Source organism: Ochlerotatus camptorhynchus, unplaced genomic scaffold (assembly GCF_037179485.1).
Source record: "Ochlerotatus camptorhynchus isolate MF236.1 unplaced genomic scaffold, CSIRO-AGI_Acam_v1.1 ptg000839l, whole genome shotgun sequence".
Taxonomy (NCBI): Eukaryota; Metazoa; Arthropoda; class Insecta; order Diptera; family Culicidae; genus Ochlerotatus; species Ochlerotatus camptorhynchus.
The window spans coordinates 1,481-73,569 of NW_027041299.1; the positions used below are offsets into that span (position 1 = coordinate 1,481).

General features: G+C 39.6%; 2 protein-coding genes and 1 pseudogene across 3 annotated transcripts; 2 read left to right on the top strand and 1 right to left on the bottom strand.

The window, feature by feature from the left end:
* The first annotated feature begins 4,084 nt into the window (after positions 1–4,084).
* On the top strand, positions 4,085–14,283 carry LOC135715259 (inorganic pyrophosphatase-like). 2 transcript variants are annotated; one of them, XM_065238587.1, is made up of 4 exons: positions 4,085–4,409; positions 12,877–13,543; positions 13,603–13,712; positions 14,237–14,283. In XM_065238587.1, the coding sequence occupies exons 1-4, from the start codon at positions 4,100–4,102 to the stop codon at positions 14,266–14,268; spliced, it is 1,119 nt and encodes a 372-aa protein (XP_065094659.1). In that variant the 5' UTR covers positions 4,085–4,099; the 3' UTR covers positions 14,269–14,283. The 2 variants fall into 2 exon arrangements, with proteins under 2 accessions (XP_065094659.1, XP_065094658.1); XM_065238586.1 differs by lacking the exon at positions 14,237–14,283 and adding an exon at positions 13,846–14,121.
* A 6,586-nt stretch (positions 14,284–20,869) lies between these two features.
* Positions 20,870–22,408, top strand: LOC135715257 (uncharacterized). The gene is made up of 3 exons (XM_065238585.1): positions 20,870–21,232; positions 21,289–21,788; positions 22,115–22,408. The coding sequence occupies exons 1-3, from the start codon at positions 20,971–20,973 to the stop codon at positions 22,406–22,408; spliced, it is 1,056 nt and encodes a 351-aa protein (XP_065094657.1). The 5' UTR covers positions 20,870–20,970.
* A 2,069-nt stretch (positions 22,409–24,477) lies between these two features.
* LOC135715258 (putative nuclease HARBI1) lies at positions 24,478–29,398 on the bottom strand (annotated as a pseudogene).
* Positions 29,399–72,089: the final 42,691 nt, after the last annotated feature.

A 72,089-nucleotide genomic window follows, 5' to 3' on the forward strand; every position in this document is an offset into this window, starting at 1 on the left:
ATACAGCAGTTCTTTGAATTTCCCAGAAGTTATGCGAAATTCTTATAAATTCTACGATTTTAATGTACTTTTCGAACTTCCCACATAATCTACCAACTACCCAGAAGTTTAATAATTTTACAGAAGCTCAACGAATTTTCCAGTAACTCGATGGTTTTCCTTATAATATAATATATAACATAACATATTATGTTTGACACACATAATTATAAAATAAGTTGGTAAGTTACTCTACGAGCAGGAGCACCTAGGTTAAAACATGAATGCAATAAATTGATTGGAATTTGGAACAAATAAAGAGTTAAAAAACAGCATCAACAAAATGATATTCAGACTTCTTTTTCATAGAATATTTGTCCTTTGTTCCCCTAACTCCTAACAAGTGTTATAAAAAACATCGTGAAGATGTAGACCACATTGTCTATTGTCGCAAATTTACCGGAAGACTTCCCAGGACAACACAGTATAGATTTCGGATACAACTCCTAACAAAACAAAACAATTAGTGTGGCTTTATAAAGATCTGCTGTTTTCCAGGCTGTTTTGGTTAAGAAAATAAGTAAAAAGGAGGAATATTGAGTTTATTTATCTCTTTGTAAAAGAAACTCTCTTAATTAAAAATAAAACATTTAATTAAACAGCAACTGAAGTTGGAGTAGGTTCTCAAAGACTTCCGAAGGAAGTTTATAGGGAACTAGCTGAGTGTGCCCGGCCTTCCTAACTAACAATTTTAGCTGCAGCTCAGCTTATACAAGCAAAAATTAGCTGCATAAGCCTAATTTTGGCAGTATAAGCTAATCTGCAACTGAAATTGTTTGTTGGGTTGCTCGCGATTCAATATTAGCTTGAATTTATCTTCTTCATTCCTTTATTTAACGTCGGCCTTTGTTCCGCAATCTAGTGCCAATCACCGACGGACATCGATTGCCATCCATTGACGGCAATCGAATGTGCAGGAAGCAGTGATGGAAAAGTTCGCGAAAACTCACTATGAATCGCGAACTTTTCCCTTGGTGAACTTCGAGAAATATCGCAAACTTTTCGAACACTGGCAGGAAGGCAGCTTCCACACACCAACGGCTTTACTTCCCTTCCGAAGGAAGACGTGACCAGAGATTTTTATGCCTCAGAAAAATCCCACCGACCTCGGCTGGGATTGAACTCAGACCCATCGGGGTGTTTGAAAGCAGTCACGCTTACCATTACACCACCGGCGCCGGCAGCTTGAATTTATGCGCCGATTAAAATAAAGCATACTAAATTGTACTTAGCCCCTCTTATCTAAGGGGCTACCCCCTATTACCATCTCCTTATACCTCCACATGCCAAATTTGGTTCCATTTGCTTGATTAGTTCTCGAGTAATGCAGAAATTTCTGTTTCATTTGTATGGAGGCCCCCCTTACAGACGGGGGAGGGGTCTCAAACCATCATAAGAACCTTTCCCGGCTCCAAAAACCCCTGCATACAAATTTTCACGCCGAACGGTTCAGTAGTTTCCGAGTCTATAAGGGTCAGAAAGACAGACAGAAATTCTTTTTTATATAATTAGATTGACATAGAAAGTTCCTCTAACTTCCCATAGGAAGTTCTAAGAACATCCCATAGCATGTTCCAAGAGCTTCCCGTAAGATGTTCCTAGAATCACGTTAAGCTCTTGCAAGTTCATACGGGAAGTTCTTGCAACTTCTTACGAGAAGCTTTTGCAGCTTCATACGGGAAGTTGATGCAAATTAATCATTTTGTCAAGCTTCTGCATTCATGTTCCATCAGATGTCACTGCTGCTGTTTGCGGCGACATCTATCGGAAACTACACACAATCTGTTTTCCTATAATTGTTCACAGAGGACACTGCAGTGCAAAACATGTCTGGTACATCTATATATGCATTTAGATTATTATTCGAAGTCCCTCCTTTTTATACATTCTGCACACAACATAGCTCACCCCTCACAGAATTTCCCGCCGAATTTTATGTATGGGGCGGGGCATAAAGTATCTTTTGCGCAGAATATGTAAAAAAGGAGGGACTTCAAATGTTAAAGCAAATGCATATATAGAGGTACCAGACATGTTTTGTAGTGTCAGGTACTCTATTTTGTAATCTGTGAAAGGGAAATCACAAATCGAGTGTCAACAAAATACATGGCATGTTGAGAGATTGAGGTCGTAAGAGCAAATTCTCTCTCTCAAATTTGAATTTTTTGGCTCTCTGGGAGCTGGTAGTAAAGCAGGTAAAACTGTATGGGGAAAAATAATTTTTAATTAATTGTAGCTTGTTTAACAATAATTTCCGGGAAAAAACCGAACGACAAAGTTCCTGATTAATTTGTTTAGGTTGTCGTTCACTTTTTTCACCTGAATATGCACCGAAAGCGAATTATTCCCACTTCTCTCAATTTCTATATGGGGATTTTTATCACTTCCTACCAGCGGAACAGCGCCATCTCTGTGGAAAATGTTTGAACAAAATTATTAATTCCTACGGAACATTTTTGCAACTTCCTGCAGGAAGCTCTTGCAATTTCCTGAGGGAAGTTTATGCACCGTCCTACGGGAAGTTCTTGCAACTTTCTGCAGGATGCTCCTGAAATTTCCAGCCGGAATTTAATGCCCTTTCCATCAAGAAGTTCAAGACATTTTTAATTGGCAGCATCTCCTGTATTTAAATGCTAGACGAGCCAACAAAAATTCTTCAATAACAGAAGGAACTTCCCAATCCGAATAGATTCTGGCCGAGGTTTGGAGCTTGGTTGAATGCAGGTTCCTGTTTATAATAAAAAAAACTGTTAATAGGTATTTTAAAGATTTTAATACAAATTGTTTTTACAAAAATTATAAAACTTTGCTGCTTGTTTATTTACACTCTGCTGCTCATCAATGCTATCCGAATCCGATCATGAAGTTTGACACTTCGTCGAGAGCGAAATGTCAAACTTCGTGCTCGGATGGCAGAGTGTAAATAAACGAGCATAAATTCCACCACAGAGGTGGTCTAACGTCGTCTAACCAGCCATACAAAAAAATGTCTAACGTTAGTCTCACGTTAGACTAACATGTTAGATCGAAAGGAGCTGTAACGTCTAACAAAATGTGTCATATCAGTCTAATATTAGACGAACATTAGACTAACGTTAGACCAAATGTTAGTCTAATGGTCTAACGTGTTAGACTAACGTTAGACTCATGTTAGACTAACCTTCCGTGCTGGGTTAACAAATACAGTCGTACACCCATATTCTTGTGTTCGTTCGAACCGTATTTTTCAATAAAAAAAAATTTGTATGTAAACTACGGTTCGAACGAAAACAAGAATATGGGTTGATAGTTTGGCGGATAGAATTTCGATCTATCAAAAACCGGACCCAATATATTTTAGAACAATATTTGAAAAGGTAAAACAAAACTTTGATTGCTCTTTCCTATAGTCAACCGAGCGCAAATTAAAAGCATCATCGGTGGGGGAAACCTTCCCCAACCCGATGATTGTGTTGGTTTTCGTAGGCTACATTAACAAAGTGTAACAAATAGTAACACTTTTGTTCTTTCCCCCCAATGCGTTACGTTATTTCCTAACAGATCCTAATCTCATAACAAACATTGTTTCCACAATTAACATGTCCAGAAACAAGCTTTGCTCTCAAGATAATAATCATCAACATCGAATACCCGTTTAAACACCAAAATGAACATACCTCTTGATAAACGTTTACACCATAATCTGTCAAACGCGGCACTCACACGGTCGCATGCACACTTTCCCATCATCGTTACTTAGAAGCAAGTTTTCATATTTCAAGGTAATTTATGCGGTCGTTGCTAGTGGTAAGCATTGCTTATAATTATCTAACTCGGTTGCCAAATATGTATACTAACTGATCTTAATCCATTTGAGAACAACAGAAATTAATGTTAACAAAATTAATGAATAAGAAAATAACCATTTTAATGTTGTTTTATTACTGATTCCCACCCTACCCTCAACGTCATCAGTTACGCACACACTCGTAAGGCCCAATATATTGAACCTTTCGTGCCTATGGATTTTGCTAGATACCGTAACTGTCTGCTTTACGACCACAATAACACAGTGCTAAAAATGTTTCCATCATGGGTTGGCCGCCGGACGGCAGTCCATCTTCTGACGCGGTGTTTTCAACAGCAGCAGCAACTGCAGTGTCAACTCGGAGTAGTAGCAGCACGTTTTATCCGCACGGAAACCTGTATCGCCGGATTACATTCCGTAGCTGAAGGATCAAGAATCGGCGGTAGAAGTGATTGGAGCAGCAGTCGCAGTTTCGCATCAGAAGCCACGGGAAGCAGTTGCATCAAGATGACTGGAACAGTCAAGAAGTACCACACCGTGGAACGGGGCGCACCAAATTCCACCGACTATCGGATGTTCTTCAGTGAGTAGTTTTGCAACGTTGGTTTTCTCCATTCATGCTAAATTGATTCTGAAATTAAGGTTTGATTTGATGGGGTGAAAGTTTCGTCTGCTGGTGGGAAGGCAATTACTTGTGATTGTTGACAACATAATTAGCGGAAGTGGTGATTTACTATGCATAACCTCAATGCAACTATTTATTGATGTTTTATCGCATATAATATGAGCACCTAATTTTTAATGATGAAATTCGGACGATAGTAATTTACATAACATGATTCAATAATTGATGTTGCTTGCGTGTGTACACATTTCTCTGTCGTAGAGGAGGTGACCTTTGCATGGAACACACCTTATCAACGTGCGCGTAAGATTACTCCTTTTACGTTTGTCTTATCAGTTGATTAGATCTCAGTACGGTCTTCCTTGAAGGTGTGAAGCTTACAAGACAGCATTCTAGGAAAATTAGCTTGACCTGTCTTAAAAGCTAGAATGGTAATCTATAATTTACGTTACGTGCTTGCTTATTACCTTTCCAAATGTATCCAACTCATCAGTTTCGTTTTATTTCCTTGGTAAACGGAATTAGACGTACTCTGTTACCGGTTGCGAGAATGTGCTCTTGCATGTCAATTTGTCGGATAGATAACGATCGACATTGACATTCGTTAATGTAGGAAATAAGTGTGATCATTTCTATGTACCTAATTGCTATTTTCGATTTTCTTAAGTGTGATGTGCACGGCCAACCAGGGACGACTCTGTGACGGAATTCAATTGACTCAGAGCATTTTCTGTCCATAAGAAATTTACTCATCTTTGGGAAAACCTGCAGGAACACATAGCTAATGAAAAACTGCAGGTTTTCCCAAATATGAGTAAATTTCGTATGGAAAGAAAATACTCTGAGTCAATTTTATTCAGTGGCTGAGTCGTTCTGGTTAGTCGTGTAGTTATAGGGAAAATTAAAAACAAACTCGGGCTAGAACTCTTAGGCTGTGTTCCATTTGGCGAATTTTCACTTAAACTTGACAGATGGAAAATTTCCAAATTAACCTGCTATTCCAGCAGACTTATATCTGACAGACAAGGAATCAATTTTGACACACACCTTCTCGAAAATTGGCCGATCAACAACAGAGGGATTTTCGAACATTATAATTTAGTTTCGAAGTGTCAAATTTAAGTGAAAATTCACCAAATGGACCACAGCCTTAGGCTCTGAACCATTTGGTGGATTATTTTAACTTTTGGTTAAAATTTGACAGATGAAAAGTTATCGATTAACCCTGCTATCCGAGCGTGGTTACTTCTGACAGACAAGAAGTTAAATTTTGACGACCGTGGCTCGAAAACCGGTCGATCGACAGCACGGGGATTTTCGAACATAAGAAATAACTTTCGAAATGTCACTTTTAACCACGAGTTAAATTTAACTCGGCAAATGGTTCACAGCCTTAGGAAGCTCTAAGAACCTTCTGATTCTAGACGCATCCTAAGGCTGTGAACCATTTGCTGAGTTAAATTTAACTCGTGGTTAAAAGTGACACTTCGAAAGTTATTTTCCATGTTCGAAAATCTCCGTGCTGTCGATCGACCGATTTTCGAGCCACGTTTTCCAAAATTTAACTTCTTGTCTGTCAGAAATAACCATGCTCGGATAGCAGGGTTAATCGATAACTTTTCATGTGTCAAATTTTAACCAAAAGTTAAAAAAATCGCCAAATGGTTCAGAGCCTAAGCATAATTCCAAAAGAGTTCTGTTATGGTCTCTAAGTAAATTCTGATGGGCATTGATTTATTTAACTTATATACATTGATTTATTTGCAAATAAATTATTTGTAAAATTATTATTTATAGTTCTGAGCATTTCTTTAAAATTTCCTAGGAAATAATGATGGGAATTCCATTCAAACCAATAGGTATCCCGTAATATGTCAATCCGGAATTGGCATTACCCTGATATGTTAATCAGCGAAATTGAATTCCGAGAAATGTGATAACAAGTACCGTAATAAATGGAACCTGATAAAGTCTGGACGTTGTGTGAAGTTGTGCTATTCTCCGCGCTTCACCATCAGCGTTTTCCATAGCATAACAATGTGGTAAATAATTAGTTGTTTACTATTTATTTTTCAGTTGAGGCCATTGCTAACCGGTGTATTAGCGACGCTAAACGCTGATCGCTAGCAAGTTATATTGGAACATATTTTAATCTTTCTGGATTTTTGCGCTTCCTACGCCAGCGTTTTGACTGTTCTCGACTTCTTTGAAGCATTTCCACAGTTATAAAGTGAGAGCTTTCTATGCCAACCAATGCATGTTTGGCAAGCACAATGATATTCCGACCACAGTGGTAAAGAGACTCGAATATACAAAGATCCCTGTGAAGACAAGTCATCTAGAAGTCATCTGTCATTGATCAAAACTTCGCTTGACTTTTGTTTTGGTCACGTTTGTTGTTATTCGAGAAAAATTATTTAGTGTTGTTTGTTTTTCGGTGATCCGGTTTAGAGTATAGTCGCTATATTCATAGTCTGGCGGATAGAATTTCGATCTATCAAAAAGCGGAACCAATTTAATATATTTTAGACCAACAATTGACAAGGTACTATCAAGTTTTATAAACAAAACATTGATTATTCTTTCCTCACAAATCGAACGCAAATTAACGGCATCATCGGATAGGGGAAACTTTCTCCAACCCAAAGATGGTGTTAGTTTGCGTAGGCGAGCATTTAGTCATGAGAAAAGGGTTTCCGAAGTTTTGTTCGCAATAACTGATGTGCTCTTTTCTGTTGTTGGTCGTGATTTGCTCGATTGGTTCCGCTATTTGACAGCTCAATTGGTTCCCGAGATTCTATCCGCCAGACTATGAATATAGCGACTATAGTTTAGAGTTGGTAATCAATCGAATTCCAAGGGGGGGAGGTGGCTGTCAAATACGAACAATCGTCGCCTACCTCGCATAACTGGTTCCAAACGTAAACAAGCCATAAGAAACCTACAGCGTTTGTTTACGTTTGGAACCAGTTTCATACAAGATGATCAGTAGGTTGATTTGACAGCCGGTCCCCCCTAGTCGAATTCAGCTTAGTTAGTTGGTTGTCTTTATTAAGGTAACATATTGTTTAGTTTGACAGGTGCAGGGCTGGTAGCGAGTCACTTTTTTCAAGCCAGTCACTCTCCTTTTTAAGGCCAAGTCTCTAAAGTCATATTTTCTTGTAATCAGTCACTATTTTCAACTTTTTTAGTCAGTTAATCGAAAGCTTCTGCTACGTACAGTCGCATTTGGTCGCTTTCTAGTTCATGCGGTATACAATAGTGTTTTTTTCACTTCGATACTTGCCAGTTATTATCCCGAGAAGTTCCAACGCGTTTCGTTTTAGTGCGCGGAGTGCATTTAGATTCAGAATCTAGTGACGCTGTTCTGAAATTGATACATTACACGCGCTATTCGGTAGTGATAAACAAAAGGCAAACAATTACCTCCGTTGGTATAGCCTCATTCGCTCGCGAATCGTGTATAGTTGTGTGCAAAAAAAAACCCATACTGCTGTTCGTGTGCATCACACTGAGAGTGCTGCTGCTGTGCTGTGACTGCTGTACATGAGGGCATCTCCACCACGGAAGTTATACGACGCTATTCTGGACTTCGCTTGCTGAAAACCGTTCCATGCCATGTCGACTATGAAGTGTGGATGGGACTTCCCCCTCGATGGGGATCCTGGTGGTGGAGCAACGGGTTGTAATACCATTGATGGATCATACAGGGAACGCACAGTTCCCGAATGGATGAAACCACAAAACGTTCATGGCCCACTGACAATCCTACGACTATAACCATTTGAACCAACTGTGCTACCAAAAAATCTGACTGTGGTTAGTCTATCCGTAACGCAATGTTGCGGACTGATCGAGGGTGCATTTCCCGAAAATCGAGGAACCTGCTACGCCCTGAAAGTCAGAAGACCAGAGCAGGTAGATACATTGAAATCTTTGAAAGAACTGTACGATCACACTCCGATCAGCATCGAAGAGCATCCGATTCACAATTATGTGAAGTGTGTAATACACAACTACGAAGTGGTAAATCTCACCGAGGAGGAAGTAAAAGACATCCTAGCAGGGCAAGGCATATCTTCTGTTAGGAGAATCACCCGGAAAGGCGTCGGGGATGATAGGATCAATACACCGATGTTGATTCTAACCGTATCCGGTACTGCGATCCCACAACACGTTTACCTCGGCTACCTCCGTGTACAAACCAGGCCATATTATCCTGCTCCCATGCAGTGTTACAAATGCTTGGAGTTTAGACATACAAAACTGTGCTGTGCCAAAAAAGCAATCTGTGGCATGTGTGCTGGTGATCACGAGGTGGTTCGAGGAGTCACCTGCCGTTTTGCCCCACATTGCCCCAAATGCAAGTCTTCTGAACACCCTGTATCGAGTAAGAAGTGTCCAGTTTACGTGGCCGAAAATGAAATCACCAAAATACGAATTGATCTGGGATTGGCATATGACGCGGCGAAGAAGATCTACCAGCAAAGGCACAATTCTTCACAATCCGGACAAGCAGGTAACATCAGCAATAGCAACGAAAATTGACGGAGGTTGGCGGAAATGGAAGAGCGTTTAAACAAGAAAGATAAGGAAATGGAAGAACAAAAAGACAAATGGAATAAAAAAGCTACAAGACCAGCAAGTTATCACGGACCGACTTCAGCATGACCTGAACATGTACAAAAATCTGTACAGAACGACGAAGAGCCAGCTTAACGAAATATCTCAGCAATACCTAGCCTTGCTCAAGGGAACCGGAAGGGATGCTAAATCCGTCGGACTTCCAGCCCCTCAGGCTGCGTTAGAGTCTAGTCACTCCAGCAAGGCCAACAACAAAGACTTCCAACAATAGCACCAACAGAAACAAAACAAGCCCCGTAAGAGTCGCAGCCGTGGCCAAAAGAGAAACGAGAAACCGAGATGCAAATCGTCTAAACGCTTGCGTTCACCGATCGATCCCAAAGTTAACCAACCTCTCAAAATAAGATCTGCAAACGTCAGTGACAACCGTCACCTTCCGCCGGACATCCTACATGGCCCGTCGGATGATGACCCAGAGATGCAGCCTTAAACCACCAGCTTAATTTCTAGTTGTTCTAAACGATGGAACTCCCACTTTTATGCGGGGGCACGGACACTGCAATCGATGTATCATTGGCCAGTAGAGATACAACGAAGCGTCTAATATGATCCTGTCTTGAGGACCCTCTGGATAGTGACCACCGCCCCATTGTAATCGGTATCAACAGTAAACCCCTCGAGATATCTCGACGCCCTCGCTGGCGTTACGATCAGGCGGATTGGGCCGCATTTGAAACGGCCATAGAGAAAAGTCTAGATGTCAATAAGCCGTCTAGTATCGATCAACTCACCACCACTATCTACGATGCTGCTAAAGGTTCCATACCTAGGACTAGTGTCATTCCCGGCCGTAAAGCCCTGCATTGGTGGTCTCCGGAAACCAGGGCGGCTTTCAAAGCTAGAAGGAAGGCAATGAGAGCAGTGAAGAGACTTCCGAAGAATGATAGCAGAATATCGATCAAAGAGAAATAAATGCAGACAAATCATCAGAGATGCCAAACGCAGGAATTGGGAAGATTTCATTGACGGGATCAATAGTAACCAGTCTACTACCGAACTGTGGGGTAGGGTATACTCCCTAAGCGGAAAGAGGAGAACAAAAGGCTTTGGACTTGTCTAAAACTTATAACACACGCAGGCAAAAGAACGTAAGAATTCCATAAGAAACACATATGAATTCTAGCCATAAGAAATGAGTGTGAATTTTTTTGATATGCCTTATAAAAAATAATGTTGACAAAAAATAATAAATCGGAGAAGACTGGAACCGTAAAATGGATGTTAAGGTTAGGGGGCCCGTGTGTTGACCACTCGTCTTTCAACGCTTGGGAAAATGAAATGGTTAAAGGCATATAAGAGCTACCTCATGTTACCAGAAAATCATTCATAAGTCACGCTTATGAAATTCATATATGTTGTTCATAAGTCGAGCCTTATGAAATTCTTAGGTCTATTTGCCTCAGTGCAGGACATGGACACCCTTCGTCTTAAAGCAATTATCTGAATGGGGCCTATCCGGCCACATACTTCACTTTGTCCAGAATTTCTTCAAGAACAGAACCTTCCAAGTCGGCATCGGGAATCATAGGTCTAATCATCGCAAGGGAAGAGACTTAAGTCCCCCAGGGCTCTGTTCTCACAGTCACACTGTTCCTAGTGTCTATGAACGGAGTCTTTGGGGACCTTCCCAAAAATATATACATATTTGTTTATGTTGACGACATCGTCCTCGTTGTTTTCGGACATAGACCAGTTTCACTTCGGAGAAAGCTTCCAGCAGCTGTCAATGCCGTTAAAAGATGGGCCAAATCGGTAGGTTTTGAGTTGTCACCGAGCATGAGTAACTTTACGCACATCTGTAAAAGCCGACACCGGGCGGAGTCAAACCCTATCAAAATAGAAGGCAACACAGTGCCATACAAAACCAGCTGTCGCATTCTCGGCGTCTATCTAGACGCCGAGAAACCTCCAAAAACATTTCAACACGGTCCGCCTATTACGCTTGATAACGAACCGTCGGAATCACAGTAACCGCGATACAGCGCTCCGAGTTTCCACTGCCATCGTAACGAGCAGACTGTTATACGGTATAGAACTCACCTGCCGATCTTCAGACGAGATTTTGTAGAAACTAGGACCAACCTACAATCGCTGCATAAGAATAGTCTCTGGTTTGCTACCATCCACGCCGGCGTCGTCAGCGTGTGTCGAAGCTGGAGTGTTACCTTTCCATTACATCATGGCCATAACCACCTGCTCGAGAGCTTTGAGCTTCATGAAAAAGACATATGGAGATGAGGAGGGAGTGTTCCTCCTAAGGGAGGCTAACAAACTCCTTCAGAAACTGGCTCATCAGGAACTCCAACCGATAGCTGAATTAGACCGGATCGGAGGCCAAGGGTGGGACTCTTCCAAACCGAAGGTCAACTGGTCTTTTTAACGTTCTTATAAAGTCGAAGAGAGTAAGGCTGGAGTTATAAGTACTTTCAATCGTATGAAAGCGACGACGTTAGATGATTTAATATAAACCGATAGTTCCAAGGCCAATTGCAGAGTAGGTGTTGGTGTGTCAGGAAGAGATCTTGTGATACACCAGCGGCTACCAAACATGTGATCAGTCTTCTCGGCTGAGGCCATAGCTATTCATCAAGCAGCGACCACTGCAAAGGCAACTTAAACTGCCATATTATCAGACTCCGCGAGTGTCCTTAAAGCCCTTAAAACGGACCATATACGTCACCCATGGGTACAAATGATCCGGGCGACAGTGAAACCCGACACTCTTTTCGTTTTGATTCCCGGAAACTGTGGCATCCCGGGCAATGAAAGCGCAGATAAGCTTGCGGCCTTAGGTCCAGATTCGCAGCTACTCACCACACAGGTACCCTTTGAAGATGTCAAAACCTGGGTTAAAAACATAATTTCGGTAGCTTGGACAGTAGCATGGCAACAAGAGAGAGACCTTTTTCGTCGTAAGGTCAAAGGTGAGACTACCAAATGGAATGACCAATAGAAAAGATTAACGAATCCTATCTAGGTTGCGAACCGGCCACACGAATTAGTCACTTCCAAGTCGGGACGATACGATCAAAGCCTATGCGATTTTTGTGGGATTCGGCAGTCTGTCGAACACATTATTGCTGTTTGCCCTCAGTATCAAGATTCGAGAAGAATATACGGACTAGAAACTGGTAAAAGAGATATTCTTGCTAATGACCCTTCAACAGAAACAGCTTTGCTCTGTTTCCTTAAAGACACAAAACTGTACGAATGAATTTAGCTGACATCAACCAGGGGAACTTCTAAACAACAACAAAGTGCGCCACTACAGGACTACGATTAAGGTTTCTTAATGAACAACTTTACTGACTTGATGATGAACAACGCAAGTAAACCGGACATTTCAATTTATGGAACTTTATAAAATAATTGTTATGAAAACTACGTAATATGCTTTGCCAAGGGGGTCTCCTTCGATGCCTCAGATTTAATTGTAATCCTGCGGGAGAGATCGAAATATGTTGAAGTGGAGATGAATGACTGTATTAAGAGTTAAAAGTTAAGTCCCTTTAAATATATGGAGAGTTGTTTGTAGCAGTGATGGAAAAGTTCGCGAAAACTCACTATGACTCGCGAACTTTTCCGTTGGTGAACTTCGTGAAATATCGCGAACTTTTCCAACACTGGTTTGTAGTCACTTTAACCATTTTTATAGTCTGTGACAACACTGCCAACAAGTTTTAAACATGACAAAAATCAAGCAGTTTTCCTTTAGCTTGCAAAACGAAGTCGATCGACTCCTCAGTACCCAGATCTCAACAACCCACACTCTTTCTTTCAGAAACCGAGGACGCCCAATCGATCTCGCCTATGCATGACATTCCGCTGTACGCCAACGATGCCAAAACGGTGTTCAACATGGTTGTAGAGGTACCTCGCTGGACCAACGCAAAGATGGAAATCTCTCTGGCCGATCCTCTGAACCCCATCAAGCAGGACGTCAAGAAAGGCAAGTTACGGTTCGTGGCCAACTGCTTCCCTCACCACGGATACATCTGGAACTACGGAGCACTACCGCAAACGTGGGAAAATCCCGACCATCTGGACCCGAACACCGGTTGCAAGGGTGACAACGATCCAATCGATGTGTTGGAAATCGGCTCCCGTGTGGCCAAGCGCGGTGAGGTTGTCCAGGTTAAGATCCTCGGAACGGTCGCCTTGATTGACGAGGGTGAAACCGACTGGAAGATTATCTCAATTGATGTGAACGATCCGGTCGCTGATCAGCTGAACGACATCAATGATGTGGATAAGGTGTTTCCGGGATTGCTCAAGGCCACGGTTGAGTGGTTCAAGATTTATAAGATTCCGGACGGCAAACCGGAGAACCAGTTTGCATTCAACGGAGAGGCTAAGGATGCTGCTTTTGCGACCAAGGTAGTTGAGGAAACCCACAAATTCTGGGAAACATTGATCAATAAGACAGTGGAAGTTAGTGGCATCTCTTGGTACGTTCTATTTCGGCTTATTTTAATAGTATTAATAATGTTAATGCTTCTTACAACAGTTTGAACACGATGGTTGAGGGATCTCCCTATCTGTTGGCCGCTGATGCTGCCGAAGAGCTGTTGACTAAGAGTTCCAATGAAGGAAAGTCCGAGCCCCACAGCGATGTCAGTAAGTACCATTCGTTATTTTTTTGTACACGGTTATGGTTTCCAGTTCCTATTATGTTTTGCTCGCTTCTACTGCTTCACCTTCCGCCATTCAATGATTTTGTTTTCCCTTCCATTTCCCGCAACTGTTGTAGTTTACAAGTGGCACTTCCGCGAAGAGAATTCCTATTCCAAGTTGTAGTTCTGCGTTATCATCTCCCCGACGAGACCACGCATTCCCACTAATGTACGTTGGAACAAACGAACCGCAATTGACGTCTCCACGCTGCTTACCGTAGAATTATGTAATATTTATTTCATCGTGACTTTTCGGTGGATATGGTCTAGAAAAGGTTGATTATCTGTTAATTTTAATAGCTCGTTTTAATTTAGTAGTGCAAGTAAATCAACGGCCTGAATGCTTTTATGAATTTGTTCGTTTTGAATTGCATGGATTATCCGAACAACAGTCCCTTGCATTACTTTAATTGCATTAAATGTACACTATTTTTCAATCTGAATAACTTCACTCTCGCTTCTTTTCAGTTGACAAATGGCATTACATTACCCTGAAGTAAGGCAGAACCGCACTCGTCGACGTTACCAAACAATTAAGCCAGAAAAGTATGAAAATTAATATCTAGAAGATTTAACATGAACAACAAAACATATGATGAAATGCATTTTAAATAAAAGCACTCGAAACTAGCAATAGTTTTAATGTAAAATTTATGACCATCACAGAGGATAGTCCAAAACGCAAGATAGTTCTAACACTTTCTATTGGATAACAATAAAAGTGCTGGTTACAAACATCAAACGAAAAGGTTGCGAGTTGTACTTATGACAGACCAGGGGTTGAAATAGTCGACGTTTTTTACTACACTCGCTTCGTTGTCGTGCGCGACAGTCTGTTTGTATTCGAACACTCATGCTCTACCGTCATCTCTCTCACACAACACGAGCGGTAAAATAACATTCGAGCTAAAAGAAAATTATCAAAATAGCTATCATATGACATGTGTGATTTCGTTGTTATTCCTCCATTTGGTGTAAATCAAACCATTTCTGATCAGAAATATTATTACTAGGACATCATTGCTTGCTATTTTCAGAATTCACACAAGTACACCATCAGCAGCTCTTATTATGATAAAAACTAAAATACATACATTCGTGACGGTCTTCGGTGACAGTGTCGTATGACAGAGCCTGTCATATGACATTTTAGTTTGGTACTGTACTATGAAAGCTTGTTTTGCAAGTGTCGGAGGCAAAGGCAGTCAATTATCACAGAAAATGTGTCGACTACCGTGACCGCTTACAAGTCTGTGACAGACATGATTTTAGTATCGTTGTGCCAACCGGTAGTAACTGACGATTTTAAATTGGCTCACTACTTGACTAGCCTATTGGTAGCAAGCAAATCGATTAACGTATCCCATTCCAGTCGAAATTATAGTACTATACAATGACAGATAAAATGAGGGGCTTGTGGATTTTCCTATGTTTCGAGGGAAGCAGCGATTAGCTTGGGACCGAAGAGAGCACCAAAGTTGAGCACGTTTCTTCGGGACCTTCTGGTCTTAGAATAACCTCTATGGTTGTACGATAGTTTCAAGTTAATGGCCCAAGGAATCCGGAAACTCCCAGGAACAATGTGTCTTCTATTGATTGGGGTCTCAAATTTCTCAACAACTGTTACCTTGTTCAAAAACCGTGTCGAATATCGATTTCTGATCACTTCATGTTGTTTCTGTTCCGGAAATATTCAAACTTAAAATCATAATCTTTCTAGATAATTCTTAAAATAGAGCTAACGTAAGACCTTATTATTGCTTATGCCACATAGTGAGAAAATTTTCAACTTATATGTCTAGCACCTGGTCATAGTCATGAGAATAACTTAACAAACACTAATGACATACGTGACATATATTATGTCACGCTCTAAGGGGGGGAGGGGGGGATCTAAGATTTTGTGACAAGCAATGCATTAGGTATAGGAAAAACGTCACGATAGGGGGGTAATTTTTTGCTCGATTTAGCGTGACATAATTAATGCATGGGCCCTAATGTGAGATATGGTTAATATTTCAATATATACACTAAAAAAATTTCACACGTTTGATCGAAGTGTTTAAACACTTGATTTTCTAAATGCACAATCACATTTACTTTAAGTGTATTTCACCTTGGTTCAATGTGTTATACACGTTAATTTATAGTGTTTCAAACTTTGAAGTGTTGAAAATCTTTCACTATCTATTCAAGTGTATTGCACATTGAATCACGCTATGTATGTATGTATGTATGTAAGGTAGCCACCATCCCTTCGAAGATCTTGTCTTGTATGCAGCTCCACTTAATAGCAAGATCAATTTGAGCTACCGATCTGAATTCACAATATCACTGTATGAAGGGCCAAAAACGGTGGGGTGGACCCGTAAGCAGAGACACTTACGCGAAATCCACGGGAATTTAAGAATCTCCTTCCAACGATACGATCCAACAAATCGAATAACGCAATTCGCAATACTTATTAAGCTTCCTACAGGATGGTTTGTTAAGAAGGGCGCGTCAATCTCACTGAAACTGTTGGAGTAGAATTCACACCATCACAATCGAATCGGTAGGATAAAGAAAATGATAGTGTTTATTCCCTCCTAGACTCCGGTTGTCATACCACTCCAATCGTCCAGTTTCAGGTCAAATGATACCCTGATGCTCCCTCCCAACCCAGTATTTATTTATATATATATATAGTAAACATATGTAATGGAGAAATGAAATATATCAGAACATTAAAATACGTAATAATGAAAATACATTTTTATGGATAAAAAAACTGTTATTCCGCAATGAAAATAATAATTATTTTACATACAATATGATGCAGCTCTATGTCTCCTCAGCTCCCAATAAGGAAGATGTAACCCTGAAATTTCCAACAAAAGACACAGAAAAGGAGATTTTGTTAGTAAGTTGGGTTCGTTGGATCAGGATTCACCTTGATAAGTGATGCGACCATGGTTTTAAATGAATCAGTGTTATCATGCATTATACTTGGATTTGCCCGAAGCCAAAACCAAATGGTGTATCATTGGGCTTTATTACGGGTGTCACTACACGGTGATAAGAAAGTGATACTCAGAATAAGAGCCGTGATTACCGTACAAATCAAATGGGAATCACTTCACCGTGACGACAAGTGACAACTTTTCACCGTGATGTGACATCCGTAATAAGCCCCCTTATAATATAAATCTGAAGACGTTCCATCATCGAAATGCTGAAAATGAACTTAGAGCATGAGCATGAGCAAAATTGATCGCCCACGACTGCCAACACCAAAGAGCTGAAAACCAATTCAAACAAATCAAATCAACAGACAAAACCAGGGTGAAAGCTGTAAGAGTGAATCATTACAGTATAAATCTAGTGATGTTCCGTCATCAAAGAGCTGGAAGAAAACTCAAATAATTTAAATCAATAGATCCAGTCTGAATGAAGGCTGCAAAAAGAGAATAATTATACAGCAATGACCCCATTTTGTCAGCTAGCAAAGTATGCGTATCTTAAACATTCATCTTGAAGGAGGAAGGTATGAAATTACAATTATGTGGAATTATTGAAAATTAACAGTCTGATGCGCGGAGAGATTGACAGGATCGGGTCATAACTGTAATGTGAATATTAGGAAGATTTATCATCATCAAACTATTCTTGAATTGACCTGGAAGAATGCTTGTGAATAATTGTTATACAGATAAATTAAATTGATAAACTAAATGGTTCAAACAACAACTCCAGCCTGTAAAAAAGCTGAAAATAGGGAATCTTTACAATGTGGATCCCCGACGGTCTTCTACTCAGTAAGCAAAAGCGGCAGCCACCAGGCTAGTCGATCTGCTCAATTTAAATATTGAAACCTTATTTTATGAAGTTCTTAAGAATACCAATTGAAACACAATGTAAACAAATAAAAGTTAAGAGTCTCATCCGAATCAAATGATTCCAAACGATACGCATTCATAGAAATTAAGTTTAAATAGACAAAAGTAGAAAAATGGAACAATCTCACCAAATCAGTCCAACTGAATCCCTTGCAAGCAGCTATGTCACGCTTGGTGTAGTAGCTCCGATCATAGACCCACCCTACGGGGATCAATCCTCTGGTCGAATGTAGTCGATTGTTCCATGACGCGAACACGAAGCGACCGCTCACAAAATCATACAACGCGTAAGCAAACTGAAATCAAAAACTATCACACGCGACGCCACAAATTTCTGTACCGGGAGCACAAGCGAAGAAAAAAAAACAAACAACGCAGATAGTGACACTTCTTCTGATGCCTGCAAACATGATGCATCACGTTTTCTTTTTCGATTCCAAAACTTCTCGGAAAGCGAGAAAACCACCAATCACACACGTATAACCGTCCGGGAGGCAGAGTGCCAGCGCTAATCTGGCAAAATCAGCGAACGCACGCACAAAACAGAAATAAACTTATACACAACCGTATCCGAACAGGTTCGAAGCTGAACTGATTGCACATTGAATCACGCTACTGTTCAAAACAGATGGATTTAAAGTGTTTTGCATTTCACTACGATGTGAATTGCTTGCTTAGAAAGGTAAACATCGATAACAAGAGTTGTGACTTTATCCTATCAACCTGCCTCATATATGAGAACAACCGTGGCACAGTGAGATCGAACGAAGACTCCGGCAGCAGCATACCCCAACAGTCCATGATAGAATCCCAAATCAGACCCATTAAAAATATATGTGAAAGCTCTGGCCTCTGGCAGTTTTGTTTATATATTTGTCGATTCATTTTTATAGTCGGTTAAGTAGAATTCGATAAAGTAGAATATTGTAGAATATTGAACTGTGGTGTGCAAAGCTATTGATATCACCATATGAGGCACATAGAATCCAAGTGTGTCACAATTCAACTCCATAGTGTTCAGGCATGGTTCATAGCATAAGATTCACACATGAAATGGATGTGTTTCACAATAAGCGCAAAATTAAGTGTGAGACACATGATGATGGCGTGTGGAATTTTTTGAGTGTAGCATAATCCAGAAACTCACACATAGCAACGCGTAGTGCAAAATATTCAGCTACCAATTATAAAGGGCGATTCAATAATGACGTCCGCATATATATCAATTTTATCACCTCCCTTCCCCCTGCGTCACGCTTTTTCTAATACCTATTACACGTTCTGTCCTGAATTCTAAGACCACCTTACTTACCAATCTAACTTACTAAGGCCTTGTTGTCCTCTGCTGTCCGAAGAAGTCGTCTCCACTCTACTCGATCCATGGCCACAGTTCGCCAGTCTCGTAGTCTGCGAAGGGTCCACAGGTCACCTTCTACTTGGTCGATCTACCTTGCCCGCTGCGCGCCTCTTCTTCTTGTTTCTGTTGGGTCGCTTTCTAGAACCATTTTCACTGGGTCGTCGTGCGGCATTCTTACGACGTGCCCAACCCACCGTAGTCGCCCAATTTTTGCAATGTGGACGATGGATGGTTCTCCCAGCAGCTGGTGCAATTCGTGGTTCATTCGCCTCCTCCAGGTTCCGTCATCCATCTGCACTCCACCGTAGATGGTACGCAACACCTTCCGTTCGAAAACACCAAGGGCAGGTCCTCCACGAGCATAGTCCAGGTCTCGTGGTCGTAGAAGACCACCGGTCTAATCAGCGTCTTGTAGACAGTCAACTTCGTGCGGCGGCGAATTTTATTCGACCGGAGCGTCCTCCGGAGTCCAAAGTAGGCACGATTCCCAGCCATAATGCGACTAAGACCGCCCCTCTCCCTAAATAGTGGGAGTCATATTTTAATCGCCCTTAGGTCTATCATTTACTGAGCGTAATTGGACGAATACAGTATCTTTGTTAAAACATTTCAATACGTCTCATTGATGTATTCCATTCACCTGTGATTTTTATTATATGTGGTAGATATGTATTACAATACATCTTTTAGAGCCTCCCTTAGAATTGTGGATAAAGGAGCACAGTTAAAATTAAGACCACACTGGCGATGGCTGTGTTCTCATTCTGGTCCAGTCAAAGAATTTTCGGGTTGGAAAACTTCTCGACTTCCTTGGGAATAGGGTATGTACAAGTGATTTTGATCCATTCTCTTCATCGACTTTCTCTTTTGATAATCTCGGCTTTACCAACCAATTTCACACTATTTCTGCTGCATAGTTTGATAAAGGAGGTTATCATCTGTCATGAAGGATAGCAACCGCATCAAGGAATATGTTTACCGCTGAATTATTAAATAAATACATAGTCAATGAAGAGAATCAATCAAAATCAATTGCACCCCTTTGCCTTTAACCCCATCAGTTGTGAGCAAGCGTAAAGTTCAGGTTGGAGGATAATAGCCAAAGAATAAAAAGAAGAAGATTACATTTTTTTTTTCTTTAAACCATTTGGCACAAATTGCATGAAGCAAGTTTGCATAACTGTGGCTACTCAATTAGAATATCGAATGAATCATAAAATTAATAGATAAATGCAGAAAGGACCCCTTGAATTGTTAATCTAGATATATAGTCAATCCGCAATTGGTGAACGCCAAGCGGACCGTTGCGTCGAAGATCCTATCGAGGAACCGAGGGTCACGGAAGATCAGCCAACGCATGATAATGTAACCCGTGAGGATGGAAGAGGTCAGCCAGCTACGCCAGCTACGTGGTCGAGCGACCAAACGAAATTATAGAAAAGTTCTCCTCGAAAAGCAGACCGACGATCTCAGCAAGATAAAGCTGCATGTATCGGATTGTGCTCGATATTCGCGTTAATCGTACGATTTACACAAGAAGCGGTTTGAGTTAGAAATGAAGCGTTTTCAGCCGGACGAGGAGAAATTCAACTTCAACAAGCAAATGCTGCTCGAAAAGCAAAAGCATAAAAGTCAGCAGCTACAATATCAGTTGCAGCTGCTTAAATATAAGAAGCAGAAGCTCGATTTTGAGATGGGACGGAAAACAACTGGCAGTACTAATGCTGAAGATGAACACGAAGAGGCGGAACGGGACGATAGTGACGATGCAATGAGCTTTATACAAAGGTGAGGAAATCCGCACTAATACACACAAATAGATCAGCTGATTAGTGTTGTTTACTTTTTCCTCTCGCGTTGCCTACGTCACCATTTGTGTTTACGTTTTGATACTAGCAGTTTTTTCATCGCTGCTCGGTGTAAGTTATCTGTTTAAATCGTTTCAGCCAGTGAATCTTTCGTTAATAATGCCGAAGTGTGCAGTGAATGTGTGCTTGTTTTCTTCTGCGGAAGCTGAAATAAGTGAAAGAACCGTGAGCTTCCATGTGTTTCCGAAGGACGGTAAAGCGCGGTCCCACTGGGTCAAATTTTGTGGACTCAACAGTGACCCGGGAAAAACCCTGTATATTTGCTCGCAGCATTTTTCCAATGAATGCTTTAAAAATAATGCCACCATCCAAAATATGGTGATGCCAGCAAGCAAGGCACGAAACATACTAGTAAAGAATGGTAAGTTTTTAATTTTTTACGTCACGCGTATCAATATTTATTAGCTTTTGTTGTAGCGTGTCCCACCATACGGAAACCATGTGTACCGGTATCCCATGTATCCGGTCGTGAAAAACGACGTGCATTGAAAGAAAGGAAAAAGATGGTAGAAGCGCTTCTCGAGGTACACGAAAAACAGCATCCGGTTGACCAGCAGTTCGAGGATTCATGTTCACAGGAGCCATCTGAATGTTTTGTTCCAATGTCGGATGCAACTGAACAGACTGAAACTGTCGCTGTCAGCTCCGGATCAAACCTTGATGTCCTTCTGGAAGCAATCGAATTATCGGGAGGAGTACATGATTCTGGATTTTTCGACGTCGATGCAAGTCCGGTTGATTCGATTCACGTTCGTGCCGATTTAGAATCCACCCGCATTGAGCATTCCTCTAGCACCACCGCTGCAACCAGTGCTACAAAAGTAGGAAATCATGTTGCAAGATTAAACAGCCAAGTACGGCGCTTGAAAAGTACGGTCCAAGCACGAAACGATAAGATCAAGAGCTTGCGCTTGCGGGTAAGTCTTCTTTACTTCATTGAAAATCGATAATAAAAGGCTTCATCCACAGACAACACTAAATGCCAATCATCATTTATTCATTTAAGGGTTGATTTATATGTTTATTTGACCCCACTGGTGGGACGCGTAGGCATCTAATATGGAGTTCGATGCTCCACTCTTCCGTGATCTATTGAGTGCTCTGCCCTTCATACTGATATCCACAGGGTGCTCAACAGATGACGGTAGTGTCTTATAGCCGATGATTTGCAATCGAATTTGTTCATGGTGTTATGTCGGTTTGTCTATGATTCAACCTTGGCTTAAACATTTTTTTTTAACAGGTGATGCAGAACAACCAAAAATTCATCGCGCTGATGAACGTGATTAAAACAAAAGACAAGGAGTTGAAAGAGAAAGAACGACAACTTTGCGAAAAAGACTGTGCTGTGGAACATCTTCGAAAGGCCTGTGGTGAGCTAAACGATGTGAGAGAAGCCCACATAACCCAGCGTGTGAGAAAAGAGTTTGCCAAAGTTTTCACAGAGAACCAAATTGATTTGATACTTGGCAATAAGAAAAAAGTGGTTTGGACAGCGGAAGAAATTGCAAAGTCGTTCTCGTTGAGGTATGATTAAAATTTTTTTTAAATACACTACCCATCATAAAAAAACAGAATTTTCACTTAAACTTGAAAAATTCACTCCTCCTTTGTAATCTTGATGTCATTTTGTATTTTACAAGATGATTTATGACTTTCCTGTAGTGATTCTCTTCTCTACAAACTGGTTCACAACTTTTTTGAAGTGATTTAATAAATTTGCTAGTATTAGATAGTAGTAGTATTCCATAGATTTCTAAGGTGTTTTAGTTCTTGAATACTAATTTACTATTTTTCTGAATTGATTAAGTAAATAGCAAAGTGATTATTGATTTTTCTAAAGTGATTCACTAATCAGTAATTGATTCTAAACTTTCCTGAAACGATTCCTTACTTTGTAAAACTTTCCTGAAATTTTTCGCTAAATTAAATGTTTATAATGGAAATTATGTTTATAACGTTTTACAGATACCACAGCAAAGTCGCTTATGAAGTGCTACGATCAGAATTTAAATACCCTCTGCCATCCTTGCGAAGCTTGCGTGAATGGGCATCTAAAATCAATATGCGACAAGGATTTTTGGAAGACGTGTTGACTTTTCTTCAAATTGCCGGTGCTCGCATGTCTGATCGAGAAAAAATCACCGTTTTAGTGTACGATGAAATGTCTGTTAACTCCACCTGCGAGCTCGATAAGAGAAACGATGACATCATTGGACCACATTCGGAGATGCAATTAGTAATGGCTAGAGGATTGTTTTCCCAATGGAAACAACCGATATATGTCGGTTTTGACGTGCAGATAACCAAGCCGCTCCTTGAAGACTTGATTACACGGTTGCATAAGATCGGATTCATAGTCGTCGCCAATGTCCATGATTGTGGAGGTGGTAATCGCGGTGTATGGAGAGATTGCGGTGTCAACTATGAAACGAAGAGGACATCGATGAAACATCCAGTAACTGGAAATGACATTTTCTTCTTTCCTGATGCTCCTCATCTTTTAAAGCTTATTCGTAATTGGTTGTTGGATGCCGGATTTCTTCATAAAGGTGAAACAATGTCATCGTCAAACCATGCATCAATTTACAAATTTTACTATTTTGATCTAAAACAGGAAAACTCGTCACGAAAAAGTTCCTGGAATTGCTCGTTCGAAAGACTTCCACGTTGAAGAGGCCTTTGACTGAAAATGGAGAGTCAGGTTCCGTAGAATTCAATTCTCTATTTAAATTGTCTTTTAGACATCTATCTGTTCATGGCTCAGAACGACAAAACGTGAGATTGGCTGCCCAGCTATTAAGCCATACCACGGTAATTAATTTAAGAAGACACTTCGGTCAGTACGAGGAAGCTTGCCTGCTGGCGGAGGTAATTAAAACCGTAGACAAATGGTTCGATTTGATGAACTCATATAGCCTGAAGCAAAACATACCATCAAAAAAATGTTATGGAATGGAATTGGAACTTCAAAATCAGATTCTAGACAATATGGAAGCATTGATGCTGGATATACGAGTATTGGAGAAGCATTGTCTTCCTGCTTGTGCGAATATGAAGGTAAGTTTTTAGATTAACAAACTAACACAATTTAATAATATTCAATTCGATATTTCCAGCTATTTCAGCAAGCAATCCTAATTTCTATCGAGTCAACTAGAAAACTGTTGATTGAGGTGCGTACAATGCCTAATCTGGAAGATGGTTTTATCATGACTTATAAAGTCAATCAAGATTGTGTAGAGAATGAGTTCGCAATGGTTCGCCTCAACGGAGGCACACATGATCACCCATCACCCCTGCAAGCCCTGGACCGCTTAAGACTGATGATTCTCGGGAAAGGCTTGTCAAAGCAAGTTAAAGTCAACCAAAATACACAGAATATTTTGATAGAAGAGGATTATCTTATCGCAAAGGTGTTCCGTAAAGCTAAAATTGATTCCGGAAAATCGAATAGTGATGAAAGTGATTCCAGTGACGACGAAAATTCAAATCCATTTGTTCATGAGTCCAAATTACGGAATCTCGAGGAAGCTGACGGCTTTGAATATGCCATGGGTTACATAGCCAAATCTCAAACCAAGGATCATCCCAATTTAGGATCATTCACGTACCAGCTAGAAGATGGAAATGATCCAGGAATGAATAAGGAAAACTACGTTCAGGATATTTCGCATGGAGGGTTGGTGATGCCATCTCAGGAATGGTTGGAAGTTGGAGAGCAACTCGATTCTTGTTTCAACTGGATGCATAACATTGGACCAGAAGGAAGTGAAATTGGCTTTAAAAAGAAAAAAAATGTAAGTGAAAGGACTTTGCGAAAACTTAGAAATCAATTTCCGCAGTTGCCAGAAGATGTACTTAAAAACTATGCCAGAAAAAGGGTTGCAATTCGAGTGCGTCATATGAAGAAACAAATACTGGAAAGCAAATTACAAAAAGCTAAAAACCGTAGGCTGAAGTCACGGCTCAAAACACAAAAAGGAAACAGTGAAGTTAATCAAAATGATGCAAATAGTCCCACAAAAGTGGATCAAAGAAGTGCAATAGTGAGTAAGAATTCAAAAAAACTGAAGCATTTTATTAACTAGTATATAAGTTGCCATCATAAATGTAAACGACTAAATGATTCTTATTTTAATATACCTTTTGCATATATCCATGATAAATCAATATACTTACTACCAAAATTGAAAAAAAAAAGAAATTCACATTAAATACAAACTTATTCGTTCTTGCAAATAGAAAAGTGGACCAAGATGACCATTCTAACGTAAGTAGAATAAAATTCCACAATACTGACCTGAAACTAATTATATAATCCTGCTATAGGATTCCACAACAAAAATAAAACATAAATTCACAGGAAAATTACATTTTCAGCCTATTTTTTTTTTACTTACGTGGTAAGATGATCAGTATGGGGCAAAATGATCACATGTACAACTTTAAGGAAAAATGTGTCCTTCAAATCCAAATTAAGTAACGTCAAAGGAAGTAAGCACTTCGAAACTAATCAAAACCTGAATTTATTAACCAATGGTGTGATCTGATTATAAGGTTATAAGGCAGATTCATAGCACTTTCCCCAGGGTAAACACGTACCCTAATAAACAAATAGGTATCATAAACGACCGGCAACCCCCTTGATAGAACTATCCCACAAATGGTTTATTTGAAAATCGCTGCTCTGGAACCATTGCAAAATTTTGAGTGATATTCAATCACATTAAATTGAATAACTACCAGCAAACACAATTTCCTTCATAACAACTGAATATCCAGTTTCAAATAGTGACGTCACCAAACCTGTCCTCACATTGTTTTCGTTTTGTTTCCCTACTAACACTATGGCAATATGCGTTGCTCCCCACCTTGTATTTACCTCATTGGTGACGATGAGTTACTATCGATTTGAAATTGGCTCACTACTTGACTAGCCTATTGGTCCCAAGCAAACGATTAACGTATCCCATTCTAGTCGAAATTCTAGTACTACACTATGTTTGTTTTGATTATCTATGAAAGTTTGACAGATAAAATGAGGGGTTCGTGGATTTTCCCATGTTTCGAGGGGTGCATTGATTATCTTGGGACCGAAGATAGTACCAGAACTGAGCCAAAAGGTTGAGCACGTTTCTTCGGGACCTATTAGTCTTAGAGTTACCTCTATGATACAACCATAGAGGTAACTCTAAGACCACTGGGTCCCGAAGAAAATCATTATTATTTTTGGCTCACTCAGTACCAGAACAACGGTCCCAAGCAGTCCCAAGCTATTTCACTCACCCCTGCATGTTCTGCATGAATCCACACACCCCTGATGTTATCTGTCAAACTTTCATAGCGAATCAAAACAAACATAGTGTAGTAATAGAATTTCAACTAGAATAGGGTACGTTAATCGTTTGCTTGGGACCAATAGGCTAGTCAAGTAGTGAGCCAATTTAAAATCGTTAGTTTCGTATTGATTGTTGATACAACTCTGGACATTATAGATTCAATTGACTGACGTCCAGAAAACTTTAGAGATTTCCTTATTTTCCATGCATTTAAAAACTGTTGAAATCATGAAACACTAAGTTGAAGACAAAACAAAAAATTTTGACATATTTTCCACTAAGAAGAAGGAATCTTGACAGTATTTCAATACGCTCAATAACTCTATTCTTACCGAGTAACCAGGAGTTCCTCTCCCTATTGTCGAATCTTTGTAAAAGCAACTGACTCAGCGAATTGCCATTCCATACAAAAGAGTCATAGAAGGAGCCCGGGTGGTTGGCATCGAGATACCGAATCATCAAGTTATGATCACAAACCTGTAAATTGTCAAATATTTGCATGAGTAAAATTAATGAGATCTAACACCTTGCATCTCCTTTACCAACATAACATTCAGACTGTAAAAGCCTTTACGGTTGTAAAACAGGTGTTTATCGCGAGCCGGAGGGATGATACGTGGGTTCCATCTACGCATCCGATTACTCCTGGAAATCCAGTTTTCTCGTAGAAACCCAGTTTAATCGCATTTGTTTCTCTTTCTTCGAATGGAAACTGGATTACAGCTGGGCACACTTCAGTTTCAATAATGTCCAACAGAAGTTGCAGCACTTAAGACATCGTTGGTTGTGCCAATCCAATAAATCTATCGTTACCTACGCCCTTCTGGTAGTTGCCTTCTGCAAAAAACCTCAACGAAGCTGCCAGCATGATCATTGGAGGCACTGCCGTGGACAGTTGTACCACAAACGAAGTTACAGACGACCAACTGGCGAAGAAATCAATTAAAATAATGTGGTTCGCTGTGATAGAATATTCTTAGAAGCTTATGCCATCAGCCAGCAGATGGGCTAGTATTTTTGTTTTGATTTGAACATAGTTGACTTTGTGTGCAATATGATCTTTGACAGTGTGCAAGGAGTGTATCATTTTGTCATTTTTTATGCATTTCAGTTTAGAGTAGAGTAAAAGAGATAGAACCAAAACATTCTAGTACATTTAGTGTTGCCATGTGGTACAATCCATTAGTAGTGTTGCCATGTGGTACAACACGGAACCGAATTTTGTTCATTTAAATCAAAAATATAAATGTTTATTATATAAACATATGAATAATTCAAAATAAATTATAAACATGTTTGCTACAAAAATATATACGTTTGAATTAAAGTCAAAAGCATGTTTATTTCAACAATATATTATTTGGGTAAACGATTTTTAGCGTGCCCTGCCTTTTTTCCCTTCTTGTTTACATTGGGAAAAAAATTGCCCCAGCTTTGCCAATCAACTGAAAACGGCACACCTAGGTAAGTGTCTTAACAAAGTTCCAGCTCGATAAAACCGGAAAAACCCCACAGTATTGACGTCACTCTGTCGTTTCTGAAGCCAATCCCTGTATCATCCTCCTCCAAAACTGACGTCGGAAGAAAAACGAAAATCCTAAATGGATTTCTAATCTATTCCGGATCAACCGGGGCGGCCCCTCCTTCAACACCGAACGTATAAAGAGGCCGGTATGAGGATCAGCGTTAGAAACGACAAAACGACGCTAATATCACAAAGTTTCACTGGTTTTACTGAACTGGAACCTCTGGAACCTCCGGACACTCACCACGACGGGTCTCCGCATCTCGCACCAAGACCCCAACATCCACAGCCCACCCTTAATCGCACCCGAAAAAGAGTAGGAGTTTAGATGCCCTGTCTGCAGTTCGTTTTTTCATATCTTTGCAATCCATTTTTTTTTTTGCTTTATCCTTAATGCTAATATAATTTAAAATTAAGTATGTTTCTTTCAAACATAAGAAGGATGTTTAAAATAAACATATTTATTTTTGTTCGCATAGTTGTCAAACCAAACAAAAATATTCACGTTTATTTTCAACACGAATATTTTTAAAATAAACGTAACATTATTTTTATTTTAAACATTATTATCACATGACTTCAAACATGGAATACGTTTGAAATAAACCTTGTTTATTTTTGTGGCCAGAACAAACTGAATATACGTTTAAATTTACCTCAAATATGTTTGTATCAACGATAAATTTTTCTGCGTGAATCCAGTAATAGTGGTGTTGCCATGTGGTACACTGAAAAATTGCAATAGCAGGTGCGTCACCAAAGTTTTCGAGCCGCTCCGTCTATCACTTCGTTTGTGGTTGTACCAACAATCAATACGAAACTAACGATTTTAAATTGGCTCACTCCTTGACTAGCCTATTGGTCCCAAGCAAACGATTAACGTACCCCATTCTAGTCGAAATTCTACTACTACACAATGTTTGTTTTGATTCGCTATGAAAGTTTGACAGATAAAATGAGGGGTTATTGGTTTTCCTATGTTTCGAGGGGTGAATCGATTAGCTTGGGACCGAAGAGAGTACCAGAGCTGAGCCAAAAAGTTGAGTACGTTATTTCGGGACCTTCTAGTCTTAGAGTTACCTCTATGGTTGTACCATAGAGGTAACTCTAAGACTAGAAGGTCCCGAAATAACGTGCTCAACTTTTTGGCTCAGTTCTGGTACTCTCTTTGGTCCCAAGCTAATCGATTCACCACTCGAAACATAGGAAAATCCACGAACCCCCCATTTTATCTGTCAAACTTTCATAGCGAATCAAAACAAACATTGTGTAGTAGTAGAATTTCGACTAGAATGGGGTACGTTAATCGTTTGCTTGGGACCAATAGGCTAGTCAAGGAGTGAGCCAATTTAAAATCGTTAGTTTCGTATTGATTGTTGGTTGTACTGGATTGATTTTTGCATCGATTATCTCCAGTAGGTATTTGAAAATCTCCTTGGATACTCTGAAGAATTGAATGAAACTGGAAAACGTATGTGAAGTATGAAAGTTTCGATATACACGTTCAAATTTTAGCTAGTAATCTGTTTCCATATACTTACGATTTTTCGGTTTGATCCAACGGATTAGAATTATCCCTTATCCGCGTTCGATCTACAGCAAGATTGGAATATTCCTCCTCGTCTTCACTGTCGGTATCAAACCATAATTCCACACCCATTTTCAAAAAAAAAAACTTTACATGCAAGGAAATTTCCGTCGATTTTCAAAACAAAATAGCAGATAAGCACGTGACAGTGCTTTGCAGTCGAATACAAACGTCACGAGAAATGAACAGGGCCATTCCGAACACCACCTAACTGTCACTGTCACTTCACGGAGTTCATTTTCATTACTTCGCTGTACGTGACAGGTAAAAACAAGTGAAGTGATGTGTGCGTGAAGTGAAAGTGAACGTGGAGTGGAAGTGAGAACCGTAATAAGGGCCATAGATTTCATTGGAAAAATAAAGTTCATGTGATTTCGTGGTGCAATTTCCAATTATGGGATCACATGAAAGTTACATGAAATTCACATGGATATTTTCCACTGGTTATGTGATTTATTTTATGAGTGTACGTCGTTTTTTTTAACCGATGGCCGCCATATTGGATCCCAAAATGTTTTTTTTTTTACCTTGATTTGTTTTTCCGTTGATCATGTTTTCCGTGCTAAGCACCAATGCTACCGACGCCAGGGAGGCAGCTCCCACACCTGGACCCTACCTATCGACCCATCAACTCATGAACCGGGGACTAACGGCTTTACTTTCCTTTCGAAGGAAGGCGTGATCAGAGATGTTATGCCTCAGAACATTCCGGCGGCGCCGACTGGGATTGAAGCCAGGCCTGCTGGGGTGAGAGGTTATCACGCTTACCACTTCACTGAGGCAATTGGACATAAGAATTCCATAAGATCCACTAATGAATTTTAGTCACAAGAAATCAGTATGAATTTCACTGATTTGCCTTATGAAAAATAATGTTGACAAAAAAATAATAAATAGGAGCAGACTGGAACCGAACCATAGCCGTTGAGATTACGAGGCCCGTGTATTGACCACTCGTCTTTCAACGCTTGGGAAAATGAAATTGTTAAAAGCGTATAAGAGCTATCTCATGTCACCCGGGGCCTCCCTTAGCTCAGTCGGTAAAGGCGCAGCTACAAAGCAAGATCATGCTGGAAGTGATTGGGTTCGATTCCCGGTCTAGGAATTTTTCGGGTTGGAAAATGTCTCGACTTCTCTGGGCATAGAAGTATGATTGGACTTGCCACACAATTATACCAATGCAAAAATGGTACAGGCATCGAAAGCTCTCAATTAATAACTGTGGAAGTGCATCTAGAACACTAAGTTGAGAGCACGCAATAAGCTAACATGCGATATGCAATAAGCTTGAAATGCGAAGAAGAAGAAGAAGATGTCACCCGAAAATCATTCATAAGTCACGCTTATGAAATTCATATGTGTTGGTCATAAGTCGAGCCTTATGAAATTCTTAAGTCTATTTGCCTCAGTGTACACAGCAAAAAAAGTTGTTGAATATTACATCGAAACTGCTGCAACCAGGTCAATCCATCGGTTGTGTAATATCACATTGTACAATGTACATCGATTTTGCGAACAAAATTACATCCATTGATGTAATATTGTATCTGCGTTTTGCTATTACATCATTATTTCATACATCAGCTTGAATTACGTTGATCGATATTACATTTTTTTTTTGCTGTGTATACACCAGCGGCGCCGCTGTTTCCTAAATGTTGTCTGGCATCGATTTTCTGCCTCTACACGTCGTCCCCTTTCCGGAAATACCCATATTATAGAACATTTGACGAATTTTCTTGAACCAATGGCTGCCATCTTGGATTCCAAAATGACGTCTGGCATCGATTTTTGGCCTCTAAATGTCGTCCCCTTTCCTTATTGTAGGGTATTTGACAGTTTTTCTTGAACCTACGTTCGCCATATTGAATTCCAAAATTTAGTCTGGCATCGATTTCCAGCCTCTACACGTCATCCCCTATCCAGAAATATCCATATTGTACACGGTAAGAAAAAAGTACCCAACGGCCAGTTCACTTTTACCTACTTTTGACTAGTTTGTCTCATTTTCTCCTTCTAATGTTGTCAAAAAAGAAGGAGCAAAACCACCCAACAGGGGTAGTAAAGTGTGGGAACCCAACGTTGGGTATAATTATATTTACCTACTGTTGGGTACAACTAACTTACTTTTGGTTGAAAAGCTAGTGGAAAATTCCATACGAACTGCACACAAGTAAATCAAAATTACTTTGACCCGCTTTACCTACTTTTGGGTTCCTGCACTATAGTGCCGAGATGAGTGAAAAGAACTTAATTTTGGGTACTTTTTTCTAACCGTGTAGGGTATTTGACAGATTTTCTTGAACCGATGGCCACCATTCCAAAATGTCATCTGGCATCGATTTGGAAAAGTAGATCTCTTCCCGGATGGATAGGTTATAATGCAATAAATTGTATCATGGGCACCAAAAGGGGGGCAACTTGTACGCAAGTGCGCGAGCAAATCCAACATTCTAGCAAATGAATGCAACCCTAATAAAAAATAACCATAAACGAACTATAACCCAAATCATTGAACTATTCCACAAATGGTTTGGATGATACCCAGAACACGTCGTTAAGCAAATTAACCATACAATTTTTATTAGGGAAGTCTGCTCGCGCAAATGGTGTTATGATCGTTTTTTCTTTCGATTTAAATATATGGAATGCCTGTCTGATAAATACCTGAGTGGTGCGAAGACGGACCTCAAAATCGAACCACTTTCGAGCTGTCAAATCGAACCACTTTTTTTATCATTGTGGTTCGTTGAAATAGATAGAAGTATTGTTATCGTCCAAAATAAAAAATAAATATTTTTCAGTAATGTTTTTGATCTTTTTAAAAACGTGATTCGAAACGACTCAAACAATTAAAAATAACAGTATTATTGCGTATTTTGGACCAAAGTAGACTCCTGCGCTGAAAAAAAACCCCTCCGATTTTTTTTCGCTCAGGAACGACTGTGACTTCGGAGAACGTTCTAAGGAGATTTGTGATGATAGTACAAAAGTTCCAGGAAATTTCAACAGATTTTTCCCGCGACAGAAGAGGTTTCAGTGGATATTTTAGTTGCTGCCAGCGAGGTTCTACGGGGGTTCTACAGAGTTTTCATGTTCGAGTTTCACACGATTTGGAGGGAAGTCAAATCGTTGCCATTGGAGGTCCCAGGGAATTTCGACAGCACTTCCATAGATATCGTCGGCCACATTAAATTTGCATCTGATTTGCAACTGAATTCAGATGTTTTATACAATTTTTATCAAAATGAATACTGCACAACCGGTCACTGGGTTTGATTTGAAAATTGAGATCCACCTCACAGAAACTGAGCCACTCTTTTCGTACTGCTGAATCCTTGGGAAACCTGAATAGGCTTCGCTTTTCGTCGTGTCCATCTTTATAATTGCAAAAGTGAGCAAAACACTTCATTCTGAATTTTATTCCACTCCGTAAAAACTCCAGCTATGAACAATGTCAACAAACAATCACAAAGTCACGAATCGGCTCTGCACAAAAAGCCGTTTGACACTTCTCTCTACCAACCGACGGTGATGAAACGTTTATTTCAACACTACCAACATGAAGAAAATTTCACTTCGCACCACTCAGATAAATACTATTGACAAAACTCCCATTACATCGAGGACAGTCTTCAGATTACTTTTGCATATTCACTTCATTCGATTAGGCCTGGTTTGTTGATAAATAGTTGAATATTCGTTAAATGGTATGAGAACTACTATTGAAAAAATCCCCAAGAAAGCGCCATTTAGGCCGATACCGACTGACACCATTGCATTGGGGACAGTCTTCAGATGACTTTTGCATATTCACTTTGTCCGCTTAGGCCTGGGTTGTTGATAAATAGTTGAATATTCGTAACAATTCCAATATATGATATGATAACTACTATTGAAAAAATCCCCAAGAAAGCGTCATTTAGGCCAATACCGACCGACACCATTGCATTGAGGACAGTCTTCAGATGACCTTGTGGCAGGAATAAGCACTAACCGAGGGTGATAAGTCTGTGACAGCCCTTGAAAATTTCAGTGATCGTTTGCTTTTGATTAATTTCAATACAATTTCATAAAAATTTCTTGATACAATGGATGAATCTTGTACAAAACGCATAAAACTATATAAAGAAAGAGAGAAGGACTAGTAATTTCCATTTAACTCCACTATTTTTGCTTATCCTTGACAGATACGCGTATTTCGTCTACAATGTGCAGACTTCTTCAGTGTCTTGTACTAATACTCGAGTACTACAGTCGAGTATTAGCACAGAAAACAGATGTCCAAGCTCCGTCAGAAACTTGTGTAAAGATAAGTGGGAACATCGCAGTTACGTGGCGCTAGCATCTCCTGATTTCGTCCATAAATTTTCCACTTTTGGCCAATTTGGCGCTAGTGTCGATAAATTTTCTGTTGAAAATTGCCACTCGGCGCTACCGACACTTAGTGTCTAGTGTAAGTTGTGCTACGCCAGCGCCATCATGCTGTCAAAGAGGGTTTTTCAGTGGGGAAGTCGGCGTTGGTGGCGCTTAAGTCGAATAGGAATTTTTACACAAGTTTTTACATAAATTTTGTTCGAGCCTCAACGTCTGTTCTCTGTGGTATTAGTACAAGACACTGAAGAAGTCTGCACATTGTAGACGAAATACGCGTATCTGTCAAGGATAAGCAAAAATAGTGGAATTAAATGGAAATTACTAATCCTTCTCTCTTTCTTTATACAGGTATTCCACTAAGACGCCCACATTCATCAAGACGCATAAAACTGTTTTGTAATGCATTTTTCCTAAATAAAAAGCTACTTCAAGACCTTGGATGATGTTTGTTTATTTGGAAGATATTTTCGAAACAAAGCACTTTAAAATTCAGCTTTACATATAGCGCATTGCGCACATTATAAGTGCGACGAAAAGTGCGGAACCGAAGATAAAAGTGCGCTTTTACGTTAAATCGTGTTGATGTCTTCGGCGCACTTATGCTTTGGCTCATAACGAAAAAGTGCACAGAAGACAGCAAAATGATACAACGTAAAAGCGCTTTTTTATCAGTGATTCCGCACTTTTGAGGAGTCCAGTTAGAAATGCAAAATACAATACCATTATTAAGAGTACTACTTTTTTGCTCGGATCATGTTTTGATTTACACAGAAACTCGCTAGAATACATAGAAAATAATAATTTTGTGATCTCAATTTCAAAAATGTATTCTGTTTGATCACAGAGAACAGACGTTGAGGCTCGAACAAAATTTATGTAAAAACTTGTGTAAAAATTCCTATTCGACTTAAGCACCACCAACGCCAACTTCCCCACTTAAAAACCATCTTTGACTGCATGATGGTGTACGGAGAAGGCTTGTTTCGTATAAATAAATGTCATACCTTTTGGTGTAATTTTTTTTTCAAGGTTGTTCATGGAGGGTTAAAAGAAAAGGGTAAATTTAAGATTTAAAAATTCACCATCCCTCTCCAAAGGGGGAGTTTGGTAAAGAGAGATGAAAAAACCGATTTGTACCTTCCTTAAAAGTTGTCCTAGTTCGCTATTCTAATATCTATATGCAATCTTCACACTGCCGTACTCTAACGGAACTATCAACTCTATGCTTTCATCTACTCCATCTATCGTATAAAAATTACCACTACAGTCTGTTTTTTGAAATTAGCATCTTCAACTATAATAAAACAGCAAAAAAGGTTATTTTCCATTTAATTCCACTTAATTAATTTTGGTATCCATGACAGATACGTATTTCGACTACAATGTGCAGTCTTCATCAGTGTCATTCCCACTAAAGAACTTATCAAAATCTAACCCTCTTAAGTACTCATCCCCTAGGTAAAAAAGTCAAGATCATAGGTATAAAAATGAAACTACAATGTGTTGAATCGGAACCTACCTAACTTGGTACTGAGTGAGTACGGAGTGGGTACTGAGTGCAGTCTTGCACATTGTAGTCGAAATACGTATCTGTCATGGATACCAAAATTAATTAAGTGGAATTAAATGGAAAATAACCTTTTTTGCTGTTTTATTTAGCATTCCGCTAACAACCCAATTTCATTACTTCATCTTCAACTATGTAAATCGTTGACTTCACGTAGAAGTAATACTAAAACATATAGTCAAAAAAAAAAATCTGGTAATGATTTCATGAAAATTCTGCGAATAATTTCTAGTGAATTCTACAGATAGTTTCGAAAAGAATACCGAGAGAATCAAATTTTGAATAAAATTCCAAAGGGATGTTGAGGAAAATTTCAAGGGAATTCCGAGGATGATTTCAAGCTAATTAAAGAGGAAATTCTTCTGAAACTTTAGGGGAGTTTCAGTTCCAAAGTGTTATGAGAAAAAAAAAGTTCTAAAATATTCCGAGAAGAACCTCAAATATATTGAATTCTTAGGACAGTTCTTAAATATTTCTGGGAGAATTCCGAGAAAATTCTACGGATAATTTCTAGTGGATCCTGCGGATAGTTCCAAGATAATTTCGAAAAGAATACCGAGAAAATCAAATTTTGAGTGAAATTCCAAAGGGATTTTAAGCAAAATTTCAAGTGAATTCCGAGGATAAGGTCTAGCTCATTCCGGGAGAAAATTCTGAAACTCTAAAGGACACTACAAGGTGTTCTGAGAAAAAATCAAGAAGAGATCTAAGCATAATTCCAGTGGACTTCTGAGAAGAATATCAAAAGAGCTCTTAGGAGAGTTCTAAAAAAATCTGCAAAGAACCTCAAGGATATTGAATTCTGAGGACAGTTCCAAAGGATTTCTGGGAAGTATTCCAAGAAAACTCTGCGAATAATTTCTAGTGAATCTTGCGGATTTTTTTTTTTTTTTTTTTTTTTTTAGTTCTTTAGTAAGGAGATTTTTAGCCTATGGCTAGTTCATCTCCGCGAATCTTGCGGACAGTTCCAACATACTTTCGAAAAGAATACCGAGAAAATTAAATTTTGAATGAAATTCTAAAGGAATTTTGAGGAAAATTTCAAGAGAGTACCGATAATTGCTAGCTCATTCCGGGAATAATTTCTGGACAATACTGAGGAAATTCTTCTGAAACTCTAAGGGAATTTTAGTTCCAAGATGTTCTGAGTAAAAGTCAAGAAGAGTTCTAAAAATAATTCCAGAGCGCTTCTGAGAAGAATTTCAAAAAAGCTCATAGAGTTCTAAAAATTTCGAAAAGAACCTCAAGGAATTCTGAGGATGTACTTTTTTGCAACTTCACAAAGTCTAAAGACAGCTTTTAAATTCCCTAATTGCAAAGTGGGTTTTAGTTTGACATTGAACTTTGGTCTATTAGTGTTACTAAAAATTCGTCTAAGAATCTTCTCTGAAAATTTAAAGTCATTTGTTACCGTGGTTAAAAATTCACAGCTGTTTATGTGCGTTGCAATAAATTCGGGTTTGTCCTTTATATCATCTTTAAAACATGTTGAATGTTCGGCATTATTTTCTGTCACCCCGACTGGCGGTACTTTGGGACATGGTTGACATACTCAATCCTTCGCACAAGATAATCCAATCCGTCAATCCGTTAACAATCATGTACTCGCTTGTCAAAATAGTTTTGTGCGCGTTTGTTCCAGTCGTTAAATATTTGTTAAGCCTCTTTAATGATCGTATTAGCCTTGGTATTTAGGTCAAAATTTGGAAAAAAATAGAACTACAATTTTCGCTGAAAATGACCAAGTTCAACGTACTCGCAACGGTAATAGTTAAGTGTAACTACAACAGCATATAAGGGCTTAACTGTAACGATACCTTCAAAATATACACAAAATTTCAGAAAGGTAACTGCATAAAAGATGATACCAGTACCTTGAAGAAATTATTTTCTTTGGTTTATATTTTTAACCTGTAAAGAAGAGCATGCTGCAAAACATTATTTCAACGATTCCTACAGGGTTCAGAAATTGGAAGAAAGCGACCAAGATGCTGGGCAAACACAATCACAGTGATACCCATGTTGGTAGTATGGACTCGTGGACGTATGGACGAAGAACTGGACCACCAAAAAAAGAGGTATGATTGCTGCTATTAAGGCAAAGCGGCTACAAAATCGCTATATAATGGAACGTTTCATCGATATTATGCGCATACTTTGTAAAGGTGGCCGATCACTTTGTGAACATTCGGAACGAGCGGAAAGTGTGCCACCCAGTTGGTGGCTAACTACGATTCTGTTCTGGAAAAACACTTGGCGGAAGGTGCCAAAAATTGCCAGTACACAAGTAACCGTATTCAAAATGACATGATTACATCGTTGCACAATGTAATCCTTGCGAGGAAAACCAGTGGTAATTATTGCAGATGAGACGAGCGATTGTGGCCACCACGAGCAGTTGGCGATTGTCATCAGGTATATTGATAATGATCGGCCAAAGGAAACATTCGTGGGTGTGAGACGGTTGTTGAAAACAGACGCGACGACCATCTTCAATACTATTGCTGAGGTCCTGACAGCGATGCAGATTTCTTGGGAGGAGGTGTTGGCAGCATATTTTGACGGTGCCAGCCCAATGGCTGGCTGCACTGCTGGAGTACAAGCCAAGTGCAAGGACAAAAACAGCAATATACTTTTATGAAGAGCTTTGAGTGTGTTGGTTTATTTTCTTTTGACAGATACGCGTATTTCATCTACTACTTGCAGAATTCATCAGTGCCAAGTACTCAACACCACTGATCAGGATTGGATTGATCAAGAGCAATATGCTGTTTGTTCACTGCTATGCACTGTCTGAACCTTGTACTTGTCGACGCAGTGTGCATACGAAAGGAGAATGCGATTCTTATTAGTCATTCATATCGGTTTGTCGGTGCTATCACCACCATCTGAAGTGACTTCAGCTGAATTCAACCACCAAGGCAACAACATTGCAGCAAATGTATCATTTCGGTTAAAGCCCTACTATTGCAACCGATGATCATCATCGACATTGTCGATGGGATTAAATTGTCAATTCCATTGGCCTGAAAGCAGTTTCCATTGAAGAAGATGAACCACCACCGGAGTAAAAAATAAATAAAATTAGCTAAATTTAACAGTAGGGAAACAGTGGTTGGTGGACATCACCATCTCCCACGCAGTACTCCCCATCCCCAGATTAAATGCACCATAGAAAAAACAATTGCCCCTCCTTCACAAGATTCCTGTGCACGCTAGTGGTATATGCATTTTTAACAGAAATACACCAATTTGAAGTAGACCAATGTTTGCGCGTTCCAGACTTTAGAAGTAATTTTTATTTTATTCTATTCAATTGGACGAAACCCAAATATACTAAACTTAAATTTATCGAGCTAGCGATTTACTAATTAAACATTCATGGGAGATAGAAATTTATTGAATTAAGACAAACCTAACAGTTTCCTACTGTGACGTCACGTTTCTAGTTCATATGTATTAGCATAGCCATTCAATATCAAATCAAACTAATGTGAGTAGTCGGACGTCCCACGACGTTCTAGCAACCGGTGGAAATTAACGATTTTAAATTGGCGCACTACCCTAGCCTATTGGTCCCAAACAAATCGATTAACGTACCCCATTCTAGCCGGAATTCTAGTACTACACTATGTTTGTTTTGATCCGCTATGAAAGTTTGACAGATAAAATGAGGGGTTCGTGTATTTTCCTATGTCTCGAGGGGTGCATCGGTTAGCTTGGGACCGAAGATAGTACCAGAGCTGAGCCAAAAAGTTGAGAACGTTTCTTCGGGACCTTCTGGTCTTAGAGTTACCTCTATGGTTCTAGTACGCAGGGCTGAGAGCGGGTTATTTTTTAGTGACTTTGTCACTTTTTTGAAGGTGGTCACTTTGTCACTTTGTTCGCCATTCCCGCTTGCAATGTAAAATTAAATTCTGAATTATTTGTCTGTTGGAAAACGATCATCTTGAAATGGTTGTTTTGCATCTTATCTACAAGGATAATTCCACATCCCCCGCTCAAGCAGTTGACAGCAAACGGCAGGATAACAGACCTTCAGACTGCAGCATAGACCGTCGCAGCCTAGCACGCGCGCACTCATCGTTCACCATACCCCCAGAATGGAAAACTGTTTTCCTCGTGATGCGCATGTCCGCATGCCATATCCCATCTTCGTCGTCGTCCCTGTTCGGGCATGCAAGGCGACGACCGAATCGTAGCCGAGGATGGCTCCGGAACCTTGTTCCCGTGTTTCCGAAACTGCCTCGGACCAATTGATTTCGGGCGTTTCACGGTGTCGGAAGTGCGTCTACCCAAGTACACAGCGGTGATTCTGGGCTCTCAGTGCGTCGTTCCGTGGGGAAGTTTTTCTTTTCAGCAGTGTGAGTGTGTCTGTGATTGTCTGGAGGAATTTTCGGCCATTTCACTGTACTTGAAGGGCCAGGTGCGGGAATTTTTAGGCCAAGCGACGAGGGTGCTTAGATATCAAACAGTGGATTCTCGGAATTGTGACGGTTCCTAGAGGATCTTTTCCGGACTCGTAGGTCTGATTGGGGTTTTGTGAAAATTGAAAGCTTCGTGGAATATATCTTATCTTGAATTACCACGAAAAACCCAAAGTGAAAGTGGGGTGAATCCGTGCAAACGTGAAAAATTTAATTCTCAATTTTCAAGTGCTAAGCTTGGTGAAAACACATCCGGATCTAAAGTATCGGCTGGAGGAATAGTTGACAGCTACTGATACCACCAACCACCACCCCTCCATTTACCGTCTACGTCTACGAAGATGAACAAATTGGGCTTTACAGTGAAGGTGCTGCTGGTGCTGGCTCTCGTCGGCACGTTTGCAGCGGATGCCAAGAAGAAGCCGAACAAGTACGGCGATGGCGATTTCGAGTTTGTTGATGAGGTAAGTTTCCCATCTCCGGGGAGGAAAAAGCTTTTTCCCCTCTATCGATGACACTTTGTAATCACAGTTATCGAAAGTTCACCGGGAAATGGCACCTTTCATCGCTTGAAATGCTGATGGATGGATGGATGACTGATTCTTCCGAGAAAATGACGAGACGGCAAACATAGGGTATGTTTTCGATTTCACCTGAGCAAACAACGTAAAGTTCAACGACTGGATAAGAGGATCTCGTAGCGACCGAATCCGTACTACAGCGGTGGCATACAGATTCTGCGTTATGTCACCTTCCCGCACCACCCACACTAGGAGTGTTATTCCTGGCAGGCGAGCGTCGTTCACATTACTTTGCCATATATCTACATCATAAAACAAAAACGAAAAACAAAATCGATTTTCCATCTCTCTGCTCGTTTGCTTCTTACGAAACTCACCTACCGGTAGCATTATGCCTTACTTTTGTAGCAATGTCGTGTGTATAACGACATGAATGGTGCTACCTTTTTCGGCATACACACTTCGGTCGTTGTGTACTTTACTTACCTGTACCTTCCCCTAAGTAGGATGTTGCGCTAGGTGAGTAGGTAGTTCCCCGAGATTATCTTTTTATTGTGATTATAAAAATCTACGAGGGTACTTTGCCAGCCATGGTGGATACATGCATTCCTTGCTTGGTATTACAATCCATTACTTTTGATTACAGACAGGCTGTTCTATTCGGGAAATCTGGAGGTTGTTACATACACTCAGAATGGTCGATTGATTCGGCTTATGAGCTTTTCCATTCATATACCGAGAAATTGCGTCAGAGAAACACTTTTACGGTATCGATTTCAATTAGTTTGTTAGTATAATTTTTGCTATCTCAATATCTGAGTAGTAAAAAGGAAATGTCTAAATGGGCGCTGTGCGTTTTCCGCTTTCTAGTGAAGTGTTGCCCAAGTAACACCATTTGTTTCTCAACGAGTAACAACAACCTTAGTGTGACTAACTGAAGGTCTAAATTATGGATAACGCATTGCATATAAAACTTAACTGTACCTTAAACAGCGCAGAAGGTGGAGTCTCTTTGCAACTTATGCTTGTTGCAAAAGGTGCTGCAAATCAGATGCATGTAACATTATATTTTGATGACCCAAGTTGCAAATGAGGTTTTGACTGACTTAATTGTAATGTTTTATTTTATTTATTTTATCGGAGATGACAGTCATAGAAAAGATAAGTTTTTATTCCCTTGATTTGTTTTCCGTCGATCTCTTTTTCCGTGATGAGCACCAATGCCCAGTGGTCCAGAAAGCAAATTTAGCTGGAAAGATGGATTTTGAGCTTGAAATTGAAACTTTAGCAAAAAGTTGTCTTCAACAAAGTTGATGCTATCAGTTAGGTGCTTATTTTAGTGTCAAGAGATACTGAAGTGGTCCTTATTATCAATAAAATCAAAGAGCTAACTTTCTTATTTTAAGAGATAGTGGCATATGTTTTAAGCAAAAGTTGTAGCTTATCAAATTTCAAATAACTTAAAAAAAAAGTTTTAAAAAGGTTGGAAAATAACCGATTTAGAGCAGTTTTTATATGTAGACCTAGGGTGTCTCTCAAAAAATCAGTTATTTTACTCTAACTTTCTTATTTTAACTTTTATGACTAAGTCGTAACCTAATAAATTTTAGATCTGAAAACATTGAACCTGTGTAGAGTAATACACGTTTTTCTATTAAATATAGGGGTTTTTTTTTCAAATACGCGTATCTCTAGTTGGGGCAAATGATAAAAATATCTTTTGATTGCATTTGAAAGGACATTTTGTTTTACATAATTTTGTAGAGCATATAGGCCGACCCATACGAGAACAAGCGTTTAAATCGTTCTGAATAAAAATTTCATGCACACATCGCAGGGTGGCCAACAAACCGGGAATACCGGGAATTTGAAAAGTAACCGGGAAAAAACCCGGGAATTCGGTGAGAGAACCGGGAAAAACAAATTAACCATACCATAGGAATAAATTTTTACACCAGAATTTCAGAATAAACCATTAAAACAAAGTAATCCTTTACCAAATGAAAGTCTTGCTCTATTTGCTGCATAAGTTTCTTCAGTTTCCCGTCTTATTGCTTTTAGAATTTAATCAATCAGCAATATTGCAAATTGATTTTTGTCGTTTCAATTACAGATGTAAAGTGCTTGGTCCTTAAAAGAAAATATTGAAGATGCCGGACTTTGGACACAAAAATTTGTAAAAAATGAATTCTGAATTATGAATTATTCTTTTGCAGGGTTTTAATTTTTCGTTGTTCAAAATTCTCACGATATGTATTCCAGGATTAACTTGGAATTTTGCTCTGAATTATCTTGAAATAGTTCTGAAATAATCCAAAAAACACCCCGCGTAATAATTACCGTTGAATTCCTTTAGGAATTTTCTTGCAACTCCTTCTAAGAATTTAATTGGAATCCTTCTTAGAATACGCCTTTTTAGTAGAAACTAAACGATCGGTTCAACCTCTGGTAAGGCCTGTACTCGAAAATAATGCACCAGACAAAAGTGTTCGCCAAAAATTTATTTTAAGTCGGATTTTGTTTCGGCATAATTACTTCATTCAATTTCCTTTCCATCGCTATAAGCCCGCACCTTTCCCTTAAGACCCCTCATTACAATTTGTGCAATGGTGGAGCCAACCTTTTTTTTTATTATTATAGTCACTTTAACACTCTTGGGTCGTTCGTGACTTGTCTGGGGGTGAGATTTGAACTCGTGACTTTGGCGTGAGAGGTATGGATGTTAACCACTACGCCGGGGTCGCCCCCGGTGGAGCCGACCTTTTTGGTCACTTTCATCCATTCTTTCTTCAACTTCAGCTCGTTCTTAAACACCTTGGACGATTTTCGAACTTAGGCCTTCATTACGGCCCAAAATCTTTCCACCGGACGAATCTCTGGTGAATTTGAAGCACTCGGTGCGGTAAATTTCCCTGTTGATGGTACCCATTGTGATGTACGGTTTACTCAGTTTACCGCATTGGCATATGGCCTGCCAGAGCAAGTATTTTTTGGCGAATTAGTCCACTTTCTTCTTCCTTATGTCTTCCGGAACATCAAATCGTGATTTTTCAACGTAGAACTCCAGCCCCGGGATTTGGCCGCCGTGTTTTGTTTATCAAGCCAGTTCGATGCCTTCCGGACCTTGAATACACGAAGCCCAGCTCGTTTCATGGTTTGCTGAACGAACCAGGCAGAACACTTTGCCTTCAGAGCCGCATCGCGAATCGAAAGGTTCAGATTACGCTTGAAATAATCCAACACCTTCCGGGCCGTCACAGGGTCAGCTGTCTTCGAATTTTCTTCCACTTCCAGCCCGCCGCTCGGTCGTCTGGGACTCCTTAAAAGATCTTACCACCCGAGACACAGTTGTATGGGTGATTCCCAGTTGTCTTCCGATCCATCTCATGGTCGCAATCGGATTTTCCATGACGGCGCGCAAAATTCTCCGGCGATTTTCTTCTTGTTTCGATGACATCTCAATAGCCACTGAACCGATTGTTATGAAATTTTGCACATGTAAACAATTCACTTCAAACTAGTTATACCCAGATTTTCATCAATTTTTACTCACGGATAAAAAAGTTACACACGGATAAAAATGGTGCATTTTTTTCGAGTACAATCCTTAAATAGGAGAACGTCAATAAGAGTGTTGTGAGCAGAAATGTTTACCGTGATACATGGGAAGTGAAACACTTTTTTTAAAACTTTTTCTGATAAATTGATCCATCTTAGATGCTCCAAAACTTAATTTACATTTGAAAAATTTAATTCTGTATCGTTTTTGCGAAGATCTTGCTAATGCCCAGGAATATTTTTGGTGAGAAAAATGGAAAATTCTAAAAGTTCCTTAGTAGTTATTATCATCTGAATTTCTTGTGTGTGAATAGTTCAGGTCTGCGAAAAATCGTAAAATATGGCAATTACTGATGGAAATTGGCAAGATGTTGAATGAAAAATGCTCTAATTTGCGTTGTGAAAAATCCTTATTCTGATGTAAACAAATGGTTTGGCTGACGTTTCCTCTCGAATTCGCTTGGCGCACTCTACATTGGTGGTGCATTAAAAAGGCCTATTATCTTGAGCCTATCTGGAGACTTCGATTCCTTTGAAAATCTTTAAACTCTATTCAAAATAGCAGAAATCTTTCTAAATTTTATTTAAAAACCCTTGGGAGTATTTTAAAGAATTTCTTTCTAATTATCAGCAATTTTTTTGCAATTTTGTTGGAGTTATGTGATGAATCTTTTTTTTTTTTTTTTTTCCTTTTGGTTTGTTTTTTTTTGTCGATCTTGTTTTCCGTGCTGAGCACCAATGCTACCGACGTGCCAGAAAGGCAGCTCCCGCACCTGGACCCTACCTATCGACTCATCAACTCATGAACCGGGGACCAACGGCTTTACTTCCCATCCGAAGGAAGGCGTGATCAGAGATGTTATGCCTCAGAACATCCCGGCGGCGCCGACTGGGATTGAACCCAGGCCTGCTGGGGTGAGAGGTAATCACGCTTACCACTACACCACCGGCGCCGTTTGAGTGATGAATCTTTCGCACTAGGGTTTAAATTATTGCCAGAACACCTTTAGAACTCTGTTTCTTGTTCAATTCTGATCATAATTCTCTTGAAATACCTCTTAAAATTCATCTGTCATTTTCCACACGATCCCCATATAAATCTCCTCAGAATCACGTAGGAATTTTCCGCAAAGTTTTATTTTTCACAACGTTTTTTTAAATCTTTTAAAATTACCTAACAATTTAATTTAGAACTTGCATTCTTCTCCACAGAAATCCATCCAAATTCATTTAAAAATTTCAAAGGATTTCATGTCAGAATAGTTCTGGTATTCTGCTCAGAACATCTCATTCGAAAGCTGTGTGGGAATCCTTCTCAATATTTGTTCGAAATCAACACTTTGAATTCTTGTAAATTTTACCAAAAACTACAGGGTTTGTCCACTAGATTCTATAGAATGTTCTGTAATTTGTTATAGCCCTTAAAATGCCTTTAGCGTGACAATTATGACTCCACGACTCATAAGTATGATATTCTTTTTTCTAATCTGAGATCTTGAAAATTTTTCAAAATCGCACATTTTAATTTTTTTTTCTCCAAATCTTGCATCACAAAGGTTATTAATCACAGATTTTGAAAAAATGTTCTAGTTTCAGACTCTACACAAATTTAAACGCCCCACAATCTTGGGAATCTTCTTCAATCACATTTATCCCTTCAGTAAATTCCTTTCAGCACGTTCTTAAAAATGCGTTCAATTTCGTTTTTTTTTATGAATATTAACAACCCGGAATTTTTTAAGATTTGAACCGGGAAAACCGGTTAAAAACCGGGAATTTCAAAATGAAAACTCACTGACCACCCTGACATCGTTTTTATATTATATTAAAATATGAAGAAGAATCATACTCTTGAGAGCTTTATAAATGCCTATGATGGATCTCTAGTATTGGTTTTCAAGCAATTTTAAAGTCATAAGCAGAGTCAAACTGCATGTTCAACGTAATAAATTGTGACGTATTAAATATCTTCCTTCATCATCAAGAAATAGAGATAAGCTTCATCCCATCCCAAAATCAAGAAAAAGAGAGAAGCTTGACGGTCGCAGTTCTAAGTACAAACCAACCGACTATTTGGTGCTGCCAACGTTGAAAAAAATCATCTTAATTATGAGCATAGTTCTCTCCCCCTGTGAAAACTGTCAGAATCCTACGAATCTACACGCCGCATTAGTGTTCGTGAAATTCTGCTTGGATAGCTTGATTGTCAGAACTGGAAAATCACATACACCAAAAAAAATCGTCACATCATGACAGCTCCATGGAATGCCAACCGATCCGTTTTTCACCTAATGAAGCTGTATTAGTAACCCAAAAAATAACGCATTAGTGCATTAGTGTTAGTGTTTGTGAAATTCTGTTTGGAGAACCCCATAGCAAAAAAGTTAGCTGATGCTCGATTTGTGAAAATAGCTCCATTTGTACCAACCTTTCCTTTACTGTGGCTACATTTTTTTATCTCGTTTAAAGTGCTAAAATGGAAGTTCCGCGAAATGAAATTGTTGAGTTTTGGATGCTTGGGCGCAGTGATGAAAATGTTATATTCAAGAGCAAATTTTCATTACGTCGAATGTAACTAAGGTTAACAAAGTTTAGCTATCAGTGTCAATCGATTTTCCTGCTATTACACTATATACTGTCCGAATATAGGATCAAATCCCATTTTTAAATTTATTTGCCAGTCAAATTGCTTTTTGACGTAATAACCTTCCGATCAAAACAGTTTTCGATGTTACTTAAGTCACCCAATTTCTATGGAGATGCCGTTTGACTTAAGTAACAGCACTGAGAAACCCGTTCAAAGTGTACGTTCGTCGTTTCGCTTTCTCATTATTAAAGTGAATAAATCGAACTGTTTGTTGCTAAGATGATTTCGGTAGTCCTAAAATGATGAATGGGCTGCACGTAAGGAGACGTAATTGATAATTCTCCCGAATATCCTGGTAAATACACTTTGACTTAAGTAACAATAGGGGCCACCAAACGACGTATAATAACTTTTGACTCAAAAACCAGTATGTTTTAGCATGAAAGCTAGCGATTTGCATTTGTATGATTAAAACCCTGCTAAATATGTTAAACATTGCTATCACTATGAGATTATATGTGTTTACTTGGAAATAGGAATAACTTTTCGGTCATCAAAACAAAACTTTATTTTTCTCGGATTGGTGCGAATGTTACTTACGACATAATGAAAATTTGCTCTTGATATATCATTTGCTAGATAAATATCCTAATATTTGTGTCACGAATGCTCAAAAAATTATGAGAATTGAAAAAACTTAACTGTTCGACGCGTTGGATGAAGTTCAAACGTACACTTGCCCGGTTCCAAACAAAAAATGAGAGAAGGCTTAAGGGAAAAGTGTTTTTCCCCGCTAAGAATTTGAAAATAACCTGAAACGACAGTTAAAACCGTTCTCCGAAAGCTCCGACAGGACAAAGAGAAACCGTTTACGAGCGGTTCGAGAAAATTTCACCACCGAAGAGCTTGAATTTGCATCGGCATCTAGCGCAAGAGAAGCTGGTCATCGTCTTGTTGGTAAGATCATAGAAAAAATTGCGAAAAATCCTTAAGCAGATCTGTCCACATCGTTCGCATCTGAGAATAACGAGGTAGTAGCATTGACTTCTGAAGAGGCTATTGGTTAATGGACCTCAGCAAAGACCAATATCATGATGTTCGAATGACCAGCATCAAACAAGGTTCAAACATTATCCCTCTTACAATACCATTTGTGTTGTCCAAAATCATTGATCTCTGAAAAAGAGAGTGCTGTTCTCACTAATCGAGTGATTGTGCCTACTCACTTTTGAGTAGCCATACTTCCCGCTGAAATGAGTATGTTCGACTTAATTTTGAGTTGTTGCAAGCTACCGTGTAGGTTAAGTCCTGTAAAGGTGTGAAGGTTTGGTTCTGTCGTGTTTCACCCATATTTAAAGTACACGGTAACCGCAAAATACCCAATAATGACTACAAAGTAAGCATTTTCGAGGGAAACTGGGACTACCCATTAAATGAGTAAAATTTTACCCATTTATGAGTAATTACAATTACAAAAACAAGTAGTAAATATTCATTTTTGAATAACAAATACTCATAAATGGGTAAAATTTTTACTCATTTAATGGGTAGTCCCAGTCTTCCTCGAAAATGCTTACTTTGTAGTCATTATTGGGTATTTTGCGGTTACAGTGTACGGTAACCTAAGAGCACCCGCACCAATGCGTTGCTATTCGGGCTGCTAGTTTGACAACTTTAGCCATTGCTATTTTAGTTAGCAACTTGTTTACGCACCAGTATGGTCCGGACCTCCCAAAAGACCAAGTTGTGGCCAGCAGAGTTCGCATGCTGGTCCCAGATCCAAATTCATTAATGTAGCATCAAAATAATTGATATAAAAAATACGGAGCTCTAGGATCTTTTAAACGAATTTGCCCCCTTTGCGGATGTTCCGGATCTTTCGAAGGACCGTTACATGGCCACCAGAGTGCACATACTGGTTTCAAATCCAAACTCATTCATGCAGCATAACAACAAGTTGATTTGAACAAGTTGTTTGAAGTTGAACAATTTATATCCTTTTTTTTCAAATTTTCCACATTTATGAATGTTCCGGGTCTTCCAGAGGAATGCTTTGCTGTCCCTTGGGTCCACATTTTTGTCTCAGATCCAAATTCATTCGCCGGTGGTGTAGTGGTAAGCGTGATTACCTCTCACCTCAGCAGGCCTGGGTTCAATCCCAGTCGGCGCCGCCGGGATGCTCTGAGGCATAACATCTCTGATCACGCCTTCCTTCGGATGGGAAGTAAAGCCGTTGGTCCCCGGTTCATGAGTTGATGGGTCGATAGGTAGGGTCCAGGTGTGGGAGCTGCCTTCCTGGCACGTCGGTAGCATTGGTGCTGAGCACGGAAAACAAGATCGACGGAAAAAAAAACAAACCAAAGGAAAAAAAAAAACGCTTGGGCCGGTTGCTATCGTGCTGCTATATTTGTCAACACGCTGTTCAACGAGAGGCAGATTGTTATTTCCCGCACTAGAATAGAAACCCCGCAGTGCGGCTATTGCGTGGAGGTTGCTAAAATAGCTTTAGAAACGCATTGGTGCGGGTGCTCTAATAGAGCAGTTACACCAACGTTACACCCCAACTGACGAATCGATTTTAATTTTTTCCTCTCAGAATTCCATGAGACTTTGCCTAATTGTTTGCCAGGCAATGAACCAAGTTTGTACTGGAATTCTGGCATTTTGACTCTCGTCTAATTTTTCAAAATGGCATATTAGATATTTTTCAATAAATTTTAGCACGTAAACGGCTCATCTAATCAAAATGACGTGTGAGACAAAGTTGTTTGAAACTGGTTTGCATTTTCAGATAAAAAAAAACACTGAAATTTTTTTATAAATTTTAGACAACAAATTAAAAAAAATTTGTGAAAACCAAGGGGTTGGTCACTCTACACAGTGTGCCAAAATCAAACTTGGGCACAACCGGGTGCAAAAATTGGTTATGTTTGGCACCCATGGTTACAATTTTTAGGATCTTTAAAGTTACTGGCAACACTGAACTTTTTCTGCGCCTGCACAGTTTGCATGTGTCAAAATTTGTTATTGATGTTGCCACAATATAATCAAATTATTTTCAAAACACAAGCGTGAATCTCAACCCGCCATAGATTTTCACAATCGTTACACCTGTGACGGCAGTCTCGTCCACATTAACTCCTAGACGAAGAACAGCTGAGAGCGGTATCTTGACCTGACCGAGGTTTCCGGCCATGGCTACACGAACAAGCGATGCAGGTCCCACGGCTGCGGCTGCTTCCAATGCTGCTGCTGGTCCGTCTTTTCTGACGAATTCTAGAGGAATGGAACAGCAGCAGCTGAATTGGAAGCAGCCGCAGCCATGGGAGCTGTATAGCTAATTCGTGTAGCCGCGGCCGACGCTGGAAATCTTGGGCCGGTCACGACAATCGGTGCTTGAGTTTTAATCGGAAAGTCAACAACCAAACAAAAACTATACCATCCGACCATTCGAACTGCTCGAATACATCCATGGCGGTGGCTGCTACACCAACCATTCCATCGTCCAACATATAATGTTGGAGGACCGTCTTGGCAAAATCTCAAATAGTTCAACAAATTATTTTTACTCTCCTGCCTTTTTGCACTTCCAACTAACACAATAAGAAATTAAAATTACGAATCAACATTAACTACACAGAAAAAGGAAAGTCCTTTGTTTCTTTTCTCAGAAAAAGAAGCTTCCTCTCTTTCCAAGCTTACGGGTTTTCGATGTTTTCGTTGCTCCACGCACCGTTCATAGACTTGGAAGAGGAAAAGCACAGCTTCATAATGAACGGGAATTGTGTGCCTTTGTGATCGATCGCGCTGTGGTTGCACTTCATGATGGCGTACACCGCCAGGTCTTCACTCGGGAACTCGATCAATCCGAAGGAGGAACATTCCGATTTCAGCGGGAACATTCGCACTTGCGACGGGTGGCAGTCCTTGATGGTGAATGTAGTCAGAAGCAGATTCTCGGACATACCGGGTGGGGTATTGAAGAAGTGGAGAAGTGGAGAAGCTTGCTCGGGAATGGAAGCTATTGTTCTTGGAGGTGCAGTACACCTTGAAGATGATCGAATTGTCCGGCAGAGTGTACGGGTTGGTGGACTCTGACAAGTAGTTCTGCCTGGAAAATGCAATTTGACCGAGGCCATAGACCATCATCACTGCGCCCTGTTGCTGTGCCGGTTGAATGAAGTTGGCTGGTTCGTTTCGAGTCATCGGGTCGGGCCCTTCATCAGTCCGACGTGTGGTCCGGCCGGTGTTGGTTTCCAGTTTTCCGGGTTTCCACGGGCGGTAAAAAAATCGGTGCAAATCGGTTTCCTTATCCGGCTCCCAGAAAGGTTGGTTGAAAAATGATTGACGTTCGTTGTGCGAGGTCGGCCTTCCGCCGAAGATGGAAGAATCGTGTAGCAACAGAGCTCGTCCGTTGCAGGCATCCTTGGAGACGGATGCATTCAGTGTGTAGTCCCAACTGGAGTCCGTGTCGTTTTTGAAAACATTGAAAAACAAAACAAAAACAAGAACTGTTAAAATACCGGGTTGCCAAACAAGGCATTATTCACAAGCAAACAAAAGTCAGTTCAATGACTTCTTGGCACTGCCTGTACAGCTGCGGCATACTGAGGTACACTGAGAAAAATATTGGCACAAAATAAGTGTGTAGAGTGACCACCCCTTGGTGAAAACCTTGGTGCACATCCCAATCTGTGCCGAGTACTTTATCTGTGCCGAAAGCTAGGTCAAGCGTTGTGCCGAACGTGCCAAAGTTTGGCAATCAAGGTATCAGTCTCAGTAACCCATGAGCTTGGCAACCCTGCACTTATGACTTTTGAGATTGTGTGTTTACATTTTCTAGTCAAGGACGGAAAAAAGTTGAGAAAATAATTCCAAGATAATATTCAACGAGCTGGTTGCCGGTCATCCGCTTCAAGAAAGTGGCACTCGAAGTGACTGATAGCAGAAACTTTCCATCAAGGAAAAGACAGTTCTCTACCGTGCGTCATTTTGGCAAACGTTTGCCGAAAACAAGTACCCAACCGGCAAGAGGAAGATGAATCTTGTCTGCAATATAATCATGCTACTCGGGCTACAACCTGAAAAATAGGAAGGACTCGACCTAAAATGCCCACCTGCGGTAGTAGTAGCAGCAATAAACCTGCAGTAGTTTCCCAGTGTCAGCAGTCGCAGTTAGGTACTAAATTCGTCTTACTTCGTCCACGGTTTATCCAAATGTCGGTCCAGAATCTCTATACTGGTTGCAGTCGTTTGATGACTACCTCCTCCTTGTATTTGCTCATTGTTCTTTCATGCCGGAATCGCATATTAATCTCCCCGAAACTGCTGCCGGTTCCGATTGCGTTCATTAAGACCGCGATTCAGAATGGCTCTGTTACCTCCGGTGTGGTTACCTTCACAATTCTGTTTGCAGCATCTTTCTTAATGTTGCTGTTGCCGTCGGTGATACGAACAGTGGCGAAAGAGCGTAGAGAGACCTTCACAGTCAATCGAATCCAAGCAATTGGTGAACCATCAATCGTACCGATTGCAGATACATCTGAAGAATGGTACGATCCTATGGCACCGGGCTGTTGTTGACACCGTACATAATTGCTCCAATGACCATCGAGTTAATACTTAATTCTATAGTTGAAGATGCTAATTTCAAATAACAGACTGAAGTGGTAATTTTTATACGATAGAGTGAGAAGATGAAAGTATAGAATTGATAGTTCCGTTTAGAGTACGGCAGTGTGAAAATTGCATATAGAGGAGTAGAAAGCGAGCTAGGACAACTTTTAGGAAGGTACAAATCGGTTTTATCATCTCTCTCTACCAAACTCCCCCTTTGGAGAGGGATGGTGAGGGGTGTCCCTCCCAGTGGTGGCGTAAAGTGTAAAATTCCGGAATATTTCGGCGTTAGTATTTTTGCTTTAGCGAAATGAGTAATCAGGGTCAACATTTCTCCAGACGTTGAACATTTTACCAAATTCGGTTATGATGCCTAAATTTGTTACTAATTAAATGAATGCCTATAGCTTTTCAATACTTCCTATGTAGATTTTTTTTCGAAGTTAAAAGTGGTCAATTTTCCACCGTATTACTGTACTAGCGCTACCATATTTTGCTGAATGCAATCTCACCTTCAAGCACGGAATCGTTAAGATGAATTTCCCAATAAAAAAAACTGAACCAACATGATAATCCCGTATTGCGTCGTATTAACGTTCGAAGCCAGCTATTTATCCTTTTTCTTGGTGGAAGTAGCACCCATGGAAGCCAATAGGAATTATCTCTTCCCGGTTTCTGATGGTGAAGTGGAATGGGTGGAGGAGGCCTTTTTGGTGAAAAACCCAAGCGGTAAATGTGAAACGACTTGTTCCACTGACTTGATTTAGAGCTATCCAACACGTACATCTTCCGCAGGTCTCATTCATGTGTACCTTCCCAAACACATACAGTCAAGATTCCAGCAACGTGGATTTCAGAAAAGGCTTGAATGTTTCAAAACTCCGCTTCAAACATTCGATTATGACCATGCGTCTCCATATAATGCTTCACAGCTCTGCCTCACCATGATAGTTTCTTAACTTCCAAGCTTCACTACAGTGCAACTGCAACGCAACATACCAATCAACCGCGTAGTAGGAATGTTTACCCGGGCAAAAGCAAAGCACCAGCTGTTTGGAAACTTTTTGAACATCACGCACGGATTTTTTCGCGTTACCCCTTTTCTTCATGACCGGGCTTTCCCGGAAGGATTTGAATGCTTTCAAGACTCGCGAGTCATTCGTATGTACCGGTCGTATCAGGCGCGACGCCGGAAAGATAAACTGCTGCCATAGGGAAAAAGTTATTTTTATCTCCGGCCGTTTACGGGTAGGCACCCTAGTGTACCGAATGCCGAACGGTTCATTATTTTGGATATTTAAGTTTGTATCCAATTTGTAACATAGTAAATATGTGCCATGATCACGTATTAAATAAAATCAATAGCCCGTTAACTTTAAAAACTGTCCGAAACTATCTGGATTTTGGTGCTCTACGGTACTTCCTACGATATGGTAGGTCCGCGTTGTCGAGGAGTAATTCCCGTAAAATGCTACACTGCTGCCGCGCCCGTGTACGGGGGAAAGTCTTCTTATCTTTTATTGACGATTGATGTCGGTCGGTTGGTCGACCGGTCGGAGCTCCGGGGAGATCATGTGGGTTTATTAAATTTTAAATTGCTTACATCATTTGGAAAGTGGTTCGTTTCACACAAAATGGGAAGATGTTGCAAAAAAAAAATACCACTAGTGAGTTTGAAATTTCACCATTTGGTGTTTGCGCATGAATTGAATGTGTGTTGTGTTGAACCTCTAAATAACTAATCGGCTGAGGAGTAAGACGTCACGAGATACAAGCCAGTAGACATCCGTGTTTGGCTGCGATTCAGTGACATAGTTTTCATAAAGGTGAAGATTCTTCTGAAATGGAAGTGTTCTGCTGCCTGCTACCTTCAATAGGGATATTGCATACACACAAAGACTCTCAATCAACAGAGTGTCTACTTACTACCTGAAGAAAAAAAAACTCTGGAAAACCGGGAATTTTATTTTTTCTTGAAAAAACCAGGAATTCTCAGTGAATTTTAAAATTCTAGTATGAAGTACCAAGCAATTCTTCAAAACTAGAATATAATATATTGAAATACGCCAATGATCTTTATCAAGAGTTTCAAAACATTTTATAATACAACCAACTTTCTTGTCATTCACTTACTCAGTAAACATAATACTTTTGGAGTGAATTTATCATCAATTACAACATACGTTCTGAAACTATTTACTATTTATTTTATCACCATATTTGGCAGAATAGTCACACAGGCTGTTTAAACATACTTAATTATATTCTTAAAAACTAGCCTACTGCTATTAAAATTAAATACTTCATACACGTCATTGAATAGTCTACACCGAACCAGGAGATGTAAGATTTGCTTACAATAATGAGCATCATCGCAGAATTAGTGGAGCCCGCATGAACGGAGGATGCGATCAGGGTTATTCTGCGTGGCGAGTGAGGTGAGACGACAATTCTCACCTCTTAGTCACATGACTATTCTCACTCAATTCCAGCAGTCGACTCGGATGACGTGAGAAAAGAACCGCCAGTGACTAAAGCCCTACAGTAAAAGTATGGACGTCTGTTAAAAGTTGTTCCAATCGAACCGTCAAAATGCACCACTTTGCTCGATTGGAACAACTTTTTTTCAGTTTTGAGGTGACAGTCGTCCATACTTTAACTAGAGGGCTTTACAAGTGATACGCCGAAATCGAAGACTAAAAATCAAGAAGACTTGCAACTTCTGAGCAAAAGTGGAACCTGTGTATGATAGTGTATGTTAATTCACGAGTACATTCACACACATAGGTAGAAATAAATAGCTGTAAATTATTGGTTTTGTTATGATTGTTGTAAAAAGTGAAACGTTTCATTCTTTGCTTTATGCTGACAACGAGTAAAATTCCAGCAGAAATTGAACAGATGCGTAATTAAATTTGTTTTGAAAATTAAAACTATGGCAATGATGCCTTTCACAAAGATGGTGGGACCTTCCTGGATCATTAATTTGCTATCTCAGAATTATCTTCAACTTTTCCTAAGCCCTTTAGTGGTGCATTTAGGGGCATTCGTATGGTGCATTAGTAAAATGCATGCCCGTTCCGTACGGCTTTGGAACTTGGACACAAGGGGGGGGGGGGGTTTCGATTCCAAGAATTGTTAAAGCATACAGAGCATCACTATCCGGTGGTTTTATGTTCTGACAACATCTAAAATGGAAATATATTCTTTATCATTGCGTACAGTTTGGGATTGTAGTCCTTCAACCTTTCATTTTCATTTTCTCCAATATTAGATCCTGCTACGCCTTCCGTTGGATCGTGATGTAGGTACCGGACCTTTCTTCTTTTAGAATCCTTGAACTTTCAGCAGCTTCCGAATGACGGTAGTTCACTCAAGGGTGTTGGAAGTTGCCAATTTCTTATAATTGATTGCTTCCAACAGGCTAAATAAACAATATTTCGGTTCCTCGTTCACAAGTAAAAGTTACTTTCACTAGGTATCGATCCTAGTTTCAATCCTCTACTTGATAAACCATGACAAGTTTTTCGGTTTGGAGTTGGAAAACCACCGGCTTGCTGGGATTAGGATACAAATTGCCGTGAAATTTTGGAGAGCAAAACAAAAATAACAACGAGTACCGTGATATGATTATTGGTTTCGGTGACATTAGGTCACACACACAGTCACTGTTTATGAGCAGTCTCACTAACACTTGGGCTTCAAAATTCCACCTTTTTCACGGTTTTCAACAACTGTAGCTTGGTTATTGAACGAAATAACTGTTTTTTTTTTAAATTTAGCGTAACAAATACTTGTCTTGAGGAAAACGTTAGCAAAATAAATTTAAAATATATAGTCTAGCATAGGCCCTCTATTTTTATTTTGATTACATATTTACCCGGACGAAAAATTAAAGGATTTTTAATAACTCTATTTATGGCTGTCACCAGTTGCTCAATCGTCTTGTATGAGCCGAGTTCGAGGCAATTATGCCACCATATACTCGAATTGTTGCCTGTAATTTTTATTCTGAATAAAAGTTTTAAATTCAATTAGAGGAAGTGGCCCCCTTAAGAAAATCATCATTAATCTTACAAAATTTAGTCGAAAATTTGAACAATGTTTAACCTAATGGATAGTTTCAAGTCCTTTTTACATCATGAATACAAATTGAATGTTAAAAGATTTTTTTTAAATCCTATGAAAGAAGATTTAAAAATGTTGGTTTTATAACCGAAATTAAACCGTTGGGGTAAAATGTGGTAAAATGAGCACTAGAATGTTGCAACATTTGAATTTTTCGCTCCACAATGTGTAACCTTCGACGAATGTTTCAACCTTATATGCTATATTTTGGTGTCAGATTTGCCTTATGAAATACCATTGTATTTAAATATAAATTTCATGCAAGAATTTATTGAATTATATAAATTAAAACCTAATAAATTTACTTCTATTTGATGAACTCCAATGCCGTAAAGTAGAAAACATTTTTTAATAAAATAGACCGGGGAAGTTGTGAACCGTTGTCATGCTTAATTTTGGGAAAAAAAAATCATTCCAAAAGACGAGCAGCACGATAAAAATACTGAATGTATCGTCAAATGAGACGACTCACAACCCTACGAGTCAGATAGGAGTTGTGCAGATAGGGTTTTTGAAATTCTAGCTAGTGCAGGGAATCAGGTGGCTCCACTGCTCGAACATTGCTACAGCGAAGATTACCACCTACTGCTCGACTCGCACGAAGTGAGAAAAACCCGAAGGCGCGTAAATCACGTGATACGATCGTCATCGATGGGCTGATGATCGTATGATGATAATTGGCTACCTAAATTCAAACCCGGCACTTCTATATAAGGGTCCCCGATCCTTAATAGAGGCCTCTTGTATCCTGGGAAGCGAAGAAGATTGGTGCATTTTAGAAAAGTTCAGCAAGTGAGATTCAAACCCGTTATTCTACCGGTGTTAGAGAAGTTAAAGGACAGTCAGTAATAAGTACTCTTGCCGGTTGAGTCTCAATAAAAAAACGTTAAAGGAGCTTAGCTCCAAGTGAAACCTAACTCGCGAAGAACAATACACGGTAGTGCGCGCTTTAGTGGCCACGTGGTGGTAAACTGGACCTCCATATCACTGACGTTGAGGCCAGTTAATATTCCGAGAGGTCGTCTCCCGGTTTGTGTAATTTAAGTCGACACCCTGAAGAACTGTCCGTCAAGTTTAAAACCGGTGAGACAAGGGGTCGCGGTGTGAGTTAGGTTGAATTCCTCTCGAAGTGTGTGAAGATTGTGCACAGTGAACCGCTTCCCAGATGCGCTGAACCGGTCGTACGTCAACACACGACCTAGCACCACGTTTTGTATCGGAACGGTATCAGCATCGGCCCTGGTAAGGGTGAAGCGATCCAGCGACGAGGAAACACGTGGCATCCAACGGCAGCGGTGGCGGCGGTATCAGCGAGGCAAGCATCAGCAGACATCAGACAGTGAGTCAAACCCTTAGAACATTTTCCTTTTCCTAAATAAAAAAAAGTGCTCCAAAGTTTGATTTGATTGAATATATTTTTGGCTTGGTGTTCTTAACGTAACGCTTGTGTTCTAAATTCTGCATGCACCGAAAGAAAAGTTTCAGGTTGGGATTTTGTCGTTGGTTGGATTCAGGTGAGTTTCTTCTAGTGCGGTTTGCCGACCCTGAAAATTAGAGTTAAGCTAGCTCGGCTGGCTAGTGAAGACGTCCGCGCCAAATACGGTGGGAAGTCTTCATGAGTTACAAATGCTTAAACGATTCCAAATCGGATCCTGACTAACCTCTCAAAATTTGAACCCATTTGGTGAGAAACTGAGATGGCACAAACCATTTGAAGTTTGTATGGGAATTACTATGGTAAAACTAAGATTTTTGTTCATGTCTATCTAATAATTCACCATATCGGTCTGCTTCAAAAGCTTTTAACTAAACTTGTAGGAAATTTTCCCAGCTACAACTTTGCTCAAGACCACTTTTTGATTAAATGCAAGGATCGAAAGTTATTAATGGTTCAATGCACTGATGTCTTATGATCATGCTCAATCAACTGCTCAGCAGGCAACATTGGTGTTTCTGGGGCGTTGAATAGGACACAAAAATCATGGCTACTATGTCACACTGCAAAATACAGTGTTGCCTACAGAGCAGCTGCTTGATCATGTCATAAGTTTACGAATCTCTTAAATAATTAATAACTATTTCCTGTCTCGTTTTACATAGAAACAATTTCCAGCAAAGTTGTAGCTGAGAAAATTTTCTATAAGAAAAGCTATCGAGCTGTTTTGCAGCTCAATATGGAAAAAGACTAGAAGGCAATGAACAAAAAGTTGAGATTTCCCATAGTAATTTACATGTAAACTTCAAATGGTTTGTGCGAAGTCTGTTTCTAACCAAATAAGTTGTAACTTTTGGAGGCTAATCATGACTCGATTTGAAACCATTTAAGCACTGTGGAGCGAAAAAGTCAAATTTTGCATAAGTCTAATGAGCACCCTAGCGGGGTGATATGAGTGACCTTGTAACCAACCGGTAAGAATATTATGTTCTCTTCAGGCTTTATGCAGGTTCAACGATTAGTTTTAACAAAATAGAAACAATTATTTTCTATAGTTAATTAAAAAAGTAATGCCTATTTAAGAATATATTTTTTCAGCCATGGCTGATTTTTTACCAAAGCAGCTTCTTCAAAACTTGATTTCATATGATACAGTCATATTTTAAAAGGAATAATGTAAAATTGCATAATTCAGGTTGAACTATCAATGGTGCTCATATTGCCCCGAATGGACTTTTGTAATATTTTGTTAAGAAAATCTGTAATGTTTATTAAAAACTAGTAAAACATCGTGTCATATGAGAAACAAATGTTAATTTATAAACTTGCTTTAGGAATATCAACGGCTACGCCTCAGAATGACATTTGTAAGTGACAATCGTCACTCACTTTCGACTGCAAGAATTCAGTGAGAGTTCATCCGAGGTGACTTTTCTCACTTCATTCGCCTGTCAGAATCGTGTGAGTTTGGTGACTCGAGTCGTCTTACCTCACTCGCCACGTAGAATAACCCTGAATATACCGAGCTGCGGTCTAATAAAAAAAATCGAGAGAGAGAAATGAATCATGTCGAAAAAAAAACATTGAAAAAATGTTGCCGACTAGACTTGAACCACGAACGTTGCGATTATCAGACCTGTGCTTTCCGCACTGATCTCTCCATGCTTCGGATTAAAGATAGGCCAAAAACAAATAACAAGCACTCGTTTCCTCTCATAGTCGGTTTCGTATGCTTTTCTGCTGCACGGGAATTGGAGAGAATCGTTGCAAGTGTGGGTTGGAAACTGCACAATGATGAATATCAACAAACGCGTATTCGTCGATGGATAATAAACTCATTTGTTCATTTTACTCGTACGTTGACAGCGAAGATTTTCAAAACAATGGCAATTCATCTACACTGGGTAGAAGCGATAGTCAGTGCATGTGAGGGAAAATGAGAAAAACAGACACTGCTGAGTACCAATGCTACCGACATCAGGGAGGCAATTCTAACACCTGGACCTTACCCATCGACCCATCAACTCATGAACCGGGGACCAACGGCTTTACTTCCCTTCCGAACGAAGGCGTGATCAGAGATGTTATTCCTCAGAATATCCCGGCGGCGCCGACTGGGATTGAACCCTGTTGGGGTGAGTGGTTATCACGCTTACAACTACACCACCGGTGCCACTTATAAGTTAAACAAACATAGTTTATTTAATAAGCACAGTTTGGAATCCATTATTTATCATATCATAAGTGACGTAGCTATATATTTGTTTAGATCCAAGATTAGTTAAGTAATCTGGCAATGAAAACTCAGCATAGTTTTGAACTAAATCTTGAAATCAATCGCATCTAGAAATAAAAAACCACACATTTGTTGTAATATATTCCTACACACATATTGCAATTGTCAAAGAAGAAAAGGTTTTCCTCAAAGAACAACTCATGAAATAAAGAATGGTGAATTCTGTGATTTTTTATTCAATAACAAAAAAACAGCTAAGGTTGAATAAAATATGATGCCAAAGAACAGCTCATGAAATGAAGAATGGTGAATTCTGTGGTTTTTCATTCAAAAATAAAAAGAAACATACCTGCTGCTTCCAGGATTTCCTGCCATACTTTTCGATACAACGATTCTGTTTTTGTTGTCATCAGAATGAAAACTAGCGGAACCGTCTGCTGATGTGAGGGAGCGATACTTCCATGAACAGTGACGAGTTGCCGAAACAAACAAGGAACTGTGGCAAACGTACCATCTGTAACCCAATACTTTGCCTGCCCAAGACGTCGCAAGTTTTCATGAGTTCCAAAAATTAAGGCTATTTCATTATTGTCACCGAGGTCAGCAATCAATAGACAGTCCCCATTATCATCCTTCTGGAATTCATCGGGTGGATTATGCTTAACGTCCATTATGCCTAACGTCCTTTATGCCCAACGTCCATTATGCCTATTAGTCTGATGCAAATTTTGATATTTTCGCTCCACAGTGCTCATACGGTTCCAAATCGGGTCCTGATTAGTCTCCCAAAATTTGAACTCATTTGCAAAGAAACTGACTTGGCACAAACCATTTGAAGTTTATATGGAAATTACTATGGGAAATCAAAACTTTTTGTTCATTGTCTTCTTACCTTTTTCCATATTGCACTGTTCAAAAATTCAAAAACTATACTTATGGAAAATTTTCTCAGCTTCAACTTAGCAGAATATAGTTGTTGAGCCAAACGTCAAATAAAACAGTTATTAATTGTTTAAGAGATTGATAATCTTATGGCATGATCAAGCAGCTGTTTTGTGAGCAACACTGTATCTTGCAGTGTGACATAGTAGCCATGATTTTTGTGCTCTATTCCAAGCACCAGAAACACCAATGTTGCCTGCTGAACAGTTGATTGAGCATAATCGTAAGACATTAGTGGCTTGAATTATTGATAACTTTTGATGCTTAAATTATATTGAAAAGTGGGTAAGGACAAAGTTGTAGCTGAGAAAATTTTCTATGAGCTCAGTTATCATTTTTATGGTAAATTGTTAGATGGATATGAACAAAACATTTGGTTTTCCTATAGTAATTTCCATATAAACTTCAAATGGTTTGTGCCAAGTCAGTTTCTTATCGAATGAGTTCAAAATTTGGGACACTAATCAGGACCCGATTTGGAACCGTTTGAGCACTGTGGAGCGAAAATGTCAAAATTTGCATCAGTCTAATGCCTATCGTGCATTATGCCTAACGTCCGTATGCCTAACGACCGTATGCCTAACGTCGTGTACACGTTTGGGGCAGTTCATAAACGAGTTTTTAAATTTTCGGAAAACCCCCCTCTTACCCTTGAAGTAAGTGAATTATAAACAGCCTCTTTCCCCATTTCCATGTAGCCAAAAAAGGTAGGAAAATTGAAACTGTAATTTTTAACCTTTCGTTGAACGCTTCCTGATGAATTTCGGCATATTTAGGAATTGTCTGCAGACTTCCCATGAAGCTTTTTTAGTTTTCTCCTACCACTTCTGAAAGTTTCGTCTAAAATCGTCGGGAATCGCCTCATGTCCAATCACTATTCGTTAAACGCTCACTTGTTCCGTGTTGGGCTGGGGGACAGCAATCTCTGTGAATGTGGACAAGGTTACCAAGACGCAGATCACATTATTTGGTCTTGTGCTGAGCATCGTGGAGTCAGATCTGAGCTGTACGATTTCCTTCGGGCTCGAGGTAGACAACCTAATGCTCCATTTCGGGATGTTTTGGCTAGACGCGATCTGGAGTTTATGAAACTCATATATGTGTTCCTGAAGAATATTAACCTTAGATTGTAAGTTTGATAAACTTTGTGTTTAGTTTGAATTTTGTGTGTTTGGTTTTTTTTATTTTTGTTTTTGTAATAATTGTAAAATTATACAGCTGATAACAAATTGAATAGAAATAAGTTCATGTTTTCAAAGTAGTGAAATCTCCTCCTCCCTATCCCCATCCATAAAATTGTAAATCTCCACTAACCTCGAGACGACCACGAGTATTCGGTTCATTCCCTGTAACTCTAGATTTAAGATTAGGATTAAGTATGTATAACGAAAATGATAACTTGGCTCTGTAAAGTTTATTCGATTAAGCCTGTACAAATCAATCAATTCATAAAAAAAAATCATCGGGAAACTTCTTCCAACTTGCTTTGATAGTTTCTTATTTCTTAAAATTTCCCTCAGAAATTTATTTTGGTTTCCCCAGGAAATGCTATCTTCCATATTCTTTTTGCAGGTAGTTTCTCCAAAAATTTTCTGCAATCTTCTTCTGAAATATAGTATAGATTTGTCTCCGGAATATTTTCCAGCATCTCCTAGACGTTTCTTTTGACCCCTTCATGCTTATGCTGGGATATTCCTCCATAATTCGTCAGAAGTTTCTCCGATCTAATCCAAGAGGTTTCTTGCAGCTTCTCGTTGTCCAGGAAGCTTTTCTTCCCTGGAATTTTTTTTAGGTGTGTTTTTTGTTTTGCTTCCTTTAGAGAAGCGAGATTTTCAAGACCTAAAAAGCAAATTATGCGATCCTATCATCTCAGTAATATAAAGAAACTGAGATACAACCTAATATCTTCTGCTCACTAAGCAAAAATGGTTACCACTAGGCCACCATGGCCCTTACCTTACAACAAATCATTGCGAACGAAGATCGTTCAAGCCAGCTGACATCAAAAATTTCACCGGCAGAACTACGTTTTCGATCGCTGATAAAGCATACGTTATATTTTTACTCGCCACAATCATAAAATTGTTAATTGTGTCTCTCTGAAAGCAAAATTTACAGGTTTAATGTGTTAAACACATACTTTAAAACCCCTCCTTGTAACTTACAAGTATAAAATATAAAAAAAAACCTTTTAAATCAAAAAACTTTTTCTTATATAAAAAATGAATGGCATCAACTCTGTGGCCAGCAACAAGTGACAAATCTAAATATCAATTTTAGATGTTTAACAAATCTTACACTAGCGAATCAATGTTCGAAAAAACTTCTTTAATTTCTCGCGTCTACTTGCACCGTGCATCATCTTTTTGCAGGAAATCTTCTGAATCATCTTCAATCTTCTTTCTATCTACTCATCATGCACGCAGCTAACCACAGCACAACACATTTTTTCCTGCATCGTAGATAGAGTTAAGTTAGTAAAAGCGAAATAAACTCGCGAAGAATGTCGTAAAATGAATTATGGAAGAAGATAAAAGAAACTTCCAAAGGCAACCTACAGAAACATTCTGGTGAAGATGGAATAAATTTTTAGGAAATGTCGTAAGAAGCTTCCGTTGAAACCAGAACTTATGGAAAGAGCTTCCGGGACAAATCATATGAAATTTCCTAGGAAAGTTGGAAGAGGCTTCTGGGAGAATTCGGAAGAAATCGGAAGGAGCATCTGAGTCTCTTTTTCAATCTTCTGCCTAATAAGCTGTCTTCAATCTCAGTTATGTAAGCATTTCATCGATAGTTAAACGCACATAGCTCTGGGATGAAGACACTTCACAGCCATGAAGAAGTTAGTCATAGCGAATTCGTTTATTATCGGGGTTAACACCAGTTCCAACCCAGTGCGAAACCGAACTTTTTGTCAGTGTGAACCTCAAGCTGAGCTAGGTTTTAAAAACAAACGAGCAAAGTGACGTTTGTCAGAAAACAAGCAGACCCAATCTTGATACCCGATCCAGGTTGGAACTGAATAATAAACGAATTCGCTATCAGTAAACATCAACTCAAAATAAAAACAGTTCAAAAAAGTTGCAAACATACCGTTCCACTTCCCATCGTAACTAAAATATCGTTAGTGCCTTTATTCGTCTAGAATTTTGCGTGATTTACATCATACAGCAACCCCTCCATAAATGCGGTGGGTGGTACCTTCCACTCCGTTTCAGAAGTTTTGAGCGGCCGTGTATAATGTTTAGCAAAATACGCTACGAGGGGGGAGGAGCGGGGATCTAAAATTGGTCAACAATATGCTACGTCATTTATGGATGTTCCCTTAGTGTCAACCATAAACTAGTTATCTACAGAAAATCAGTTCAATTGGTTGAAGGACAACCATATGGAGGCGCTACTGTGCATTCCAGAAAGAAAAGCTAAAAACTAGCTTGGAAGTGGGTTGCCTTTGTTTACACGGCCAATGAGATTTATCCAGAATTTAGTAAAAATTCACTCAAAATTACAAAAGTGGAGTTGCTCAGTGGTGAGTAAAATTTCCCTCACTTTTCCGGAGAAAACTGCTTGAATATGAGTGAAATCGATACAAAATTTACCCAGTCTAAGAGTTTACTGATAGACTGAGTGAAATATCTCTCGATTTTCCACATCTTCAAGAAGTTTTTCCTAGAAACTCGGGAAAAATCTAACTCATTCACTGAGTAACTCCACTTTTCTGCAATTTTGAGTCAAATTCCTCACAATGTTGAGTTCCTCTCATTCGCCGTGTATGATAATCTATGTTGACTTTTTATTCCTCCCTCCAGTTTCCGGGAGTCGAGTGTCAGCCTGATTATAAAAGCATCGGACCACAACGAGGAAGAAATACCCACTTTCCGTTCCGTAACCCAAGCCTTGAAGAATTGCAAAGAGGTCGGAAGAGTTGACGGGAGATTTAGGAGATAATCCGATACCATTGGGAAAAGTTTATAGTCCCCAATACTGGCCGGAGGAGTAGAGGGTGCTGGGCGGAGATTGAAAAAATAAACCGTACTGGATTGGGAAGGGAAGCAAGAAACAAGAGCAGCCGCTTGAAATGCGGCATTTACTACCCCACAGTACTCCATTTCTGGAAGCATCACCACCGAAATGGCGCAGCCTTTATGAGGCGTTCAAACAGTGTGTTTAATGATGGATGTTTATCCGAAAAGTTATCCGTAGAACTGGGTGGTTGCTGACACAGACAGTCAGGTAGGCACTCTCTGCAGGCAAAAATGGATCGAACGCAAAAGGTGCTTCGAACTTGTCCAAACTAATTTGACATCACCGTAACGAACGCTCTTGTGGGTCGTTTCCGAGAATCAGGTGTTTTTCCGCCTTAAGGCTTGGGATTGACAGTTAGCGCCAAGTCTATCATCATCATCATAGGAAAATGTTACCCCTCCAAACACAAGGTACTTTCACCTGGAAAAACCGCACTGCACTTCGATGATAAATCTCGATTATCAGCATGTTATCGACCGGAAAGCTTGTTCTTCAGAACGGTCGGCAGCTACTCAGCTTAATTGACACCGGCTCTGTTGTCTATCGGCATTTTTCAGGTCACCAATACCGGATCGTGAATATGACCCCCGAGAGCACCATAAATCACAATGAAGTTGAGGCAAGCCAATCACTATCATCCGGGCTGGTGTTCAGCAAATCTGATGGTCCTCTGTCCGGCTCTCCGGCATAGCGACGAATGAATATTGAATGGGATGGATAGGTGCTCCGACGGTGATGCGGATTATGCTGTTTTCTATTGTGTGGATCTAGGTGCAGATTAGATTGTCACAAACTATAAACAACCTAACTGCTTATAGTTCTAGTTGACTGGCAGGGTTTGGCTTTTGATGTGGCATAGGATCCAGTAGTCCATATGGGGGCATTTGCAAATACATGTATCTGGAAGGTTAAGTTCGTGATAGCATTTAAATATTGTTTATCTCGTTTGTCAGTCCCCATTACAAAGACAGTTAGAAAACAGTGAGAAAATGTTGAAATAATAGCAATGGAATTTCTATGTGAAAAATTGTCGATTTCGCAGAAACTAGCTTTTGAAAAGAAATTGTCGAATTCGCAGAAACTCCGTTTTGATTTATTTCCTTTGTTGATGTCTGTCTAGGTAAAGTTGTTCCAAAATGCTCGGGTGAACAGTCTCGGGTCACATGAAATTGCCATCCGAAAAAAAAACGCTGTAGAAAATTACCTAGTTGACCGATCCTTTTCAAACTTTCAGACAATAAAATATAACCCATTAGTAAGCTTTTGGCATAGTGATTTCATTCAACCAATACCATAACCGTACGCTCGTACCTTATGCTTATCTCCACTCAACATCGGGCTGCAGCTTCTTCTGTACGGAAACCCACTTTTTCTTCATGTCTTCCTCAGATTTGTCAGATCTCCTTGGGATGCTTCCGTAGTGCCTGCTTCATAATAGCCCAGTATTTCTCGATGGGCCTTAGTTTCGGTGCGTTGGGGGGTTCATGTCATTCGGTACGAAAGTGACCCCGTTGACCTCGTACCACTCCAGGACAACATTTGAATAGTGGCACGAAGCTAGATCGGGCCAGAAGATCGTAGGGCCCTCGTGTTGCTTCAACAGAGGAAGCAGACGCTTCTGTAGACACTCCTTGAGGTAGATCTCCCCGTTTACAGTCCCGGTAGTCACGAACGGAGCACTACGTTTGCCACATGAGCAGATCGCTTGCCAGATCATGTATTTCTTGTAAAACTTTGAAAGCTTCCCCTAGCAGCACACTTGTCACTGAGTAGTTGTGGTTACTGGTTTGTAACTTATTTCAGTCAAAATCAAGTTGCAGCAACTTATTATGATGCAAGTGTGTTGCTTGGGTCTGCTTCCTTACTTCCTCCGGAACATCAAACTTGTGCTGGGCGGTGAAAACAGTGGCCCCGAAAGCTGCCCGTAGTCTGCCTTGACGTAAATCTCATCATGCATGATGAGACAATGAGGCTTCGTCAGCATCTGGGTATACAGTTTACCCAAATTTTGAAGAGAAAAAACCCAATGGGTAATTTTCTACAGCGTTTTTTCCGTTATGCAATTTGATGTGGGACCGCAGCTGCCACTTGTATTGAAACATTTTTCCTGAAGTTTCAATATGCATGGGTAATATGTTGATATTTTTAACCCAGGATAACAAACGCAACATTAAATAAAAGCCGGAAAATGAGTTAAATATATAAACTAAACTTACCTAATCGTTGAACACATCTGCGTTAGCTAATAGTTTGTTGAAATTCATTACATCTTTCTCATCGTTAATGTGGTTGTGCTCCTCTACTGACTTTCCTTCCTGTGCCTGCACCAGGCTCTTCAACCCTATTGGTCATATCCAACATTGTGACAAAATGAGGAAAGGTTTTTCTCGAAACAGTCTTCTACTGCTTGTCAAACACCTGTGTTAATTGAATCCATTATATCATGTTTCATTTGTTCCATTTCTGTCTTCAATTCAGCCATTGCAGATTTCACCGATTCTATCTCGAGTTTAAATTCATCGCGCGAAACCAGATTTCCTAAAAGCATGAAAATTGCTACGGGTCTATTCAAGCAAGGGATATAGGGTAACATATCAATTCGTCGTGCGTCATTTATACAAGTAAACTAATACTGCGGGCATAGGTATCATACGACGAAGCAACATGGAACCAATCATTTGATTTCATACCTGAAGCGTTGGTGGCTCCGGAGTCATTTGTTGATGGATTAATGTAAACGATGCCGTCATCACTTACGAAAATAGATTGGTGTTGTTCCTGATTATGTGTCAGTTCAAGCAGGTCAGCTAGTAGCAGATCTGCATCGATTAATAACATGAAATTCATTAAGGGTTGACTTATGGTTTACCTTCAGGGAATGAATTGTTTCGCTTTTCTGAAATTGCGTTTGACGGATGTGATGCAACGTCAGATGGATGCGATGGCATTCCTAGAATAACGAATGCTTTTCTCTGTGGCGATTTGACCGATGAACTCGGCACCTCCTCCTGAGTTCCAGGTTTTGTTAATGCAGGTATGCTGTATGTCAAGATCATTTACACTTGTGACTATGGCAGAAGCATGAGACCTCTGAACCGTGTCGCAGGTTCGGCATGTTACTGGGTATTTGGAGGGGCTATGCGGACAAAGTAGGAAAACACAGGAACATTCACAAACCATTTCACTGCACTTCATTATGGTCTTGTTCACATTGACGCCTGTTTACTTCTGTCTAATTTTCCATATCTAAGATGGCTCTCTTCAATCAATTTTGCCAATCCCCTTTTCAGCATATACACGGCGAATGGGAACGACCCAAATTTGAGTTTAGTTCACTCATAATCGCCAAAAGTGCAGGAACTCAGCGATGAGTAAAATTTGTCTCATGTTTTCCCAGGTTTTTCCAGGATTTTCCAGGGAAAAATTCCCGCATTTGAGAAAAGTAAAAATTGGATTCACTCAGTCTATTGGTACTACTCCGAGACTGAATAAAATTTTTGACAATTTCTTCATTTTCCGGAAGATTTTTTAGGTTTTCCACAGGAAACCATGAGACAAATTTACTCATCGCTGAGTTCCTGCACGTTTGGCGATTATGAGTGAACTAAGCTCAAATTTAGGTCGTTCTCATTCGCCGTGTACGCATCCATTTTTAGGTTAAGGCTACGATTTTCCTCCCTTCAGAATCCTTTGAGTGTTTTGGCAGAGGCACAAGCCCTCTCGCTCTTGGTTACACACTCAAGGTTAATCAAGGATTATTGAACCGATACTACAAGGTCCAACTGGTATTATCCTCGGATTAAATCCCGATCAAGAATGTCCAGCTGATTTGATGTCTGTGTTACTCAACACGACTATAAGCCAACATTTTGCAAATCATACCAACAGCGACGGCATTAAAAGTTAATCCGAGTTGGTGCTTACCGCCATAAATGTTAAGACAAACCACCCCGAGAGCTATTTGCCAGCTCCAGTGTAATTTAAATGTACCCCGAACATTCTGGTGCTCTGATGGTTCTTTCAAATTTAATAATGGTGGAGTAAATTTACAAGTGGTCTTATTTTTGAACAACTGTTTATTAACGTTTTTGAGTTGTTTGTTTTCTTTAACTTTTTGTAGTAACATTGATACTTTTTATCATACACAGATAGAAATCTCCTTATACCTTTTGGCAAATTTCCATTGCTGATTATTCATAAAATGTATAAGTCAACTAATAAGCAGACGCCTTGCAAAAAGTTAATAAAGATCATGTGTCAAATGAAATGTATAAGCGGTCACACATACCTTTTATGCATTCTAATAGGACCTATGTGGTTTGTCTTATGGAATGTATAAGGCTGATGCTTTGGCAAAAATGTATAAGTGAAACACATGAATTAAATTATTGATTTTCGTTTCGTGTAGTCTTCCAATCAACTCAGCTTGACGGGATCAGAAAATGTGAGAGTGCGTAACACAATCTTCTTAAACGTATTTCTCAGCAACCATTCTACCGAATTGAACACAACAACCACCAAATGAAAGGTACTATGATTCTTTAGAAAGTGTATCAATAGATTTTCAATTGATTAATTGGTTCCGGAGATATTGACGGAACAAGACACGAAAATCGGTTTACTATATCCGGAGATATGGGCGGGACAAAATATGAAATATATGAATTTTGGGAACTAACTCGTATTTCACGGTAACCACAAATGGGAATGGCACGCAGCAACCACCAAATGAAAATTATCATGATCCTATATATTTGAAGATGCTTATTTCAAATAACAGACTGTAGTGGTAATTTTTATACGATAGATGGAGTAGATGAAAGCATAGAGTTGATAGTTCCGTTAGAGTACGGCAGTGTGAAGATTGCATATAGATAATAGAATAGCGAGCCAGGACAACTTTTAAGGAAGGTACAAATCGGTTTTTTCATCTCTCTTTACCAAACTCCCCCTTTCGGGGGAGTTGACTTAGGGTGTTCCTGGAAAAAATAGTTTTTTAGCAATAACTTTTTTATTTGAAATTTATCATGAAAGTCATCTTCTAGAGACTTTTAAAACTCTTTAAGACGAATGTTTTATAGCTGAATTTGCTGCCTGTATCTCTTCTAATAAAAAAGATATACTCAAATATAGTAAAAATATGAATAAATTCACATTGATTTAATACGAGATTAAAAAATAACATACCTCCAATTTTTTCATATTATTGAGAATAACATACGCCCTTTCGAATGCTGCAAAAAAACTTTTTTTTTGTTTGCCCCAACCAGAGATATTAACATTTGAAAAGTGCATATTTTTAGTATAAAAACGTCAATAACTCTTGATCGGCGAAAGATATTGACAAGCTTTGTGTAGCAAAAATTTGCGCCTTCTCAAGATCTAAAAGTTATCTCAAGACACCTTTGCTGAGAAATTCGAAATAAGAAAAATAGAGTCACCCTAACTCAATTCAAGAAAATAGCTCTAAATCGGCCAATTTAAGAGATACAAAAAAGTTATTTTCAACAAAGTTGCTTGAAATTAGCTCAGCTATAACTTTGCTGAAGAATGTATACCTTAATTTATTTAAACAAAAAAGTTAGATTTTTGATTTTAATGATAATAGGAACCACCCTACAATTCATTGTCATAAAAATGAGGGCCTAACTATAAGAAACAACTTTGTAGAAAAGACTTTTAGCCTAAAGTTTCAATTTCAGGCTCAAAACATATCATTCCACCTAAATCTGCATTCTGGACCACTGTGCAATGGTGGCATACAGAAAGTTCCTCGTTATAGGTTTACAAATTATATTGCGCATATTTACCAAGTTTCTCTTATATATTTACAAATTACATTGTAAAACAGTATCCAGTAAACTTTAAATTATACGATTTACTTTGACCGTATAAACGATGAATGTAAACTGTCATAGTTAAAAATCATCATTCCACTGCGTCCTAGCAAGAAGTACGGTCGACTTAGTTCGCGCCCCGCTATTTTGGAAGTTTTCTCGCTATTCGCTTGATTTAAATTGTCAGTTTTTTCTCGCTTAGAGTTCCCAGCTAAATAATTAACTAAAAGTGAATTTTTTTCTGAGAAGAAAGTGTGTTTTCGGCATCATCGGAAGGAAAATTGTTTTTACGATTGCCAATTCGCCAACCATTTTGCGCACCATCGGTGCGTGGTAACGCATACCTGCACACGGATCATCGTCATCGAGTGTTAGCATCTGCCTCCGCATTTACACCGCTCATCTATCATCGTGTGTTCAGCTGAGTGCCGACCCTCACATAAGCACACACCAACGAAGACCGCCCGCACACGCTGATCGAAGATCATCCACGCTGCGCGTCGCTCCGCTGCTGCCGTTTAAACGCTCGGTGGTAGTAGTATAGGATTATCAGATAAGTTTTTGTTCTTGTTTCTCTCTTTCGCCCACAGTTAAATTTTAAGTTTGTGTTCTGTGTTTGTAGTTTTTTTTTTGTGTATTGTGTCCGAGTGATTATCGTTTCAGTGGTAGAGCGTTTTTCGCTCCCACTAGTACGGCAAAATGGACATTTTGTCGCAAGACGAAATGGACGTTTTGTCGGAAGATGACACCACTTTGCCACGCGATGGCAAGAAGGGTCGAAAACGTACGTCATCTCTCCCTGGTTCATCGTCTCAGTCTGGCAAAGGACAGGCTCAGATAAACCCCCGATCGCGAGCCTATCCAGATGACTCGACTGGCCCATGGGTTGTCTACTTTCAGCCCAGAAACAAACCTTTGAATGTAATGCAAATTACTAATGATCTGACGAAGCGATACTCGGCCGTGACTGAAATCACGAAGGTTAGGCACAATAAACTTCGTGTCTCCGTCTCTAACCTGAAGCAGGCTAACGAGATTGCTGCCTCCCAGCTCTTCACGCTCGAGTACAGAGTTTACATCCCAGCTCGTGAAGTGGAGATCGAAGGTGTGGTCACCGAAGCGAGTCTGACCCCCGAGATCTTGGAGAAGCAGGCGGTTGGCCGTTTCAAGAACCGTTTGCTTCCTCCGGTGAAGATACTGGATGTCCAAAAACTGGGCTCAGTATCTGTCAGCGAGGGTAAAAAGAGTTTTACCCCCACAGACTCGTTCCGTGTGACCTTTTCTGGTTCAGCCCTTCCTCACTACATCGAGCTGGGAAAACTTCGACTACCTGTGCGTTTGTTCGTTCCCCGGGTCATGAACTGCCAAAACTGTAAGCAGTTGGGACATACGGCCTCCCACTGTGGCAGCAAGGCACGCTGTTCCAAATGCGGAGAGAAGCATGGGGATGACACCTGTGCATGTGCAGCTACCGCACCAAAATGCGTGTACTGTAAGGGAACTCCT

What these genes read in the sequence shown, in the direction of transcription:
- LOC135715257 (XM_065238585.1), top strand. Translation starts at nt 20,971, where the DNA reads ATGCCGAAGTGTGCAGTGAATGTGTGCTTGTTTTCTTCTGCGGAAGCT. An exon ending in AAACATACTAGTAAAGAATG is followed by an intron (nt 21,233 to 21,288) that starts GTAAGTTTTTAA and finishes CTTTTGTTGTAG; the next exon opens with CGTGTCCCACCATACGGAAA. An exon ending in TCAAGAGCTTGCGCTTGCGG is followed by an intron (nt 21,789 to 22,114) that starts GTAAGTCTTCTT and finishes TTTTTTTAACAG; the next exon opens with GTGATGCAGAACAACCAAAA.
- LOC135715259 (XM_065238586.1), top strand. Translation starts at nt 4,100, where the DNA reads ATGTTTCCATCATGGGTTGGCCGCCGGACGGCAGTCCATCTTCTGACG. An exon ending in CGACTATCGGATGTTCTTCA is followed by an intron (nt 4,410 to 12,876) that starts GTGAGTAGTTTT and finishes TCTTTCTTTCAG; the next exon opens with AAACCGAGGACGCCCAATCG. An exon ending in GAAGTTAGTGGCATCTCTTG is followed by an intron (nt 13,544 to 13,602) that starts GTACGTTCTATT and finishes TTCTTACAACAG; the next exon opens with TTTGAACACGATGGTTGAGG.